Source organism: Echiichthys vipera (genome assembly GCF_963691815.1).
Source record: "Echiichthys vipera genome assembly, chromosome: 14".
Lineage (NCBI taxonomy): Eukaryota > Metazoa > Chordata > Actinopteri > Perciformes > Trachinidae > Echiichthys > Echiichthys vipera.
This window is the reverse complement of record NC_139839.1, coordinates 29492720-29564808: the sequence shown is the minus strand read 5'-3', so window position 1 is coordinate 29564808 and position 72089 is coordinate 29492720. Positions and strand designations below refer to the sequence as shown.

Genomic DNA, 72089 nt, shown 5'->3' with positions numbered 1-72089 from the left:
AGATAGATTCCCACTAAGAAAATGAATACTACAATAAACACACTAAGTGTCCACACACACACTGTTTGTTTTTCTGCTCCTTTTTTTTTACCCTATTTATCCACTCTATATACTGTGGTGTTTTTACTAATGGTGTATGTGTGCCAATCATAGATTATTGGTATTTACAGAAGTCCCTTAACCCTGTTCGGTTAGATCTGTTCTGACTTGGTCTAGGGACCTTTTGGGCTCCTCCCCCTGTCTACACCTTGAAAGGTGAATCCACTTGTCACTGCCCTGCACTTTTACTGCTGTGGAGGTTCTCTCCACCACCTTATGGGGTCCTGTCCAGCTGGGGTGTGTCCACTTTCTTTTCAATGTCTTTACATATACCCAAGGTTCTCCTAACAGAGTCAGTGGGGCGGATGCTAGTCCGGACCCGACTTGGCTTCCTGCCAATGTCTTCACCCAGCCCTGAAGCTGAGTCACGTAGGACCGTGCTAGTTTGGGTGTGGCCCCTGGCTGCAGCGGTTCCTGGTGTCTTGGTCCGGGGATGGTGCGACCTGTAAGTAACTCACAAGGGGTAAATTTATTTTCTCTGTTCACACTAGCCCTCATAGAGTGTAATGCCATAGGCAAGCAGTCTAACCACGATAACCCTGTAGTTGCCATCATTTTTGCTATTTTCTCTTTAAGAGTCCTGTTACATCTTTCTACTCCTCCCTGACTCTGGGGGTGGTACACGGTGCCATAAGTATGTTTGAGCCCAAACAAGCCTTCCACCCGTCTAAGGTCCTTTGATCTGAAGTGAGTGCCATTGTCTGAATGGATCACTCGGGGAATCCCATGTCTAGGGATCCACTCATTAGTCAACCATTTACACACTGTCTGTGCATCCTCTTTCTTTGCAGGTACGGCTTCTACCCATCCTGAAAATCTATCATAGATAACCAACAGGTATCTAAAACCTCTGCATGTATCAATCATGTCTGTATAGTCAATGCATATCTCCTCTCCTGGCCCTGTCAATTTTGGACGAGCCCCTGGCTGAGGTGAGAATGTTGGTGCTACATTATAGGTGTTACAAACGGGACATGATTTCACTTTGTTTTTTATCATAGCTGTCATGAACGGATGCCACCATCCTTCCATAGTATTCTGCATTTGTCTGGTTCCCTCATGTGTTGGTCCATGTGCTTCGTCTAACAGAGAGGGCGCTAGTGAGGATGGTAACACTGGTTTCCCTGTCTGTGGACATCAAAACAGTCCTTCTGCATCCTTAACTGCTCCTCTCCCTATCCACATGGATCTTTTCTCTGGGGAGCCCTCTTGCTGGAGAGCTACTAGCTGATCGACAGTCCATCTTGGAGGTAATGGCTCTGTTAATTCTGCCTGCATCATTAGCAACGGTACTCTATACCCTGCTGCTTTCTTTGCTGCTGCATCCGCAGCTGCATTTCCTGCTGCTTTGATTTCTCTGTGCTGTGACCTTTACACTTTACTACCACCTAGTTCCGCTGGTGTCATAAGAGCTTCTTTCAGTTTCCTCATTTCCTCTTTATGCTTAATAGGCAGACATGAAGCTGTCACAAACCCTGCTCTCTCCCACTCTTTTAGCTGACAATGCACTGCTGCACTGGCATACGCTGAGTCTGTATATATGTGTACTCTCTTTCCCTAACCATGGTTACAAGCTACTGTCACTGCCATCACTTCCGCTAGCTGAGCTGATGGTTTTTCTGTCACTTCTCCTGTACTTAGTGTCTCAAACTTTCCCTGATCTTTGCTAACCACTGCCCATGCTGCGCTTAGTCCTCCATTATCTTTTCTGAAACAGCAGCCGTCTACATACAAGTCCATGTCTGGTCGGTCTAGTGGTTTTGCATGCAAGTCGGGTATCACTTTAATGGCTTGTGCTGTCAGTGGAATGCAGTCATTTGGGTTTTCGTCATTGTCAAAATATTTCTGTTGCTTTGATAAACGCAACACATGTCAAATCTTTCAGTTGTCAGACAGAACAACACATTGGAGGCTTCATCGATCAGAGACAAGAAACACTTAACGTATCTCGACACGGGGAGAGCAGAGGTAATCGCACGCACAGGTCCGGTCCTCATAAACCTCTCCAAAAGCTCCATTCTCCCTTGTGTCCTTTTATTGAAGTTTCACATGCATAATCATAAGTACATGAATAATAATTAACCAGTTACGTACAGATACTATTTTCCACACAAGAATGTCTACAAGGTCACAGCTGCTTTTGCTCCCACAGTTCTCTTCTAGGGAGGGAACACGTTATCAAACTTTCCCCAGATGGGTCAAATATAATTGGTTAGACATGCAGGCACATACTTTGCAACAAACACTCTAAAAAAACACTTTGTATTATATGCATGAAAAGAACATTTCTGATAATATTTTATACATTTCTTTAACATTTCCCTCCTGTTTATCAGAATTGTTATTAGACAATATATTTTATGTCAGCCAGTGCACACTCCTCACAGCCATCACAGTATATGTGTGTGTCTGCTGTGGTGGAATCTTCGCTATGTGCATGTGCAGTTATCAGGGCCAGGCTCTCCTGCTGATATAACAGAGCCTCAGCCGTAGTTCTGCTTATCATCTTGGACATCAGGGATTGTAGGCAGGGCACGATGCACGTGATGAATACACAGCATAGGAGGAGAATCACAGTTATGGGTGTCAGAAACTTCAGCAGAATCTCACACCTGGCCCCTCCAGTAAGCCATGCCCTTCCCTGCCAATGAGGTTACGATAATAATCACCTCTAGGATGTCGTATGCGGAGTGTGTATGGCTCAACAATAGGTGTCCACATGCTATGATTACGGAACAAGTGTTTACATGTCATCAATGATTTATTGAGAACCTGAAGTGACCAAGTACCTTCTGCTGTGAGAATAATGTAATCACTACAGTATATCAAAGTCTTACCATGACCCTGCTCGCTGTCTTGATAACATTTCCTACGTAATCTGAGATTTACAGACCTCGTCATACCAGTACTGTTACGGAGAAGAAATAAATCATCACAGTCATCAATCACAGTTTTTAACAATGGAATCATTTCTTCATCCTTCGGGTCTTGAAGGCAGCAAAGATCATTAGTGCGTCCATCGTTGCACCTGCAGTCCAGGAGGCCAGCCATCTTTCATGGTATTTTGACATGGTTTCACACTTATGCTCTCGTTCCACTAACCTGAGAGGATCGTTGATTTCTTCACTGACGTTGAGACGAGTGGACCTAGGCGTTTCCAAACCCCTTTGTAGTCAGACTTCCCCTACTCAGCGGTTGGAACGAGATCACTAAGTGTCCTCACTTTGCAATGTGAGAGATGAATCCAGCTGGACCTCTCAGCGATCTTCACAGCAGTGGGCGTGGAGAGAATAACTTGGAATGGCCCCTCCCACCTTGGACTGGACCAGCACTTCCGCTTTATCACTTTCACGAACACGTGGTCACCAGGCGTCACAGTTTTGTCCTCCTGGGGGCATATAGGAAAATCAGGCAGATTATTGGTTTCTTTACATTTTCTATGGCTCAGCGCCTGTCTCATATAGTCTGCCAATGTTTTCTCAGAGTCAGGCTCGTCTTTTATTTTTAAATGTAAGTCAGGTAAGTAATATGGTCTACCATACAGTGTTTCAAAAGGAGTCAATTTACATCCGCCTGTAGGCATAATGTGTAAACTTAGTTGTACTAAATCAACACATTCAGGCCATGGTCTTCCAGTTTCGTTCATGCATTTGGTTAGCTTATTTTTAATTGTGCCATTGAACCTCTCAACAAGTCCAGCTGAGGCCGGTTGATAAGCACTATGGTATTTTAAGCCTATTTTTAGGTTTTTTCCTATTTTATTTATTGTGTCGTTTACAAAATGTGAGCCATTATCTGATCGTATTCTTTTTGGTATCCCAAAGGTTGGGACAATTCTTTTACATATAGCTTTTGCTACTGTGATTGCATCAGGGTTAGCACATGGAAACATTTCTACCCATTTGGAAAAGGCATCTATTATAACTAAACAGTATTCTACACCTTTGCTTTTGTTTAGTTTAATGAAATCCATATGTATTTCTTCAAAAGCATACTCTGGTTTTGGAAATGCACCTTGTTTTGGACGTTGTTGTCCTTGTGAGTTATGTTTAATGCATGTTAAACATTGATTACAAAAATTTTTTGAATATGTATTAAACCCATAAGTAGTATAGTAGCTGTTCACTAAGCCTGTCATCCCCCCGTTTGAGGCATGGCAACGCCCATGGCTCATTATTGAAGCCCATTTGAACAGCGATCGAGGTAACCAGGGTTTACCATCGGGTCCAATATAAATATCATTTATTTTTGTAGCTCCTTTTTTCTGCCACATTGATTTCTCCGTTTGTGGTGCTTGTTGTTGTCTTTGTCGTAATATGTCACACTTCACTGGTATATTTTGAGATGTTGAAACATGCAAAACAGGATGTGCGGCTAATTTAGCTTCTTTGTCTGCCATTGCATTGCCGATTGAAACCGTATCTTTTCTTCTTGTGTGGGCATCACACTTGCACACTGCAATAGATTTAGGTAACATTATAGCTTTTAAAAGTTCTTGTAGTAACTTGTCATGTGTTATTGGTTTTCCTGTTGACGTTTTAAAACCTCTAGGTTTCCACTGTTGGCAGAATAGATGTACTGCGCCATATGCAAATTGACAATTGGCAAATCTGTGTAAATTGTTACATCCTTATTTTGAAATAATTTACATGCTTCAGTTAATGCTACTATTTCAGCGGCCTGTGCCGATAAATTAGATGGTAATTTTCCTGTTTTTAGGCATTTATCTATAGTTGTTACAGCGTAGCCTACACAATTTTGTCCTTGTGCATTCTTACGTGCAGAACCATCAACAAATACTATATGGCCATGTGTCAAGGGTGTGTCTAATAAATCAGGACGTGGTTTGTATACTAACTGTGTTTCATGCAGACAATCATGTTTAGTGCCATCTGTTGACACCGGTATCAGCGTGGCTGGATTTAATGTTGTGCTTCTTTCTATATTTAGATGTGGTTGCGACAAAAGTGTAGTCATGCATGACAGATGTCTGGCAGGTGATAAAAAGGTCATTTTTGTTTGTAATAACAGTGCTGCTACTGCATGTGGCACTTGTAGTGTTATTGGATGAAATAATACTACTTCCGCAGAGGCCTGTACAGCCATTGCTGCTGCGATCACAGCCTGAACCCAGGGCGGGGATGCTCTAGCCACTGGGTCCAGTTGTGTTGAATAGTAGGCTAAGGGTTTGTGTTTTTGCCCATGTATTTGTAATAACACTGACGTCATAAATCCATTTTTACAGTCTACAGTTTGGATAAAATTTTTATCATAGTTTGGTAAGGCAAGTACCGTCGTTCCTGCCAGCATTTGTTTTATGTTACAAAGCGCTTTTTCTGCCGTTTCTGTCCAAATTATTTCATCTGTTAACGCCATAGGTGTAGAGTAAATGAGATCAAGCAGAGGTCTTGTTACTTCTGCGTAATCCATTACCCACGCTCGGCAGTAGTTGCAAAGTCCTAAAAAGGACATCATTTTTGTTATTGGTCTTGGTGCAGACAAAATGGCTGTTTTTCTTTCTTGATTTACTGTTTTGCCATTTTGGGTCAACGTGTGACCTAGGTATTTTACTTCTTCTTTCCACAATTGTAATTTACTTTTACTTACTTTGTTGCCAGTTTTAGCAAGAAATTTGAGTAAAGATAACGTGTCTTCTTTACAATCCTCCTTTGTTGTGGAGTTTCTTATGATATCATCTACATATGAGAGGATTTGGCTCCCTCTAGGGGGGTTGAAGTCTGCTAGACAATTGGCAATTGCTTCAGCAAAAATTGTGGGACTTCCAGAATAGCCTTGTGCTAGTCTTGTGAATGTATATTGTTTATTTTTAAACGTAATTGCGAACCAATGTTGGCTATCTTTATGTATTGGAATTGACCAGAACGCATTGCTTAGGTCTATGACCGAGAACTACTTCGCATTTGGATCCATAGAATTAAGCAATGTGTGTGGATTGGGGACATTTGGTGCCCTTTGTTGTACTGCAGCATTAATTGCTCTTAGGTCCTGTATCATGCGCCAAGAAATTGATGGCGCGGCTTTTCGGACAGGAAAAATAGGTGTATTACAGGATTATAATTCCTGCTTTCTTTAGATCTTCAATTACAGGCTCAATGCCTTCTTCTGCATCAGGTTATAAGGGATATTGTTTAACTTTCGGCCTATATTCTGTTTTTCCTTTAATTACCACTGGTGGGACGCCTTTCATTAATCCTACATCAGATGGACCTTCAGACCATAATTCTTTGGGTAATGAAGCCAGACTTTGTTCTTCTTCTGTCGTAAGAGATAACACATTTGCTTCTCCTGTGTTTGACTCGTCAAATGGACGTTTGGAGTGGTTGTGACCACCCACTGTAGTTTTTGGCGATAATATTGCGTATCCTTATTGTAGTGAACTTTAGGATCGATTGTATTTGTCCAGCTGTGAGCTGCTTTTACTCGTCTTGCTTCATTATCCAAATCTTTCCATGTTTGCTTTGAGGATTTAGTCAAAGAAACATGTAGTGTGCGTCCACCCTGCATTAAATAAAATGCATCATTTGTTATGTCTACTGTACAGAAAGAGGTCGAGTCTTTATAAAGGGATGAAAAGGGTACAATATATTATATTATTAAAATATTTATTGTATTACAAGTTCTTTGAAACTTTATGTTTAAAAATGCAAATGAGGCATTAAGGTATGAAATATGAAGTATTATTTTTTTACATTTCCAGAACAGAAACCTGAACATTTGATTAAACCAGGTTCAACGTTCTTGTTTAATTTTTTACATATTTATAATATAGAGATATATTTACAGAAATCTCTTTTAACCATAAATCAGAAAATACTGTTAGTTTTGTTTTCTGCATGTTTTTATGAATCAAATGTAGAAACCAGGCTGAGATCACCATGAAACTTCCGCCGTTCTTTACTGGCGTTAACCCTCCTGTTGCCCTCAAATTTTACTAACACTGTTAGTATTAAGTGAATTTAAACATCCAGAAAACGACCAGAATCAAAATTTGTATGTCAGGTTTTCTGCATGTATTTGATGATTACCTAAATAGCATTTTGAATTAAACCCAAATCCCCAAACATTATACATCCAGAATACCTTTAGACCCAGTTTGATTCCTGTTGCAGTGAATGTGAATGACATCAGCTGACAGGAAGTTAACGAGGACCAAGGCTGTTGTCTAGATTGATCTTAAATTTGATCGAGGGATATGTTTGTATATTAAGTATATAAAAATGTCAAAATATTTGTAAGTACTATTTTGTATTATTTATAATATATGTCCCCATAAAATTAAGCTTATTTTTATAATTTTATGTTTTATCTAATGTTAACTTTTGATGAATTAAGGAGAAATCTACAGCCACAAACGGACAAAGTGAAGTCAAATTAAATGTTTTCTTAAACTAAAAAGCAACTTATTCATTTATTTATTATTTGTTTGGCAGCTTCTGTCTTCCATACTGTGCGTCTGTGCACTGCTTTAATGGTATTTCTATCTATTTATCTATTTATTTATCTATTAGTTATCTGCAGGTAGTCCTGCAGGCACCTATGTCACATAAAAAGGTAATAAGTTTACCGTTCACATACAAAATGACCTCTTGTTTTATACTATGCATAAAGAGCAGGTCATCCTGATAGTTTAATAGCACTTCCCCTGTCCCTGTCTGTTTCGCTCTATCTGAAACCTCCTCTACCCCTTTTTGGTAGTAAATCAACTCTTCCTGTCCTGAAAGAATGTACTTTACATAATCCCTGCACTACGACCTTTGGCTTTGCAGCAGCTCCGTTTTCTTCACTTTCCTCATCCCTATGTCTCTCCTGTCACTGGCCCTGTCTCTTCATCCTCCGTCATATAAACCAGCACCTCTTTTGCTTTAGCTTTCTCTACACTTACAAGTATCTGTCTTTTACTTTTTATTTTAATTGCAACCTCCTACAACATGAAATGTTTTATTCAATTGCATCACGTTACTGAGTGATCCAGGACTCAGGGAAAGTTCTCAAGGACCACAGATAATTCCCACTGTGTCAAGCTTCTACAAAGAACTTATTGTTCCTTGCGGACACAGTCTGGGGGTTCTATCCCAGGAATAAATCTGCGTTTTAGATCCCTAGTCCCTTCACCTAATGCCCTTAATGCAATTTAATCTATTACAGCAAGCAAATAGGCTTTTTGTTCACACCGTTAGGTTTCGGGCCCAAATACTGCCGAACAGACCAAATTCCTTTTCATACAACAATTATTCACGCACACACATTCTTTGCAGATCTGCAATCAGACACACTTTTAAAGACGTCTTTCTTGGAGCCGTATGCTCCCTAGTCTCTTGACCTTTTCGTGATGAATGTCTCCCCTCCACCGGCTCGGATCTCGTCTGCTGCGTATAAAGGAGGGATGAGGGGGTCCGTCTGGCCACGTTGAAAAGTGGTCTTTGTCCAGCGGCAGGTTTTTTTCCGCCAGACTTTGCTGTGCACAGTCTTTGCAGACGTCCCGTCAGTCACCCTTTTTTCTGCAGTGTTGAGATCCGGCTCGAAGGACCAAAAATGTCAAAATATTTCTGTTGCTTTGACAAACGCAACACATGTCAAATCTTTCAGTTGTCAGACAGAACAACACATTGGAGGCTTCATCGATCAGAGACAAGAAACACTTAACATATCTCGACACGGGGAGAGCAGAGGTAATCGCACGCACAGGTCCGGTCCTCATAAACCTCTCCAAAAGCTCCATTCTCCCTCGTGTCCTTTTATTGAAGTTTCACATGCATAATCATAAGTACATGAATAATAATTAACCAGTTACGTACAGATACTATTTTCCACACAAGAATGTCTACAAGGTCACAGCTGCTTTTGCTCCCACAGTTCTCTTCTAGGGAGGGAACACGTTATCAAACTTTCCCCAGATGGGTCAAATATAATTGGTTAGACATGCAGGCACATACTTTGCAACAAACACTCTAAAAAAACACTTTGTATTATATGCATGAAAAGAACATTTCCGATAATATTTTATACATTTCTTTAACAGTCATCTGGAGCTGCTAAACAGCTCGCTGCATTAACTCCTTCGTGTGTACGTTATGTTTGGTGCATTTAAGCCTACCTCTACTTTCCTCAATCGAGAGCCTGATAGAGTAAAAACGAATGATGAAATTAACGCTATTACACTATGCCTCGTCAAAATTTTGAGTGGATGCCCTGCCACTAGGTGTTCTAATTTCTCTAGGACTCTGGCTAGTCCTGCTGCATGTCTCACACAAGGAGGTTGTCTTAACTCTATGTGATCTAATGGTGTGCTTATATATCTCAGTACTGCTCTCCCTTGTGGTGTTTTATGGTATAGTACTGCATTCATTGTCCCGTCTTTCTCTGATGTGTCTAGATAAAATGGTTCTTCGTAGTCTGAAGTCTGTAGAGATGACGCCAACGCCATCTCTTGTTTGAGTCGTATGAACACTTCTTCTGCCTCCATAGTCCAGTTCAAAATCCCCTTCTGATTTCTCATCCCTGCCTCTAAGACCTTTTTTCTCATTGGGCCTGCCTTGTTGTTGTAGTCTGGGATGAAATGTTTGCTATATCCTGTCAGTCCTAGGAAGCTCAACATTCCTTTCACGTCTTCTGGTTTTGGATGTCTTAAAATCGTCTCCCTGTGTGCCCCTGAGAGACTGGTTCCTTCTCCGGTTATCCATCTCCCTAGGAACTGCACCTGTGTTCTGCAACACTGGAGCTTTTTCCTCGAGGCTTTGCAGCCTGTTTTAGCTACTGCTTTTAACACTGATTCTGTTGCTTGTAGGCAACGGTCTGCACTGTCGGCTGCTATCAGCAGATCATCTACATACTGTAGACAGACAGTGTTCTCTGGGAGTGCTACCTCCTTCTTTAAATGCTGATTTAATACTTTGTTGAACACTCCGGGTTAGAGATTCATTCCTTGTGGGTAACATGTGTATTGATATCTCTGTCCCTCCCATGTGAATTCAAAGTATTTTCTTAACTCTTGTTCCAGGGGAATGGAAAAGAACGCATTAGCCAAATCTATTACTGAGAAATGGGACATTTCCCCAGTGAGTTCTGCTAGTGTTGTGTGTGGGTTTGGGACCGTGAAACTCTACCGTGAAAGAGCGGAGTGAGACAATAAATCACCGGTTTAATGACCAAAAGCCGAGTGTCACAGCCCCATTATTTATGTACCCCCAGATAAGAGAAGACCAGTGGTGAGTTTAATCCTCAGGCTTTTCCGTGATGTCTGCAACAAGCTTCTACTGACAGTGTTTCACTATCAGCGGCTCCAGACAGGGTGTTTCCACCATCACAGAAACCTACTCACACTTTTATCTGTTTGTGTTCTCTATTATCCTCGAAACCTCCCACACAACAGTCCCACAGTAAAACACAACTTTTAGGTATTTCTTATACTTTGGTTCCCAGAACCTTAGCTCCCAGAGCTACAACTCAGTGGCTTTCTAGTCTCACCTAGGGGCTATCCCCCTGTGGCGCTTTTAGTCTTTAATGCCTAATGTATATTCGAGGGTCTCTACAGCCTCCGGCCTTTCTGCGTTCCCTGAATGTCTTACTGAGCACCGTTTATGCGCCTAGGACCTGTCTGGATTTAAGATCCCAACACTTCTTTAACCTTCTATTAACCTCTAGGAAACATACTGACTTTCTCCACCAATTTAGATTATAGGCCGAACATTATAGGCCTTTAAAGCCGGCGACGAGATGGGCCTGAGGACAGCCCGGGCCAACCTGTCACGTGGCATCAGGATAGCCAAGAGACAATACTCCAGGAGGATCGCCGACCACTTCAGAGACAGCAGAGACACCAGGAACCTGTGGCGGGGGATACAGACCATCACAGACTACAAGCCCTCTCCACAGACCTGTGACAACTCCTCAACTCTGCGAGATCAGCTGAACGACTTCTTTGCTCGCTTCGAGGCTGACAACAGCACCCCGGCACAGAAGACCTCACCACCTCTCGGCGACCAGGTGCTGACGCTATCCCCGGACAGCGTGAGGAAATCCCTCAGAGGGACCAACGCACGCAAAGCCCCGGGTCCCGACAACATTCCTGGTCGTGTCCTGAGAGACTGTGCTGAGGAGCTCACAGATGTCTTCACGGACATCTTCAACACCTCACTGAGCCAGGCTGTTGTCCCCACGTGCCTCAAAGCCACCACCATCATCCCGGTCCCGAAGAAGTCGTCCCCCACCTGCCACAATGACTACCGCCCGGTTGCACTCACTCCCATCATCATGAAGTGCTTCGAGCGGCTAGTCATGCAACACATCAAGTCTGCCCTCCCCCCCACCCTGGACCCTTTCCAGTTTGCATATCGGTCCAACCGCTCGACCGACGATGCCATCTCCACCGCCCTCCACTCAGCCCTCACCCACCTAGAGACCAGAGACTCCTACGTCAGAATGCTGTTCATCGACTTCAGCTCAGCATTCAACACAATCATCCCTCAGCAGCTCACCCACAAGCTCAGTCAGCTGGGGCTCTACACCTCCCTGTGCAACTGGCTGCTGGACTTCCTGACAGGGAGACCACAGGCAGTTCGAGTTGGAAGCAACACCTCCAGCACCATCACGCTCAACACAGGGGCCCCCCAGGGGTGTGTGCTGAGCCCCCTCCTCTTCACTCTGCTGACCCACGACTGTACACCATCATCCGGCTCCAACCTCTTCATCAAGTTTGCGGACGACACAACTGTGGTCGGTCTCATCAGCAACGATGAGGAGACCGCCTACAGGGACGAGGTGAGCCACCTGGCCACGTGGTGCAAGGACAACAATCTCCGCCTGAATGTGGAGAAGACGAAGGAGATTGTTGTGGACTTCAGACGACGGCACTCCCAGCATGTTCCACTCACCATCGACGGTGCTGCAGTGGAGCAGGTGAGCAGCACCAAGTTCCTGGGAGTGCACATCTCTGAAGACCTGTCCTGGAGCAACAACACAGCATCACTGGCCAAGAGAGCAAACCAGCGCCTGTACTTCCTCCGCAAGCTCAGGAGAGCAAGAGCCCCGACCCCCATCATGCACACCTTCTACAGAGGCACCATCGAGAGCATCCTCTCCAGCTGCATCACCGTGTGGTACGGCGCCTGCACCGTGTCCTGCCGCAAGACTCTGCAGCGCATCGTGAGGGCAGCTGAGAGGATTATTGGTGTCTCTCTCCCCCCCCTGTCGGACATTTACAACACCCGTCTCACCCGCAGAGCCATCAGGATCGCAGGTGACCCCACCCACCCCTCCAACAGCCTCTTCAGCCTGCTGCCGTCGGGGAGGAGACTGCGGAGTCTCCGAGCCAAAACCAGCAGGCTAAAAGACAGTTTCTGCCACCAGGCAGTCAGGAGACTCAACTCCCTCCCTACTCTGCCCCCCCTCCCCCCTCTGACTCTGCCCCCCCTCCCCCCTCTGACTCTGCCCCCTGCCACAGCCACCCTTACACCTCCCCTCCCCTCCGTCATCTGACATCATGCCCCATCATTATTTTTATTATGTTGTATGTATATGCCGATTGCACTGGGTCTGAGAGGACTGTAATTTCATTTTTTGCATTTGTATGTCATACATATTGCAATTTTTGACAATAAAACTGACTTGACTTGACTTGATTATGATACTTCACTCATTGATTATTTATTCTTCAGACTATAACAGCAGCTCCCGTGGGTTTTTAAGTTTTTAATTTTTTTTTGTTGTGTTTGTTTTCTGGTTTTTGCTAAACTTTTGGCAACTGTTCTCCGGAGATTGGGAGAGAACAAACACCTTTCTTTTTTTTTCTTTTTTGAACTTTTACGGCACTTTTTGTGATGTTTTTGTTTTTGTTTTGTTTTTTCTAACCCTAGCAAAGGAGGGTCAGGAGCGCATCACTGGGCGCGTTGTTTACACACGTGACCAGCTGATTGCGCTGTGTGAGCCTGTACTGCTGCCCGTAGCCAGACCTGAGGTCCTGAAGGAGCTGTGGAGGAGACGCCGTGGCTGCAGAGCTAGAGTGGAGTTTTCTGACGACACGGCTGTTGTTGGGTGTATAAGTGAGGGACAGGAGGAGGAGTACAGGGCACTGGTAGACAACTTTGTGAAGTGGACTGGACAGAATCACCTGTGGCTGAACATCAGCAAGACCGGAGAGATGGTGATAGATTTCAGGAAGAAGAGGAAGATGGCTTTCCAACCTCTGTGCAGTCTGGGAAAAAATTGTGGAGGCGGTGGAGGATTACAAGTACCTGGGTGTTACCATCAACCACAGACTGGACTGGAGAGCTACAACTGAAGCTGTTTACAAGAAGGGGATGAGCAGAGTTGAGAGCCTTCAATGTGTGCAGCAAGATGTTGGAGATCTTTTATCAGTCTGTGGTGGCCAGTGTACTTTTCTTTGCTGTGGTTTGTTGGGGAAGCAGCATTGGAGCCAGCGACACCAACAGACTCATCAAACTGATCAGGAAGGCTGGCTCTGTGACTGGCTGCAGTGCAGGACACTCTGGAGGCTGTGGTGGAGAGGAGGACACTGAAAAACTGTTATCCATCATGGATAATCCTCTCCACCCTCTCCAACTCACACTTTTCAGACAGCGGAGCACCTTCTCCAGAAGGCTGCTTCAGCCTTCAGATACAGGAAATCTTTCCTGCCACAATCCATCACTGTATATAATAACTCTCTCACCTCTGCCTGAAAGAGAACTCTGGTCTCTCTACTGTTTTGTTGTATAAATTATTATTGTAATAGTATATTTTGCATATTTTGTAGTATATATTATTATATATTTATGTTGGATTCGATGAATGTTATGTACAAAGTGTTTTATTTGCTGACCCACTACTGCTGTTACAAAATAATTTTCCAGTCTGTGATCATTAAAGTAATTCTATTCTATTCTATTCTATATACTGGGCAGCTAAATGTGCCCCGTCTCTTTCTCCGAGATCTATCTATCTATCTATCTATCTATCTATCTATCTATCTATCTATCTATCTATCTATCTATCTATCTATCTATCTATCTATCTATCTATCCATCTATCTATCTATCTATCTATCTATCTATCTATCTATCTATCCATCTATCTACCTAGTAAATTGAACTACTCATGCACATTCCTTAGTTGGAACAACTTCATAGTACATTGGCCTCTGATTGGCTCTCACAGAGGTGGCCTCTGATTGGCTCTCACGGAGCTGGCCTCTGATTGGCTCTCACAGAGCTGGCCTCTGATTGGCTCTCACAGAGCTAACTTCTCATTTGCTATCAAAGAGCTGGCCTCTGGTTGGCTCCTACAAGCTGGCTTCTGATTGGCTCTCACAGAACTGGCCTCTGATTAGCTCTCACAGAGCTGGCTTCTCATTCGTTCTCACAGAGCTGACTTCTCATTCGCTCTCAGAGCTTTCTTCTGATTGGCTCTCTCAGAGCTGGCCTCTAATTGGTTCTCACAGAGCTGGCCTCTGATTGGCTTTCACAGAGTTGGGTTCTGATTGGCTCTCACAGAGCGGGCTTCTGATTGGTTCTCACAGAGCTGGCTTCTCATTGGTTCTTAAAGAGCTGGCCTCTGAGTGGCTCTCAAAGAACTGACTTCTGATTGGCTCTCACAGAGATGGTCTCTGATTTGGTCTCACAGAGGTGGCCTTTTGCACGATTTCAGCTTTTTTAATATTGTTTTTTAAATGTTAAGCTTTTTTATACTTTTGCATATCTTTTTTAATGTTCTCTTCAAATACTCAGCTTTTTAAATATTTTTTTCAAATATTTAGCATATTTATTCTTTTGCACGTATTCAGCTTTTTAAATATCCTTTTCAAATATACAGCTTTTTCAGAATTTTGCACATATTCAGATTTTTTTCTATTCTTTTCAAACATTCATATTTTGCGAATGCAAACATTACGATTTTTTAAGTACCTTCGGCATTAAAGCATTTCCACGTATTTCCACAGGAAATGCATTTTCGAGTTCTGCTTATTCTCCTTCTTCCTCCTAAAGCTTTGATTCGATTCAAGTCCATGCGCAAAACATACACCAAAATGTGTGGAATTATCGGGAATAGTGTGCCATTATTTTTGTCAGAAATTTATAAAGCCGTTTTCTAGAAAATCTCAAAAAAAGGCGCCAAATTTCCACATACACAACAATGGGAAATTGTCATGGACCAAGCTCAAAACAACCCCTCTTTGGGGTCACAGCGATTTGGCGTACTCTAACACAGTTTAAACGGGTTAGGAGATTTGCAACTTCTTTGGGCTAAATGGGTCACGGTTTTCACGTAATCACAGTTTTGATTTCGTCAAATTTTCAGGCTGTTTAAGATTTTATAATGGTTGTGTATGTGGTGGAATGTTCAGACCTATAGTGCGTGACATCACAGCTAGAGAGTGGAGGAACTCCAAAATATTCTGAAAAAACATCAACAACTTGCTTTATCTCCTACAATTTTCACTCTTCATACCTCAATCTAGGTCAAAACATAGGAAAAGTTGTGCTGGTCACAGGCATGTTACTATGGGATTGAACAGGTGTACACATCTGACCATATGAGCCTCTAAGTGACAGGAGTACCAACCAGGTGCCCATCGTGCTGCAATACAAACTGAGACAAGAAACTGTCCAGATTACAGCAGACAGCCAGGTTTTTAACCTGCTCTGGTTTTCACATATTTCACCCCACAAACATCAACGTGTTCAGCAGAGTCTCTTCTCTCTGGTGAAAAATATTTTGGTTATTGGACACTTAAATGATGTTGTTTGAGAGGTGTAATCTCCATTAAATGAACTTTCTGACCTGTTTATTAAGTGGCTGTCTACCTGTCACCATGGAAACCAGGGCTGCAACATTTAACTTTGATTGATGGAGACAACATTTAACAGTTGCTGGGAAAAAGGAAGACAGGACAAATCAAATTTGACATTTCCATCAGCTCTCTGATTGGCCATTTGTATTTTTGATTGGACTTTATATTGTATCAGGCTGATGTAAACATTATAGTCAGCATCTTTACTAAAGCCTCATGCCGTTCACAGGCCGTTTTTTTAACAAAACTTTTGGATTTGAGCCAAGAGAGTATTACGATGCCTAAGTGCCACAAATGCTACCACATCCTGTGTCTGGACAGATTTCTTAACTGTTACTTAGTCTGTTACAGGGTGTATCCAATCCTGCTCCTGCATGTTTTAGGTTTCTCTCTGCTCTAACACACCTGAGTCTAATGCTCTGCTCGTTACCAAGCAGCTGAAGCTTAATAACGAGCAGCGCATTAGGTGGGCCGCTTCACTTTCACTTTGCTTCTCGGCCGGTCGAGGAAAAAAATGTATAGATACACTGGAGCAGGGGTTCCTAAACTTTTCCATGCCAAGGCCCCCCAAACAGCATTAGCTTTTGGCCGGGGACCCCTTTGCAAACCCCAAGACAATGCTACAAAATACATCACACATCAACTATAAGAAAGTTTTTGTTACTTTTGTTCACTATTCAATTATTATTACATTTGTTGACAACATGTTTTCAATACTATATTAACACTATATTCCCACCGAATAACAAACTTTTCAACAAACTGTTGACGATAAAAAACAACAACAGAAATCAAACCTCTCGTATGTGTGTGTGTGTGTGTGTGTGTGTATGTGTGTGTGTGTGTGTGTGTGTGTGTGTGTGTGTGTGTGTGTGTGTGTGTGTGTGTGTTTGTGTGTGTGTGTGTGTGTGTGTGTGTGTGTGTGTGTGTGTGTGTGTGTGTGTGTGTGCGTGTAGGAACCTCGATATGAACTACTCCTTTCGGGACACACATTCCTGATTTTCTCTGTGGCTAGCTGCAGGTTCACAGGAGGGGAGTGCGAGATAAGAAGTTTTTATACCCCTTTCGATGTGAGATAAGGAAGTTTTATGACTTTTTTTTTTAATTAATACTGCATTCCAGGACACCTCCTCCCAGGACAAAGAACTCCCAACGTCAAATCTGACCGCTAAAAGGGTCAGTCTTTTCCCTAAGGAGACATCCAGTGGTAGGATGGGGTGAGAACAAGGACTCCTGTTAAAAAGGTGGAAAAAGAGTTAAAGTTCGCTGTTTCATCGCAACTGGCTGTTCTAAGACATTCTTTTAAATATGTAACTGTGTATGCTTTATTGGTATCTTGTTCGTGATTATGTTTATGTGGTTTCAGAAGTGCAAAGTCTCTGTTTAATTCCTGAATATTCTGTGTTTTAATAATGCTTCCATTCACTCAGTAAGGTTATCTGTTAAACTGCCTGTCTAAAGATTTTGGTTAAATTGGATATGAGAAAGATTAAGAACGGAAAATCACCCAGAGATAGTTTAATCTTCCCTAGAATTCTAGGGAATATAAACTTGCTCCGAACCAGGAGGTTGGGTCAGCCCAAGACCCCGCTTCCTGCGCTGGCGGGGGATAAAGGGTCACCGGCAAAGGTGTCCCGCTCTCTCTTCTTCTCAACTTTCTGTGCGGCTGCTCACCTCTCTATTCAGCGCTGTCTTCCGCTGTTTTTCTTTTGTTTCCTTTGTTCTGCAGCGCCTAGTCTTTACCCCTCGCGAAGAAACGTTTTAACTTCAAAAGTATAATTTTCCTTTGTTCAACTTCGTTGCTCAAGAGTTCACAAGAAACGTTACTTTATATTTTGTTTTCTTACTAAAGTGTTTTTTTATTAATCTATTTTTATCGCGCTACTTTATAAGTCTTCTATGATACGTTTTTATATCCTTTTATAATTATTGTAAAACCCCCTAGTGCCGATTTTTATTGCATTTTGTCCGACCGGAAAAGTGCATTGAATTCTACGCCAGCTCAACAGAATCGGTCAGAACTTCTTGCTGACCACCAACAACAGCCAGAGCCAAGCCACCTGAAGGGCAGGAATCCAAGCAGGGACGTGAAGCAAGAAGTCCTGCTGATCCAACTGTGCCAGTCAGACAGCCGACCCAGTCCACAGACAAACCACAGGTCGGCCATTTAAATGATAGCTCTTTGAAAGTGCTTCCCCTGAATTTCCATTTGGCTCTACCATGCATGCAGGTAATACACTCACTACACTACTTTTCGAGAGTTAATTTATGCTGACACACTTTGAGGGTGGCAAACCTGTCAATGACCCTTTGGTGTTGAATACTTTACAGCAACACCTTCTCAATAGACAACACAGCTAGGTACTGGAGTTGCCTGTGGGCCTCCTAAGCCATGTATGGAGCCTACGCAAGGCACTGAAAGGCCGCTCACATGTACAGGTGCTAACAGGTATTGTCAATGAATGACAGTTTTCAGTGAAGGGAACATTTCAGAATCTAGGAGTTTGTACACTGCTAGCATGTCCTGAACTGTACCAGCCTCCATCTTATGCTTCATCACTTCTTCTGGCCCCAGTTCAATATGGTAATGCAGAGCCAGTGCTGTCGGGTGAGTCTCAGACAAGAAGTGGATTGAGGTTGGATTTCATGCCTGAATTCCATTGAGCCCCTCCTCATTAACACCAGAGAAACTCATCTCAAACTCACAAATCATTCTGTCTAGACAGGGAAACAAATGTTTCTACTTGAGATCTTCACACTTTTAAGAGCCACAGGTTTCACTAGCAGCCCCACAAGTTGACTCAACAAGAAATTCATCCATTCTCTTTGCTTTGCACCTCTGTCCTGAGGATGAATCTGAGACTGCTATCTAGTTTACCTCACACATAGCTTTTGTTCTGGAGTAAAGATCTGCAGCAGTGGCATCACTGCGTTTCTGCTTCATGGTGTCAGTCACTGCATTTTTGTATGTCACTGCTTGGGCGATGTCAATGTTTTCTTTCTGTAGGTACCTGTGTAGACCTGATGTTACAGAAAGAGGTGTGGAAAACCATCACCAAATACACTGAGGAGAATTTACTGAGATTTCCCCTCAATCCAACTGCTACAGGTGTCTTGATTGTGGCGAGGCACCCTATGATAGCCGGGAAATTATCAATCACTGCAGTCACTGAATGAAGCTGGCAGGCCCAGCGTGTTGTTGACAAATGCAAAGTTATTTTGGCTGCAACCCTAACTTCTTTTGAGTGTCTACAAAGCTGCTTAGCTTATGTGCATAGGAATGCACATAGATTTCCTCAGGGTGTGTTTTGCTTGCACATCCCCAACATCCCCACTCGTAACAGCTGCCCCGTTGAAAGTTTGAACCACACATTTCAACTGATCAATCCCCTTTATTACCAAGTGATTCAATCACACCTGTTATTAAAGTAGCGTCAAACTGTGACAACTCTGTAAGGGCCATGAACCTTTCTTTGAGTGGACTCTCTGCAGACACGTACCTAAGACAGAGAGCCAACTGTTCTTTTTTTCCATCCCTGGCCTCATCAGCCATAATGGCATACATTTTTGATCCCTTTATCTCACTGATGATATTTTCTGTTACTTCTTATGAACAGCACTCTATCATCTCATTTTGGCTATCAGATGAGATATATGTAGTATTAGAAGGGGGAGTGTATCTCTGCAAGAAGGGATCAAATTTTGTTTAAAGGGCCATGCACTCAAGGAAATTGCCTTTGTTTTGACTCTCATCTCTTTCCTCGTGACCTGTGAATGCTAAGTCTTGTTTCCCCAAAAAGTAGGTTACTGCCACAATACGCTCTAGGTACTCCCACCTTTCACTAATGTCAGTGGCACTCGCTGCCTCAATCTGCTCTATAACACTGCCTTTTGACAGGCTTGCTTTGTAGCTGTTCCAGCACAACATACTGTCCTTATGTGATTGTGTTGATTCATCCCCAAAGCAAAGCAACTGGACTTGGTTATTTGTCTAGGAAGATGTTTCACCTCTCATCCAAGAGGTTTCATCAGTTCATGTACGCATCTGACCAGGCTTGGACTGGTCCAACTATCTGGGTGTGGAGATGCAGGTATTTAACCTTTCACAAGGCTGATGATGTCACTGGAACCCTTTGTGCTCCAAAGTGCAACAACCGCCGTTGGACAGTCGTTGGATGGAAGTTTGTTTCGACTTTGTTAGTGCTCTACTGGGTTACAACGACAGTCGTTGGAGTCACAGGAGGCCATTTGTGAACAGTCGTTCTATGAGGTTAGATTGTTGAATCTCCTGGGAAGGGATGAAAGGGCAGCATTGTAAATTGGAGATAAGTGGTGTCTTAGACCTCCTCCTCTGTTTAGCGATGGTTTTTCTACTTTTGCATAGATGGCTTCTTTTACTCCTCTTTCAAACCATCTGTCCTCTCTGTCCAGGATGTGGAAATTGTTTTCATCAAAGGAGTGGGCTTTCTCCTTGAGATGAAAGTGGAAAGCAGAGTCCAGGCCTGAGGAGTTAGCTCTCCTGTGTTGGGCCATGCGTTTATGCAGTGGTTGTTTTGGTTCTCCAATATAGAGATCTTTGCATTCCTCGTTGCATCGGACAGCATAAATCAGATTGCTTTTGTGGGTGTTTCTTGTTCTGTCCTTGGGATGTACTAGTCTCTGTCTGAGTTTGTTACTGGGTTTGAAATACACAGGGATGCAGTGTTTGTTGAAGATCCTCCTGAGTTTCTCTGATGCTCAGCCACATACGGGATGGCTATGTTGTTTCTCTTGTTTTCTTTTTCTTTTTCAACCCCTTTGGTTTTCTGGAAGCAGCTGCCGTTTTCACAAAAGTCCAGCTCGGGTAACCACAAGTTGTGAGGGCGCCTCTCAGGTGTTTGCGTTCTTCCACTTGGGCCTGTGAGCTGGTGGGTACATTATCAGCTCTGTGTTGCAGGGTTCTGATAACTCCAAGCCTGTGTTCCAGGGGGTGGTGGGAGTCACGACAGTAGATATTGATCTGTGTGAGTGGGTTTTCTGTAAACCCCAATATGGAGGCTCCTGTCATTCTCCATATGGATGTCACAGTCTAAGAGAGGCAAACTATTGTCCTTGACTTCTTCTCTGGTTAACTTGATGTTTCTGTCCACTGAGTTTATATGTTCGGTAAAAGTTTGCACCTCTTTGGATTTGATTTTAACCCATGTGCTGTCATATCAGAACCAATGGCTCGGTATTATTCAAGATTCAAGATTCAAGAAGCTTTATTTATCCCGAGGGAAATTATTGTGCAACAGTTTCAATACAAAGGTGGGAAAGGATCAGAGTAACAATAAGCTAACATAATCAAATCAAAATAAAGCTAACATCAAATAAATCAAACAATTAACTAAGTGTGAAAGAGTGCAACAGACATTGTGGTTAAGCGTAGGTATATACAATATACAACAAAACGCAGCGTGCAGTTTAGCAGCGGATTGAAATAAAATAAGTACAAACTAAATAAGTGAGAAGGAGCGATAAGTGATAACAGTGTTAAAAATGTAGCAGCATTTCCTACAGAACTAAGTGACAGTATGGCACAGTGAAGTGTAGTAGCCTTTCTTACTGAAGTAAGTAAGTTACAGTAAAAGTACAGTGTAGCGGCATTTTACTGAGATACGTTACAGTAAACCACAGTGAAATGTAGCAGCATTTCCTACAGAACTAGGTTACAGTAAAGCACAGTAAGTGTAGCAGCAGTAAGTTACAGTACCCCTCAATAAAGTGATGTAGTGGTGATATAAAGTGACAGTGTAAAGTGTAGCAGCAGTAGTTACAGTACCACTAAATAAAGTGATGTAGTGGTGATATAAAGTGACAGTGTAAAGTGTAGCAGCATTTCTTACTGAAGTAAGTGACCGTACAACTGAATAAAGTGGTGCAGTGTTGATGTAAAGTGACCAAGTGACATTTTTCAGGATACAGTGTCTCCACTGTTCCTTACCTGACCGGGGGGAGATGAATTATAAAGTTTGATGGCCGCCGGAAGAAAAGACTTCCTCCGGCGTTCAGTATTACACCGGGGGAGAATGAGTCTGTGGCTGAAGGTGCTTCTGCTGGAGGTCAGCAGATGGTGGAGAGGGTGAGAGTTGTTGTCCAGGATGCTGTGCAGTTTAGACAGCATCCGCCTCTCAGACACCGCCACCAAAGAGTCCAGTTTGACCCCCAGGGCGGAGCCAGCCTTCCTGATGATCTTGCCCTCAGTCTGCTGCCCCAGCACACAACAGCAAAAAAGATGGCACTGGCCACCACCGTTTGATAGAACATCCTCAGCATGGTGTTACATACATTGAATGACCGGAGCCTCCTCAGGAAATAGAGACGACTCTGGCCCTTCTTGTAAACAGCCTCAGTGTTCTTGGACCAGTCTAGGTATACTTCAAGGTATTTGTAATCCTGGACAACCCTTCAAGGTATTTGTAATCCTGGACAACATCCACAGTCACGCCGTTGATGGAGATGGGTGTGGGGGCAGATTTACTCCTGCCGAAATCCACCACTAGCTCCTTAGTCTTGGTGGCATTTAGAATCAGGTGATTAGCTGCACACCAGTCGACGAAGGAGTCCACAACGCCCCTGTATTCCTCCTCCTTTCCCTCTCTGACACAGCCAACAATTGCAGAATCGTCGGCAAACTTCTGCAGGTGGCAGGACTCAGAGAGGAACTGAAAGTCTGAGGTGTACAGGGTGAACAGAAAGGGGGAAAGAACAGTTCCCTGTGGAGCTCCAGTGCTGCTGACCACAGTGTCAGACACTCCCTTGTGCAGTGTGACATACTGTGGTCGACACGTCAAGTAATCCGTAATCCAGGAAACCAGGGGAGGGTCCACCTGCATCGCCCTCAGCTTACGTCCTAGCAGAGTAGGCCGGATGGTATTGAACGCACTGGAGAAGTCCATGAAAAGATTCTCACTGTGGTTCCCGGTCTGTCCAGGTGGGCACAGGCACAGTTGAGCAGGAAGATGATAGCGTCCTCCACACCTAGTCTCGGCTGGTAGGCAAACTTTAGAGGGTCCAGTGATGAGCTGACCAGGGGCCGAAGAAGTGACAGGACCAGCCTCTCCAGGGACTTCATCAGGTGCGACGTCAGCGCCACCGGTCTGTAGTCTTAGGAGGTGCTGGGACGCACCTTCTTTGGTACTGGTACCAGGCAGGATGTCTTCCACAGCACAGGGACCTTCTCGAGACTCAGGCTGAGGTTGTAGATGTACTGCAAGACTCCACACAGCTGGATCGCACATGCTTTGAGGACCCTCGGGCTGACACCATCTGGATCTGCTGCCTTGCCTGGGCGGAGTCTGCACAGCTCCTTCCTCACCTGCTCTGCAGTGAAGGTCTGTCTGCTGTGTGTGTTGGTGGGGGTGGAGAGAGCTGATGGCGGGGGGGGGGGGGGGGGGGGAGACAGGTAGGGCAAAATCAGGAAGGAATTGAGGGGGAGGGGGGGGTGTCAGCAGGGCTGGAGGTTTGGAGGTGGAAGGTTGTGGAGGAGCAGTGGGGGGGGGGGTGGTCCAGAGCCCTTTCGTCAAATCTGTTGAAGAACAGATTCAGCTCATTGGCACGTTCAGTACCACCTCCTACTGTCTGGCTACCAGATGGTTTGTAGCCAGTGATGCTCCTAATGCTGCTCCACACGTCCTTTAAATTGTTCTGCTGGAGTTTGTGCTCCAGCTTCCTCCTGTAGGTGTCTTTGCCCTGTTGGATCCTCTCCTTCAGCTCCCTCTGGACCTGCCTCATCTGCTCTCTGTCCCCTTCTCTGAAGGCCCTCTTCTTCGCATTCAGCAGGACCTTGATGTCTCTGGTGACCCATGGCTTGTTATTTGGGAAACAGTCACTGTAGGAACAACGCTGTCCACACAGAAATTGATGTATCCTGTTATGCAGTCCGTGAGATCATCAAGGTCCTCTCCATGTGAATTACAGAGCAGATCCCAGTCTGTGAGTTCAAAGCAGCCCTGTAAAGCTTCATCAGTCTCCTGTGACCATCTCCTCACAGTCCTGGTGGTCACAGGAAGCCGCTGGACTTGGGGCTTATACAGGGGCTGCAGGTGGATGAGGTTGTGGTCTGATCTTCCAAGAGGAGGAAGGGCAGTGGAGCTGTAAGCCTCCTTAACATTAGCATACAGCAGGACCAGTGTCTTGTTTTCCCTGGTGGGACAGTCCACAAACTGCTTGAAAGTGGGCAGTGTTGCAGCCAGAGTGATGTGGTTGAAGTCCCCAGATATTGCAATGAATGCGTCTGGGTGCCGTGTCTGAAGGCCCGCGACGACGGTGTGGATGACGTCACTCGCGCGCGCCGCTTTTGCAGTCGGAGGAATGTAAACAACCAGGACAATCACGTGTGAAAAATCCCTCGTCAGGTAGTAAGGCCGAAGACTCACGGCAAGCAGCTCAATGTACGGGCTACACACACGCTCCTTTACAGTAACGTGTCCAGGATGACACCACTTGTTGTTAATAAGAATAGCAAGTCCCCCACCTTTCCTCTTGCCACTCTAACGGTGACTCCTGTCCGCCCGAACAGTCTGGAAGCCGTCCACAGTTATGTTAGTGTCCGGGATGTCCTCGTGGAGCCACGTCTCCGTGAAACACAGCACACTGCTCACACGATACATTCACTGAGTCTTCACCAGGCCCGCCAGCTCGTCCATCTTATTAGCCAGCGACCTCCCGTTCCCCATGGTGATGGAAGGGAGAGATGGTTTATATCTCCTCTTCTTTTCCTGGTGTTTACGTCCAGCCTTTAATCCCCTGTAATTTCTCCTCAGTTCTGTGGGGATTTCAGGCCTCTCCCACATTGGTGCCGTTGGTGTTAGCGACAACAGCTGTTCACGGGTGTAAACAATGGAGCCGCCGCATTGTTGCGTCCAGACGGAGACGCGGTCGGCAAAAATAGTCCCAAGAATGAGACAAACGGACAAAAAACATGTAAGAAAGTTAACGAACATGGTTGGCTAAGGTTAGCACGACGACTTACAGGAAAAAGCACTAATAAAAAGACAGTAAAATAAGATAAAATAGCAAAAAAGTACGGAAAGGAGAGAGAGCAACTGTTGCTGGCTGCTGCTTTACACAGCGCCGGAACCGGAAGTCCTTTGAAGAATTTCAAAGCCTTGTACCTCCTCCATGTATAGATTTGCCACAATAGGGGATACTGGTGAACCCATGGCACAGCTGTGTTTTTGTCTGTAAAAAGTGCCATTAAACTGGAAATATGAGGTGTTTAGGCAGAAATCCCGAAGTTGGCAAATGTGGTCTCGGTTGAGATTTGTTCGGTTGGGTAAGGAGTTGTCCTGTGTGAGCTGCTCTCTTACTGTTGCCAGAGCCTCCATGATTAGAATACAGGTGGACAAGGAGGTCACGTTTTAGGATACCATTGTTTCATCTGGATCCTTTTTTAACTCTCGGACTTTGTTGGCAAAGTCTAGGGAGTTTTGGATGTGGTGTGGGGTGTTGCCCACCAGTGGTGCCAGGATATTGGTTTGTCTTTCTTTGCTTTTTTTGTGTTGAGATTGTTGGACTTCATAACGTGCACGTTTTATTTCCGGTTATGTTAGATTATTCATTAGGACTAGCTTAAAAGGGTGAATCTGACAGTTACGCATCAATTATTCCAGTTAAAAAAATCTTCAGAGCAGGTAAAACGGAAGTAACTGTATATTTTCAATTGCATTACAGGGAAAGCCTGTCAAGAGTTGGTTCTGTCAGTGCCCTCCTCTCTCCCTTTTGTATGAGTTTGTCTCTCTATGTTTGTTTTTCCCTGCATGTGTTCCCCTTTGTGTTTTGTTTGTCCAGGTCTGGTGGGCGTGTCCTTCTCAGCTGCAACCTGTTACGCTGATCAAAACTTAAACTTTTGTTTGTACTTTTACCCCGTGTCTTGACAGAGCCAATAGTTTACTGTCATCTGTTTGATCCCTTGTCTGGCAAAACGCTCGTTAAATAGGTGACACATGTTTGCATTTGTCAAAGCAAATAGTTGAGTTATCATGTTTAGAAAATAATAAGTGATTGAATAATCTATTTCTACAGTAGATTCCATTCTAGATTTATCGTTTGGTTTATACAATCTCATGGTTCAACGAGATGCCCATGTCCGGAATTTCAGTTTAATATGATATAAAAAGCAGGAAAATCTCCATTATTTGAAATGGAAGCATTTTCTGCCATTTGTCATGAAAAATGACTTAAGAGTGATATAATTAATACGTTTATAATTTTGACTTTGTTCATTTATTACAAAGTTCTTCTACTGTATAAATTGTTTCTTAGAATTTTTCTTACATTTTTCCCCCAGTTGGTGCAGCACATAAACTGCTAATGCAAAAAACACACATATGCATACATTCATGCATGCACGTACGCACGCACACACGCGCGCACACACATACGCACACACACGCATGCACGCACACACACAGGTCGTGGCCTCAACACAACTTATTCACAACTTACAATAACCCCCCCCCCCCCCCCCCCCCCCCTCCCCCGTGTTTTACAAACCTTACTACTAATCAGACTTGAACTTAAAAGGGAGCAGCTGATCAAACTGCTGGCCGGCCCCACTGTACGTCCACAACGAGTGGACTCTTGTTCACTCACTTGCAGAGGAGAACCCTCGTCCTCATCCTCGTTTGGTACCACAAACAGGAAAAAACTTGCCGAGAATTTGTTGAGAGTCCCCCATGGATTCGTGGACCTTCGCAGTGAGAGGGCACGCCAGTTTTTGGATGTGAGGCCTCCACGTCTCAGCTGGAATTTTGGCGAGGTTGGAGTAGATGCCAGGATATATGTGTGACGGAAGTGGGTGTGTCCAGCATCATGTAAACAAACGGAGCTATAAACCCATTTTAGAAGTCTGTTAATAATACAAACCAGGCACTCAGGGAGACAGTAAAAGGTTGTACTGATGTTGCATGCTAATTTCAATGTTAAATCCCAAATAAGTTGACAAATTTCAATGGTGTTAAAGTGTGGTTTTGTTAGCACTGGTTTTGTGCCCTGATTGCGAGCTGTAATAGCCCATGGTTAATTTATTTCATGAGCAAGTAACAGTAGTCAGCTGGTGAGTAACGCTTGTTGGTAACTGCAGTTAGCTCTCAGATACCTGCTTACTGCCACCGGGGTCAGGGTTAGTGCGTCATGCTTGTCTCACCGTAGTTTCAATCTCCCAGGTGAGAGCAGCCACCACACAGGAGGGAGGTAGGATGCGGTCCGAAGACGTTTCTTCCTTTTCGGCTGGTCCAAACTGTCGGAACAGGGCATCTGATTTAATGTTCTTTCTGCCTGGAACATATGTTAGGGAGAAATTGAAGCGCCCGAAGAACAAAGCCCACCGGGCTTGACGGGAATTCAGTCTCTTTGCTGTCTGTATGCAAGAAAGGTTCTTATGTTATGGTAAGGTTCTTATGGTCAGTGGCTAATTTAACCGCCAGTAACTTGTGGTTCCCAACGTCGTAGTTTCTCTCCGCCGGGGACAGTTTCTTGGAAAAGAAAGCACAAGGGTGAACCTTTTTGTCCTTTACAGCTCGCTGCGATAACACTGCACACACTCCCAGGTCCGTAGCGTCCACCTCCACAATGAACTTTTATATTGTTCAAACCACGGTAATCTAACACGGTCGTAGTGATTTATCTTTTTTGGCCACAAAGAAAAAACCCGCTCCCAGCGGAGAGGAAGAAGGACGGATAATCCCGGACTTGAGAGAGTCATTGATATAGGTCTCCATTGCCTCACGCTCAGGCCCTGACAGTTTATATAGGCGACTGGTGGGAAAGGTAGACCCAAGTAACAAATCAATAGGGCAATCGTAGGGACGGAGAGGTGGTAAGGATTGAGCCTTAATCTTGCTAAATACTTCGGTGAGGTCATGATACACTGGTGGCACGGAGGACAGATCAGGAGGTTCAGGCAACGAGGAGCTGGGGTCACTGATACACCTAGCTGGGGCCGAGCGAAGACAGAACGAGTGACAACTGCTACTCCAACTCACAACCCTGCCTGTAACCCAGTCAATTACAGAATTGTGAGTGATGAGCCAAGTAAGACCAAGAACTCAGGGGGTGTTAGCAGAGGGCATAACGTGCGACAAAGTCATGGGAATCGTCTCGACTGAGATCTGGGCTAGCTCCTCACCACCGAGACCATTACCACTAGTGAAGAATCTGAAGGTACGGTCGGAATCTAGCTATTACGTATCAATTCAGCATCTAAAATATTTGTATCTGCCCCTGAATCAATTAAGGCTTGGAGGGGGTGATCTCTGTCCTCGCAGCTAAAAAAATAACGTCCAGGTTGATACGTTTAAGGGGGAGTGCAGGGACAACAGAACGACTCACCAGAACCATGTCTGGTGAGCCTGGGAGTTTAACCGGACTGGGCAGGAGGCCAGTTGATGGTTGGAAGCCCCACAGTAAATACACAGCCTCTCCTTGAAACGACGCTGGTGTTCTGCCGGTTTAGGCGACTACGACTCAGTTGCATAGGTTCCTCCCTGGAAAGAGAGGAGGGCTGAGGAACACTCATGTTAACTTGGTTGCAGGGCCGACTGGTAACAGGGTCTCTTACCACACGGATCGGGGAAGTAGGGAGCGTCAGAGGTCAGTCGGGGGAAGAGGGTGGGACTTTGGAGAGAGAGGAGTTGTTCTCTGCTGTGCCATGCAAGAAAGGCAAGAATTGCTTTACATACATAACATACTTTTTTGTGGGTTCACTTGTTGTATAATGTTTATGCTGGTCTCATTAATAGTTAAATATATGTCTACATCTAAAAGTTTAGCAATTCTGTAAATACTCCCTCAGAAAATTCTTTGGAAAGGGCAGTTCTGAACCATTGTGGAGCAGCTGGATTAATCTTAACATTTTATCAGATTATCATAGATGCAGTCAAAGAAACTTCACAGGATAAGGGATTAGCATGGTGTTCAGACCTTAATGAAGATATCACTGTAGAATGTGTGGCAGGATGTATATTTCCAATATGCGTGTTTCTATTAGATGATCCTCCGGGATTTTCCCCTCGACAGGTGTTGTCCGCTCAGGGAGTCCTACTCGGTCAACACTCGCAGATACTACAAGGAATCCTTGAGAACCTTAGTCAGCTGTCCGCCTGTGTTTCCCGTATGGAGGGTAGACAGGTTAGGCCTCCCCTAGCTTCCCCATCAAATGCTGAGTCACTCGCTACCTCAGTGACTAATCCCCTGCCCCGTGAACCGTACGTACCTGCGCCTGAGTGTTATGATGGAAAGTTGGGTGAGTGCAGAGATTTCCTGTTCTAATGCTCGCTAGTGTTCGGTCAACAGCCACTCACTTACACTAGCGATAGCTCGAGGGTAGCTTACATGCTTGGTTTGCTCGAGAGCCCGTGCTTAGAGCCCATGCCTGGGGAGCAGCCTTTTGGCATAATCCTCAGACACAATACGCTACTTTTCAGCAATTTTCTAGTGAAATGCTTTCAGTATTTGATCATCCTGTTTCCGACTGTGATATTAGCAACCAGCTGCTCTACCTGCGCCAGGGTCTCGCCAGTGCAGTGGATTATTCTGTGGACTTTCGCAGCAGAGTTAAGGTGGGATGATAGAGCTTTGCAGAGCATTTTCTTCAAGGTAAAGGACTGTTTAGTGGGTAGATCTGAGACCAGTAGCCTACTCAAGCTCATTGGATTAGCCTTTAGGATCGACAACCTTCTCCGTGAGAGACGCCGTGAGTGAGCGCCCCAGGTAACTCCAGTGTTACTCAGTCCGCCGCTCTTTCCAGGGAGGAGCCCATGCAGCTGGGTCGTAGTCGCCTAACCCCAGCAAAGCGCCAACGTCGTTTCAGAGGGAGGTTGTGTATTTACCTAACCATCAACTGGCCTCCTGCTTGGTCTGGTTAAACTCACAGGCTCGCCAGTCGCAGACAGGGTTCGGGTGAGTCGATCTGTTGTCCCTGATATTCCTCTGCAACGTATTAACCTGGACATTTTTTTGAGCTGTGAAGACAGAGATTACCCCCTTCAAGCCTTAATCGATTCAAGGGCGGATACCGATATTTTGGATTCCGAGTTGGTACGTAATAGTCAGTTACCAACCGTACCTTTAGATACTCCGCTAGTGGTTAATGGTCTCAGTGGTGAGGAGCTAGCCCAGATCTCAGTCGAGACGATTCCCATGACTATGTCGCTAGCTGGTAATCATACTGAGACCATAGCTTTTCACGTCATGCCCTCTACTAATGCCCCCATGGTTCTTGGAATCCATGGCTTTTAGCTCACAATCCTGTGATTGACTGGGTTACAGGCAGGGTTGTGAGTTGGAGTAGCAGTTGTCACTTGTCCTGTCTTCGTTCAGCTCCAGCTAGGTGCCTCAGTAACCCCAGACCCTCGTTGCCTGAACCTCCTGATTTGTCATCCGTGCAACCCGTGTATATTGATATGTTTAGTAAGAAGAAGGCTCTATCCTTGCCAGCTCACCGTCCGTACGATTGTCCAATTGATTTGTTACACGGGTCGACCTTCCCAACCAGTTGTTTATATAATCTGTCAGCGTGAGTGACTCTCTCAAGTCTGGGATTATCCGTCCTTCCTCCTCTCCACTTGGAGCAGGATTTTTCTTTGTGGCCAAGAAGGACAAGTCTTCTGGGTCTGAACAACATAACTGTGAAAAATAAGTACCCGTTGCTTTTGATTAACTCCGCGTTTGCACCACTGCATGGCGCTACAGTTTTCTCCAAACTGGATCTCCACAACGCGTATCACCTGGTTCGACTTAAGAAGGGAGACGAGTGGAAGGCCGCCTTCAATACACCCTTAGGTCACTTCGAGTATCTGGTGATGCCTTTTGGACTAACTAATGCCCCTGCTGTGTTCCAGGCCTTAGTTAATGACGCTCTCCGTGACCTCTTGAACCACTCTGTCTTTGTTTACCTGGATGATATTCTGATCGCTTCCAAGGACGTGTCGGAACACGTCAATCACGTCCGCCAGGTCCTACAGCGTTTTCAGGAGAACTGGCTGTTCGTCAACGCGGAGAAGTGTGAGTTCCATGTTTCGTCATTGACTTTCCTGGGGTACATCGTGGAGAGTGGGCACGTGAAGGCGGATCTGGCTAAGATTATAGCAGTGACTGAGTGGCCGACGCCAGCATCCCTCTTGGTGGATCACGTATTCCGTCTCCATGGGATCCCTCTTGACATTGTCTCGGACCAGGGTCCCCAGTTCACTTCCCGGGTCTGGAAAGCCTTCTGCCAGGCTTTGGGAGCCAGTGTCTGCTTGTCCTCGGGTTACCACCCTCAGTCAAATGGACAGACAGAGAGAGCCAATTAGGATCTGGAGACCGCTCTTCGTTGTGTCTGTGCCCGCAATCCCTCATCGTGGTTGTCTCAACTGTCCTGGGTGGAATACTCCCATAATTCTCTCACGTGCTCCGCCACAGGTATGTCACCCTTTGAGGCCTCATTAGGGAACCTAACTCCTCTCTTTCCTGCCCAGGAGGTAGAGATCACTGTTCCCTCTGTTCAACACCACCTCCGGAGGGTCCGTCAGATCTGGAGAGAGATCTGAGGGACACTACTCTGCACAGCAGAGCAGAATCGCAGGATGGCGTATCGCTGTTGCATCCCTGTTCCTAAGTACAGACTGGGTCAGAGAGTATGGCTAAACTCTCATGACATTCCCCTGAGTGTTACTTAAAAGGAGCTTACCCCCCGGTTCATTGGTCCCTTCGAGATTGAGGCGATCATCAACCCCAGTGCCATTCGTCTCAAGCTCCCTGCTTCCCTGAGGATTCACCCCACATTTCACATCTCCCAGCTGAAGCCAGTGTCCACCAGCACGCTTTACCCGGATGGCCATCCGGCTTTCACGGTCAGTTCCATTCTCTGGACGAAGAGGACGGGGCTTCCATTACCTGGTGGACTGGGAGGGTTATGGACCTGAGGAGAGGAGCTGGGTCTCTCAGTCCCTGATTCTGAACCCGGCTCTCATCAGAGACTTCTACTGGGCCTATCCTGGAAGGCCCGGTGGAGCGCCTGGGGCCGCTCATTTAGGGGGGTTACTGTCAGGATTCCGGTTCTGTCAGTTTCTTCCCTCTTCCTTTGGCCCATTGTGTTGTGGGTGTAAGACTTAAGCCGCTTTAAACAGAAGAAGCTCCTTTCTACACCTGCAGATGTAGCTCCAACTGTTGCTACTAATGACAACAGTTTGTACTGTAGAGGGAATGAGGAAGCTTATCATTTAGCAAAGAATACTGCTCATCACAATAATATGTTGCCTACTTTTAGTCTCTCAGAGTATATTTTAATCATCTTACGGGTAAGTAAAAAAAAAGTGGCAGAATTCATGGGAAATAAAAGAAGGGAGGCATTACTATACAATACAGGGACCAGTGAAAAAAGCAAAAAGCAAGGGGGATTATATTATCATCATGGGTCTGATTGGGAAAATAATCAGTCAGACACTTTCTCAACCAGTGCATTACAAAGGAGTAAGCTTTTAAAGAGCTAGGAACAACGGGAGAAACAGTTTTTACTTTGTGATAATTACAGCGGAGTATTCGAGTGTGTAATTTAATAAAACACAAATAGCTGTTAAAATGACTTTGTTGTTAAACGGCAGTGGGCAGCAATATGACATTGCGGCGTCTGGTCTACCGAAGCCAAAGAAGAAGAAGAAAAAGAAGAAGAAGAAGAAGAAGAAGAAGCTCAGGGCTAATGGAGGGAGGCTCAGACACAAAAAGAAATCGGGGTATGTCGTATGCGCAATGGACTAAAGTTTTCAGGTTTTTTTAAATACACATGACTTTTCTTACGTGTTCCAGAGTGATACACAATGCTGAAAGTGTATTTCTAAATGTAGTAATACTAATCACAACATACATTTAAATGTACAAAGACAGTAAAACATAGTCAAAGGAATGTGTTCTTGTTCTATGATAAGATTACTGAGTTTCTGGCAATTGCAGACCAGATTTTACTGCGCATGCGTTACATCCCCTGACTTTCTTTTAGGGTGACCGAATCTCCTGCCATAGGCCTGGAAGAAGCTAAGGATGACAGTGTGTTCGCGGACTTGTGCATGTGTCGTCTTTAGCTTTGAGTTTCTTTCCAGGAGACGGCACGTACTGCGGCTCAGTAAGGCAGCGTATCATACACGCGGCTGTAGTGTTTTGCAAAAAAGCGCGTCGTTGAGCCGCGTCATAAGCCCGTTAACCACCAGATACAGTTCCATATTTAACGCGCAGGTGTCCGCAACAGTCAGCATGACGACTACTGCTCTGTCTCAGAGGATGGTTTGGGTGGATCTGGAGGCAAGTCATAGTGTTCAAACCAGCTTGTGTAGTAAACGTGAGGCTAACGTTACTGTTTATAAGTTAGCTAATGTTAGCCAATACCAACTAACCAGCGGTATACTGATGATTCTCAGTAACATAACATTGTGGTGTGTCGAGCCTAATGCTAACTGTAGCTGTGGACTGTATCTGACGTTAGGCCAGCTAACGTAATGAGGGACAGTCCCGAAATGTCATTTCCACGTTAATTAACTAACTTTACATAGTCTAAAGCTTATTGTGAATATGTTACGCTTTAGCTAGTTTGAAATGGCAACGTTAACCGTTAACTACCGTTAAGTTGACTGACAATGGAAACCGTTGCCTGAGTAGCTGACCAAAGTGACACACCGTTGAAATCCTAACTTAGTTGCCTTTTGTCTCTAGTTTGAAGCAACAGGACGTGAATGATGCATGGCCGGTACAATATAGCAGCATTGCTTTAACATGCCTCTTGTCTAACTTGTATGTGTGCTTGTAAACACTTGTTGTGAACAACCCAGCAGAATTCAAGGAAGGCCCACAAGGAATGTGTTCATTCTTTTAATGTGTGTTAGTTTTTACCCCAAAATGTCTGCATGGCACAGTTGGGAGCGTATCTATGTTCCCCTGGTCCTATGTTCCCCATTTTGTATGTGACCGTGGAACATAGGACCCTTATTTTGAAAGAAGGTCCTATCTTCCCCGCTTTGTTTTCGACCGAGGAACAGCGGACCTTTTTTTTAAAAAAAGTGTCTGATGTTCCCGCTTGTTACAGAAATATTCCTATGTTCCCTGGTCTTTTTTCCACAATCAGTGCCGAATTCCCTGGCAAACCGGCTGATGTAGACCCGAACCCTGACCCTAACCGTAACTGTAACCTCTAGTCCTAACAAAATGCAGAATTAAATCCCTGAAGACAGAGGCTTATGCAACCAGGGAACATAAGACCCTGTCGAGAACATAGGACCCATGGAACATAGGGATGACCCTGCACAGTTGATGGTTAGTGGATGATATTGCTGCCGGCAGGCATACTACCACAAAATACTATATGTGTTACAGTTATTCTGAGGGACTATTGCTGTCGATGCTGGTATTGTTAAGCAGTACTAGCTATAAGAAGGACATAAGTAGCCTACTGTAAGAAGTAAAGGCAGACATGTTAGAGATCTATCTTTGAGAAACTAAGTCGAAATGTGTGTTTTTCAGATGACGGGTCTGGACGTTGAGAAGGATCAGATCATTGAAATGGCATGCATTATCACAGACTCTGACCTGAACATTTTAGCTGAGGTAATATTGACATACCCACAGTTGGACTACAACTTCTCTTCAGGCCTTGTTAATTTAATTCATGTGCTCTCTATCTGCAGGGACCCAACTTGATCATTAACCAGCCAAACGAGCTGCTGGAAGGGATGTCAGAGTGGTGTATAGAACATCATGGAAAGGTAAGCTTTCTTTGTGGTTAGGGACTTGGAAGAAAAATTCAAAAATAATTTTGAACAGCTCTCTGATTAACACATTTAAGCAATTTTGTACTTTTGGCTCCACCCCAGTCAGTGATGTCAAATCAGAGTAGTAGAGTGGTGTACTACGAAGCATGCTGAGCATACCCAGGATTTCTTTTGATAACCTGGTTCGACAAATACTAAACTGTCAGTCAGAGTTAAGCACTACCTCAAAGTAGCCTTGTGGGAAAAAAACCTTTATTTTGTAAAAAAAAAAAAAAATCAAAATTAGAGAACAGTAACCATTGTGTAAGAAGAGAAGATTTCCACAATGTTTTCTTCTATGGGATTCAAAAATGCATTGGAAGTGTAGAGGCCACAGCTTTGAATGACTTCAGCACATCTGCGCCCACAGTACTTCACTAGTTTCTCACACTGCTCTGGTTTGAGCTGCATCCATTCTTCTTCAGTCTCTTCCACAGTTCACTAACTGTAATGGGATTTTTAGACATTACTTTGTTGACAAGGATTTTCCTAAAATTCTCCATGTGGTGTAGATCTGGACTCTGGACTGGATATTTCATTATTTCAATATGTACATGTCTGTAGGTGTACAGACATGTATATATGTATGTTAGTATTATTGGATCTTATTGCTGCATTCGACACAGTCGATTGCAACTTATTACTAGACCGTCTGCCAGATAGTCCCAACCAGTTTTCCACAGTATTAAAATGGTTTGAATCCTACTTGAAGGACAGGGATATTTTGTGTCTATAGATAAGTACACATCTGAGCGGGCAAAAATTACATGTGGAGTTCCCAAAGGCTTCATTTTGGGGCCTCATCAGTTGAACAGCTACATGCTTCCACTTCATGAAAAACAACAACTCATGTTATCACAGCTACGCAGGCGACACACAAATTGACATAACTATATCACCAGGCTATTGCGTCTAGTCAATCAGATAGTGTTGTTGGCGGGGCATTAAGTGAGAGAGTGTGGTTAGTCAAAGAGACAAGGAAAGGCGGCTGGAGCGGATCCAAAGTATTGATGGTCAGTAAAATAAAACACAGATACTGATTATTGGCAAAATGAAAAAAGCATTTTTTGCAACAGCTCTGCATCAGCTGTTGTGATCTCTATTTTCACAGCCTCATTAAACGTTAGCCTACAACCACAAACCAAATCTGTGTAACAAATGGTATCCATCCAGAAATTGATGCAACAACTTATGACACATAAGTGAGCATGATAATAGCCTTTGTTTATTTCAATGTTAATCTTCTAAGCCCTTATACACTTTTACAATTTATTTATTTACAAGACACAGGAAGTTGGGATGTTGTGTAAAACGTATATAAAACAGAATACAATGATTTGCAAAGCCTATTCAACCTTTATTCAATTGTATACATTACAAAGACAAGATATTTAATGTTCAAACTGATAAACTTTATTTTTTTTTTTTTGAAAATATTCCCTCATTTGATGCCTGCAACATGTTGCAAAACAGATGACAGGGGCATGTTTACCACTGTGTTACATCACCTTTCCTTTTAACACTCAATAGGTGTGTTTCCATTAGGGCCGAATACCCAGAATGACGTGGGTCTACCTCGCTGAAACACCCCTAATTTGCTTGTGAGTCGCTCAAGAAGCCGTTTGTTGGCCCTGAGGGACAGCAGATTCAAGATTCAAGATTCAAGAAGCTTTATTTATCCCGAGGGAAATTATTTTGCAACAGTTTCAATACAAAGGTGGAAAAGGATCAGAGTAACAATAAGCATAAACATAAATCAAATGTGTGTGTGTATATATATATATATATATATATATATATATATATATATACCATACATTCAGAATTCGGGGTGTGACGAGACCCTCAGCTCACGAGACATGATATTGAGTCTATGAGAACGAGACAAGATTTTAACACTACTTTGTCAGTATTTTCTTTACAGAGAGCTGTGGTGGTGCTGCAGGTGTCTTTGCATTGTACTCTACGGAGGAATGGTTGGATCTATGTAAATCATAAATAAGTCATAGAGTGAGGTCTTTACCTAGTTTGTAAAGTGTCCTGAGATAACTTTTGTTATGATTTGGCACTATAAATAAAATTGAATTGAATTGAATTACTTGTGTTAGTGGTGTAGCCACGGCACTCAAGGAGGTAACGCTTGGGAGCTGCCGACAGAGCCCGTCACGAATGGAGGCTTCGGGTCCATCACGTGCCGACACCGTTACTATAACCAATAGCCTGATGTTAAAGAAGCTTCAGGAGCTCATGGGTTACGTGTTTGTGTTACAGTGCAGTCAGCAATCTTCTTACGCTGCTTACATATTGTTCTTGTCTCTGTTGCTGTTTATCCACTTATATATTGATATAGAATGTATCTGGTCGCAGTCTGGAGCCCTGCCTATAGATTTTCAAGATTTTGAAGACAAGTAGAAAGAGGCGAAGTCCGCAATCAAAGATGGCGGAAGCTTTGGGGGTATGACATATGCGCAGTAAAATCTGGTCTGCTCTATCAGAAGCACCTCCAGTTGCTGAAAAGCAACAAGTTTGCAGGTATGAACACTGATTAGCTGATTACCGGCGATCAAATCCCATTGTGAGTGGTACGTCACCTTTGGAGTCTTGTATATCCCGCTGGGGCCTTTTTCGTAATGGAAACACAGCGAGTGAGCAACCATTTGAGAGGGTTTGGCCTGAAACTTTATGAGCATTTTACCCTAATTGAAACACGTCTATTAAGTGTTTGAGAACTGGGGACACTAATTGTTGGAGTTTTGTAGATCTGTTATAACTAGTTAATAGATCATTAGCAAACTGTTAATTAATGAGTTATTAATGACTTGTTAAGTGTTTGTTGACAATTTGTTAAAGATTTGTAACTGTGCCCCAAAGATAGCCAATAGATAACTTACAAGCTGTTAGTTAATGAGTTATAAATGACTTGTTAACTGCATGTTAATGATTTATAACTACACCTTATACATTAGTAATAGATAATGAACAAACTATTAGTGAATTACTTACTAATGACTTGTTAATTATCAGTTAATGTTTTATGTATGTTATTGGGACGTTTTTCCAAAGTTGCTGTTAGTAAATGAGGAATAGTTGCAAATTTAGTATAATGTCCCAATAACATACATAAACTAATAACTAATACTTAACAATATAATATATTAACTCACACTTTACAGATTAGTTGTTAATAGTTTAACCATTTACTAATACCAATGAAACTTTGTAAAACAGCAAATGGATGGAACAAGTTCAAGGTACAAAAATTTGATGTGATATTTAAAATATCACATTTTTGTACATCAACCTTGTTCCACCCTTAGGCTTTTCTGTGTACTGTATTTTACCAAAGAAACACCACAGATGAAATGTTGAAACTTGTGTGTAATGTGCAGAAACACACATACTGAGCCATCACATGGCCGAACAGCAGTATACAGTACAAACCCATGAGGTTTGGGCACTTTTTGTGCTAAACACTGGATAATCAGAATTTCAGAGGGACATTTAATGTCCATACATCACAGCAATGTCATGAATTATCCGTCCTAACGGCCATTTGCGATACTTACGGGCAAGCCACTCATGCCATTCGATAACTCTGAGATGGTCTACCAGTAACTCCTCTGTACGATTCCCCCTAAGTCTCCAAACAATTTCCTTGACCGTTCTCCAGGCCCTCTCTATGTGCTGAGTATGTGCACCTGTTTGGACATTGACATATGAGGTAAAGCATTGCGATAAGCATGCCACTCATCACTTATTATTGTAGATCCAACTTTAACATGGTGAGCTATAAGTGGCACCAGATCTCTCTTTCTTCTCTCGACTAAGCGACGAACAGGCTGTGCATGGCTCCTCCCTCTCCGGTTCACACCTAGCATCCCACCCACCCACACCCACTTCTTCCACTTCCAGCCATTCGTCCTCGTCCGTACTGTTGAAAACAAAAAAATATTAGGAATTAGTCTTCTTTAAACAAAATTAATAATCTGTCATTCAATGGTAATTTATACTACTATCTTGATAATAGTGCTTGCTGCTTGCCTTTCCTTTGTGTCTGAAGTGGCCCTCAGACACAAACTGCTGCCGCCCCCTAATGTACTGGCCTCTTGCTTGCTGATATCTGTCCATCGCTGTAGTGTACACATCTCGCAGCTTTTGAGCCTTCATGGACAGGGTTGCTGAGCTTCCAAAAACGTCATCATTGATGATGTCCACTTGACGTAGATGCAGGCCATGTGTAACTCTGATAGAACAAGGCAAATAATTCTAATATTTAATATTAATTCTTTTGATCTTTTTGGTTTTCAATTGTTATAACATAATTATTAGAAAATGTTACCCTCCAGGGTCATATTTTGTCCTTCATAAAGCTCCACACATTTTCAATGGGAGACACCCTTTTACTACAAAGCCACGCTGTTGTAACACATGCAGAATGTGGCTTGGCATTGTCTTGCTGATTGCTGTTCGTACCTTTCAGCATCAATGGTACAGTAGATGTGCAAGTTACCCATGATGCCATGGGCACAAACACACCCCATACCATCACAGATGCTGGCTTTTGAACTTTGCTCTGATAAAAATCTGGATGGTCCTTTTCCTCTTTGGCCTGGAGTACGCAACGTCCATGATTTCCAAAAACAATTGGAGATGTGGACTCGTCAGACCACAGCACACTTTTCAACTTTGCATCAGTTCATCTCAGATGAGCTTGTGCCCATAGATGCCAGTAGTGTTTCTGGGTGTTGTTTATTTATGGCTTTCACTTTGTATGGTAGAGTTTTAACAATTACTTGTAGTAATTGTGATGTACTGACGATGTACTATGATGTTGGTTTCTAATGCAGTGCTGTCTGAGGGATCAAAGGTCACAGTCATTTAGGGCTGCAACGATTCATCGAGTTACTCGATTAAATCGATTATGAAAATTCCTCGAAGCAAAACATCTGCCTCGAAGCCTCGTTAAATTCCTATGACGCGCCTATGTGCAGGGATCTGATTGTTCCACACGGACCGTTTTTCAGGGAGCACTCCAGCGCGTCATACACGGTCATACATTCTGAATTTAGTTGGCGCCAGAGAAGACTCGCGGAAAGACAGACTCAGAATGTCTGTAAACGACAGAGAGTATCTAAAGTTTGGGATCATTATATATTGAAAGAGGGAGAGAACAAAGTGACCAACAGTCGCTGAAACAAGGTAACGTAGCCTAAGCTTTTACATTGATGTTCGCTGATTTTAATAACATACTGTATTTGTAGCGATGTCCTGATGCGGTTTGACTAGATATGATGTTTAGCTTTGATGTTAAGTAGCCTAGCTATTCTAAAACGGATAGTTTCGGTCCTTGATTGTGATTGACTGAATCGCGTTAGATGCCGTTGTATATAGCACGATAAACACACACATTGACCGCATTTCGTTATATAGTAATGCGCTAGCACAACTAGCTCAAAAGTTAGAGTGGCTGCGTCTCGTTGTTGCATGTCAACCATTCATATGGAGGAAATATATTTCTTGGCGGAAGAATGATTATCTATGAATCAGTGACGTGCAGTGAGGGTTGGGGTTGGGGAGGCACTGACTCACAAGTCAGATTTACAAACATACAGTAGGATGCCAATAGGATAGAATGAGAGAATAGGAGCGAATAGGATGCTGAAAACCATTTTAAAACATAGTGCCACTGTATATTGCAGTATATCTTACCTTTACTTGTAAATGACTTCTTGCTTTGACTGAAAGTCCAGCTTTGAAAAATGTCTTAGTTTAGAAATCAAATCCTCCATTTTTAGGGTGAGAAATGACAGCTTGTCGCTAAGCTCTACAGCGTCGCACAGCACACTTCTTGTGTTTACTTTTTGCACACAGGTCAGAGTTCACCGTGACTTGCTGGCTATCAGGCTGCTCACTATCGCCGCCTAACTTGAGGCAGGCAGAGGTATTGCCTTCTCCCTGTGGATTTATGTTTTATATCATTAAGATGTAAATATTACACACAACACCATGGAAAAGAAGACGTATGCTTTTATTTCATAAAAGTGTCCTCAACCATCATATTGGAAACATACACAGAAATGGGAACAAGCGCGCGCCCTCTGCACGAGTACGAGTGATTGTGCAATCTGGAGGGAGGCTCGGCTGTCCATGTCTCTCTCTCTCTCTCTCTCTCTCTCTCTCTCTCTCTCTCTCTCTCTCTCTCTCTCTCTCTCTCTCTCTCTCTCTCTCTCTCTCTCTCTCTCTCTCTCTCTCTCTCTCTATAATGTATTTATTTTAGTTATAATTGTTTTATTTACATTTATTTTTATAAATCGTACACAGTGTGTACCTGTTTTGCTTGATAATGTTGTATTAAGCAAACAAGGCCAAATGGCCTTTACTATTTAAGTTTGTATTAAATGTTATCCATGTTTTATCCAAGTTGATTGAACTGTATTCTGTAATTAAATTCTCACTGGCACTTAATAAATGGGCTTAGTTTTGGAGCCAAATGGAGTTGGAGTTGGAATGAATACCTGTTTTGTTTTTTTTATTAGAAATGCTTGATCATTTTACAGCCACAGCATTTTCGCTTTTTTTTTTTATCCGATTCATCGATTAATCGATCGATAAAGTGCTAGATTAATCGATTACAAAAAGAATCGATAGCTGCAGCCCTACAGTCATTCAATGTTTCAAACAGGTGTTTTTTGTGCATTCCTCAACTTTCCCCTGTCCCAGTTCTTTTTGGGAAGTGTTAATTAATGATTATTTGCAAAATGAACAAAGTTTAGGAGGTTGAACATTAAATATTGTGTCTTTGTAGTATATTCAATTGAACATAGTTTAAAAAGGATTTGTAAATCATTGTATTCTGTTTTTACACACAAAGACTCAAATTCATTGTAATTGGGGGTGTAATTATAAAAAAAAAAAAAAAAAACCCTACTTCTATGTGGCATCTACTGTTGCCCTGCTATCTCCTCTGAAAAGTGTTTAATGATATATACAGCCAGTGTAATTGTGTCTCAGTCAGGACTGACCCAGGCTGTAAAGGAAAGTAAAATCACCATGGAGCAAGCAGAGTATGAGTTCCTGGCGTTTGTTAGACAGCACACCCCGCCTGGACAGTGTCCCCTTGCTGGTGAGTTACTTTTAAGCATCAGCTGCAGAACTATGGTATTAACTGATTTCCTCCTAAAGTCATGTCTTTCCTCCAGGTAACTCTGTGCATGCGGACAAGAAATTTCTGGACAAGTACATGCCACAGTTTATGTATCACCTTCACTACAGAATCGTTGACGTCAGCACCATTAAGGAGCTTTGTAGGTCAGTGTTTGTATGGCCCTTCTGCAAAGTTGCATATTGAATATTTTCTACATTTGTCTCTCACCTATCCTCAGTACTTTCCCATGACTATTTAGCTGGCTCATCTCATTGAAGACGTTATTTACTCAAGCCTAACTAATAATCTCCATGCCAGTCTTGTAATGTCCAGTTTAAATCACTTTTATTTGCTAGAAGGTGGTGCTGTGGCTTTTGGTCAGTATTGGCATGTGGTTGTCTTCAGGCCTGTGCCGTGTCCCAAATTGTGCACTGCAGTGAGTGTACTGGCATTCGTGCACTATGTACTGACACAATCAGTTCACTCAATTCCCCAAGTAAGGGCGTACTCACACTGTCCATCCGTACTGTGCCCCAGCACGTTTCACGGCTAAAGTCTAGTTCGTTTGACCAGTGTGAGTGAGTCCAGGGCCCGTTTGGGAGAGGTGGGAAAAGCACGTTTGCACATGTACGAGCATGAGCGTACGCACGTGTACGAGCACGAGGCCTACGGCGCTTCTGACGTCATTTTATGTGCGCCAGTTCGGACATAGAAAAAAAGGACAGACCATGACGGACATTTAAAACAATGGCGGCGAAAGGTTCACCTTGGTGTGATGCGGAGGTTGGTATTTGTTTACCAAAGATTTGGTTGGATGAAAATATTCAAACAACATTTGGACAAGACGCACAAAAACTCTGAGGTCTATGGAAAGATTTGTAAACAAAGCGACGTATCGCAATGACGTCAATCAATGCTTGTGACGTGTTACTGCGTGACGTATAGGCAAGCAAGAAGCATTCCGCCGAGGCCCAGGTAGTGTGAGTACAAACAGGCCTGGCCCGCGGGGGAGAGGGAGGGGGGGGCAAGTACTCTAAAGCACGGGGCACGGTACGGATGGACAGTGAGTGCGCCCTAAGTCTAAATCAAACACTGCCGCCGCGCACTTACCGGAAATGACGATCGTATTTCTTCTGTTTACTTTTCCAAAAGCTTTTCCAACAACTCCTCTGACTCAGCACAACGCCAACAATCCTTGTGATCCTGTTTTTATCTATAAAGTGAATCAAGTTGTTACCGCTCTGTTGTACTGTTGTACTGTTGTTCCGCCACTCTCCCGTTTAAATTTAGTCTCGCCTCGTCCGCTATGTAGACAAAATGGCGGCGATTGAGTGCGTTGAGTGTTCAGCGATCCACACAACGGTTTGGCTGTCTTTGAGTGGGCGATACAGCACTGGACTCTCGTGTATGGACAATTTGTTGCAATTTGGGCAATGTACGTTAAAGTTAGGGCGACTTCCTGTTTCATGGCAAGAATCACAAAATGACTGCCATGACATTACGCAACATGCACAAAACATGCCTTATGTTTCCATACATGAAGTGCAGAATACACAATGAAATTTCATGTAAATCGGATGGTGTTTGTCATTTTTTGTACTGCCAATAGGGGGTGCTATCACTGTGAGTCAATATTGAGATGTAGGTGTTCAGGCTTTGACTCTTTGTCATGAATGAGAAATTTGGTGCAGATTAGATAACGAATATTCAAATTACAATAACTTCCTCATGTATAGCTAAGGGCGTAACTTTGGCCCCACACAACTCCCACAATGTTGCATGAAATTCTTTAACTTTTCATCAGACATGTCTTTAGATGGTACTGAGTGGTTTTAAAGTTGATCACATTAAATCTATCGGAGGAGTTTGTTAAAGTATAAAAACATGTTTGCCAGTAGGGGGCGCTATGGCTGAGAGTCCATTTTAAGATTGGGTTGTGTTCAGGGCGACTCTTATGAATCTTGAGAGGTTCGGGGGGTTTCAGACCATATATGGTAAAGTTACAACAACTTCCTCTTTAATGGCGATACTCAAGTTTTGTGTTGTTTGATCAGATGTGTCTTAAAATGGTACTGACTGATTTTGAAGTCGATCGTCTTAAATCTCTATGAGGATTATGTTAAAGTAAGACACACTTCCTGTTGAGTGTACGATATGACTCCAAGTGGCACTTTTGTTTCTCTGCAAGAGTTCTACCGGTTTCTGTAAATGTACGTCAATGATGGAGTCCTGGCTCATTCTAGGGGGCGCTAGTGAACTAATCTGTCATGCCCATTTCTGAAAACAATTAAATACGTACATTTTCACTGAGCTTGAATTTTGTGTGAAGTTTGGTGAGTTTTTGAATATGATAATGCCTCCACAAAGGTGAATCATTTGGCACAAGAACGAATATAATAATTCCAGCAATTTCAATAGGGCCTTTACTAATAGTAATAATAGCAGCAGGAAGCGTCAAGCAGGACCATGGCAGCAGGCACCACCACAGTCAGCAGAGACAAAGATGACAAAGCACAAACAACTCGGGGGAAGAAGTGAATTAGTAACATGCATTGATGAGACATGAATGATAGACAGAGAGGATAGAAGCTCAGTGAATTAGGAACAGTATTATCCCCCGGCAGACTAGGCCTATAGCAGCACAAGGGCTAAAAAGCCCTAACTATAAGCTTTATCAAAGAGGAATGTTTGATTTAAGTATACTTGTAAATCAATCCTTCTCAAACGTGCCTTGTTTACTATTGTCGACAGGCTAACAAACACTCCTGTGTCAGTAGGCCCTGAACTGCTTTCCACCAGGGCCTGCAATGAATTTGCCTCCTTTTTCAATGACAAAAGTCAGAGAATTAGGCAAAGAGTCAGTGCCTCCACATCAGGTGCAGGACATGTGCTGTGCATGTGTCCACCTAAAACCAATTCAAATGCCATGGCACATTTTCATGTGATTAACCATAAGACCTTGGAGGACATTGTACAACATTTGAAATCCTCCTCCTGCTGCCTCGATATTCTCCCAACAGGCCTTTTCAAGGATGTATCAAACTGCATGGCCACCGATCTTCTACAGACGTCTCTTCTTTCAGGTATCTTCCCACAGGCCCTGAAAACTGCTGTTATCAAGCCTCTCTTAAAGAAGAACAATTTAGACACTTCACTGCACAAGTACACTTTAAAATTCCTAGGTGTAACAATTATGGCTGACCCTGAATAGACGACTATTCAACGATTCGATCCGAGGAGCCTGATTCGACACAGTGCGCAAAATGTGGTTATGAAACAATGGATTATTCTATTGTGGCTCTGGGGGTGCTGAATGTCTGATTTTACATAAAAATGCTTGGTTTCTCCCAATTAAACCATGATAAATAGCCTATTTGAGTATAAATATAAGCCTATTAATAAATACTGTTGTTAAAAATGTGAAAATAACTCACGTGCCTTTAATCCTTTGTGTGCGGGAATAACCCCCTTCCCCTCTTAGACTAAGTTTTACTAGCCAGGATCCGGCACCGTCAGAGTGCATCTTAGCTGGGCTTTAAATCTAGCTGGCTGTCAGAAATACAATAGTCTGCTACTGTTTCATCATCAGCATCATTACATTTGAATATTTGCCTATTTGTTGTTTTTCATTCTAGACGTTCAATTCGACACAGTCTGACACAGCGCCTAAAAGTGAAACTACAGTTCTAAATGTACCGTCAGCTATTGTCAAAGAAAGATAAAAACAAAACACATTCATGTTCTAACAACAAATACTTTTAATAAGATGCTCCTATTAGAAATCAGAAATCACATCTCTCAGTAACCCTCTGCGTGAATCGTGTGACCATGCAGCGCTAGACTCACGTGCACCCGCCGCTGTCTGCTTCATGATCATGGCTCGTCACCCTGGATCAGAGACGATCAGTCGACTATAGGCAAGACGTGACGAATCACACTCGACTATAAAAGTTTTAGTCGGGGGACACCCCTAGTAACAATCTGAAGAATTAGTCCCAGAGACAGTTGATGCTACAGTAACTGACGGTGGTTGGTAAACCAGGAGAGCTGCCAGATAAATAGGGCGTGTCCAACAATTAAGTCAATTTTCACCAGGTGCCAGATTAACACCCATAACTGGGAGGTATCTGAAAGTGTTTGGTGTCTAATTTGGATCACTGTTTTTTTGTGCCTTGGCTATTTAAAAAAAAACATGCTAGGACAGCAGTGGTATAGCCTCAGAGGATATTCTATCAAATTCTGGACCATTAAAAAAATAACAGTATTTCAGAATGAATCAAGTATTTTCTAATTTTGATCTCTAGTGTATGTCTTGATTGACAGATAGGCATGTAGCCCCGCCCTAAAGCTTCCCCTGCTTAATGGTCTAGTTGACTCTAAATGGAATTTACTAAATGAACAGCATACTGTATTGAAGAAGACTTGAAACTAGAGATTAAGACCATATACTGTATGAATGAAGGTTTAGGTTTACAGCACACACTCAGACCTGACAGCACGTATGTCCACTTATTCTGTATACTGGCCACTCTGAAATTAAGACTCTGTAATGTGTAAGTATACTGTTAAAGTCTGGCAGATAATTTGATAGTGCTGGGATTTATTCCCAAAGTGTTTTCATCTTGTTTCTCCCATTGTCGTCCGACCATAGGTCTAGACTCATCTGGGCTGCTCACATGTGCCACCTAGTGTGCACTGCAGCCACTGCATCTAACTCTCTCTCTCTCTCTCTCTCTCTTTCTGCCCACCTTAATGCTGCTACGGCATTCATGCACTGCTCAGGTCACATTAACTGAGAAACATGTGTAAGAGCGTGATCACACTATCCTTTTGGCCGCGGCCAAAACCGGTTTTTCAGCTAAAGTCTAGTACCTTTAAGTAGTGTGAGCGCACCCGCTCCGCGCTCAACTGGGGCCAGCTGGGCCGCCACGGCCCGCTTGAAAGAGGTGGGCTTTAGCGGAGCCGTTTGCACATGTACGAGCACGAGCGTGCGCACGTGCACGCGCACGCGCACGAGCCCTACGGCAGTAGCGTTATGTCCGCCTGTTCGGACATGTAAATAGAAGGACGGACCATGCGCGGACATTTAACAACAACAACAATGGTCGGGAAAGGTTCACGTTGTGTTTACTGCAGATTTGGTCGGATGAAAATATTCAAAAACAGTCGACAAGACGCACAAAAACTCCGAAGTCTGTGGAAAGATTTGTAAACAAAGCCACACACGCGATCAATGCGTGTGACGTGTTACGGCTTGAAGGCGTATGGACAGCAAGAAGTATTGGCCGAGGCCCAGGTAGTGTGAGTACAAACGGGGCTGGGGCGCGGGGGGGAGAGGGAGGGGGGACAAGTACCCTAAAGTCCGGGTCTCGGTCCGGGAGGATAGTGTGAGCGCGCCCTAAGTGTTCAGGTCCCTCCACCCTCTCTTTTAGTTTCTCTCATGCTTGTTGAACAAACCTGCCGTTTTCTACCAGCTGACAGTTTGTAAGTTTGTTTATTTATTTGGATCCCCTATAGCTTCAGAATAGCTAGAAGCTAATTTTCTAGGGGTCCTGCAGTTTTATGTTGTCACAATACAATTAACACAATCACATTAAACACAGGGGCGGTACGGTGGTGTGGTGGTTAGCAATGTCGCCTCACAGCAAGAGGGTTCCTGATTCAAATTCAGCGTGGGTTCTGTCCAGGTTCCCTGGCTTCCTTCCACAGTCCAAAGACATGCAGGTGTTAGATTAATTGATGACTCTAAATTGCCCGTAGGTGTGAATGTGACAGCGTGCTCACACTATCCTTTTGGCCGCGGCCAAAACCGGTTTTTCAGCTAAAGTCTAGTACCTTTAAGTAGTGTGAGCGCACCCGCTCCGCGCTTAACTGGGGCCAGCTGGCCCTCCACGGCCCGCTTGAAATAGGTGGGCTTTAGCGGAGCCGTTTGCACATGTACGAGCACGAGCGTGCGCACGTGTACGCGCACGAGCCCGAGCCCTACGGCAGTAGCGTTATGTCCGCCTGTTCGGACATGTAAATAGAAGGACGGACCATGCGCGGACATTTAACAACAACAACAATGGTGGTGAAAGGTTCACGTTGTGTTTACTGCAGATTTGGTCGGATGAAAATATTCAAAAACAGTCGACAAGACGCACAAAAACTCCGAGGTCTATGGAAAGATTTGTAAACAAAGCCACACACACGCGATCAATGTGTGTGACGTGTTACGGCGTGATGGCGTATGGACAGCAAGAAGTATTGGCCGAGGCCCAGGTAGTGTGAGTACAAACGGGGCTGGGGCGCGGGGGGGAGAGGGAGGGGGGACAAGTACCCTAAAGTCCGGGTCTCGGTCCGGGAGGATAGTGTGAGCGCGCCCTGAGTGTGGATGGTTGTCTGTCTCCAGCCCCCCGTCACCCCGCTAGGGACAAGAGGTTGAATATGATGGATGATGGATGGAGATTAAACAAAGTACTCAAACATCACATCATATTACACAAAAAACAACTAAAATTGTGACATTAAGTCACTAACTGATGCAATTAAACAAAAAGCCAAAAAAAGAGAGACATTACACAAGACAAATGAATCTGTATCTGAAGAATTAGTGATAATAAAAGCCCATGCAACCAACTCACTACAAGAACTAGTATTAGATACTGAAGTTTGGTTGAAGGTAATATTCTATATTGAATGTTTTGTTGTTTCATATTATTTGGGAGTAAATTCCATTCACACATTGCTCTGTATGTGACTGAACATTTTAGGTGAAATAAAACAACCTCCAACTGCATGACTCATTTGATAATGATGTGTATCTGTACTAACATAGTTTTTTATACACAGTAAATGGTGTCTTAGTTGTTATGACATTCCGTAAGAAAACCATTAGTGAATATTCAAATCTATTTTTAACTTTAAACCAGGAGCGGCTTTCATGCATTTGACTGACATTTGACCTTAACCCACATTAGAGATACATGTGCAGCTTTATTCTGTATCAGTTGTAGTTTTTGACAGGCATGAAAATCACTCGCCTTTCAGCGAAATTCGTTTTGAAACTAAAATAGGTGACCTACGTGAATCGTGTAGAGCCCAGGAGAATATATTACCAGATATTATAAATATAAATATTACCACCTATACCAGAGATTATCATTGAACTACGAACGTGCGAACCAACGATGGACTATTTCCTGGCCCTTTGAGTAGAAGCCTGTGTGAAACAGTAATTCATTAACATCAAAAAGTAGATGTAGGTAGTGATGATGTAATACTTACAGAAAATAACCCAGCCTTAATTTTAATACTGTCTACAATTGACTATTGTACTTGATGCCTTTTTGAAAAAAAATCTATTTAGCTGTAGTATTTGCAAATTCAAATAGTTCAAGTAGTCAACCTTTCATATAAAAGACAATTCTGGGGTTTAAAAGCTGCTGGACACTCAGCATCATTGTTTACTTAAGATGAACTGAAAGGGGTAAATAGAATAATAAATTATTTCTCTCTGTCAGCCTCTGTCTGTTTTCGCTCTCAGCACCATAAACGTAGTTTAAAGTTATTTAATGTAATCATTGATAATATCACATGCACATTTGTTTGTCTTATTGGTAAGTATAAATACTCCTGCCTGTGCTATTATTACAATACTATTTGAATTTAATGCCAGGTGTAACGAGAATGTTTTGATGATGGTCACTGTCTCTCCTCTTGCCGGTATCCTAAAGGTGAAACTCACCAACCTGGCAACCCAGGCTCCCTGAGAGCTGTCAATCAAAGTCCAGTGGCTCCGCCCCCAAATTGTTAAAATTTTTAACCAATTTAAGCTCGATAGAAGAGAAGGAGGAAGGGTGTGGGGGCTTGGACCTATACAGAAAGGTGTGAGCTTTTGGTCACACAAATGAAGGAGGCAGGCTGCTTGAGGGCGCACTCACACAGTCCTTCCGCATCGGGCCAAATCAGGTTTTACGGGTAAAGCCTAGCTCGTTTGACCAGTGTGAGTGCAACCCCCTTTGCGCCTAGCTGCGGCCAGCTGGCCATCCACAGCCCGTTTGAGAGAGGTGGGCTTTTGTAAAGCGTGTTTGCACATGTACGAGCACGACACCTACGGCTGCTCTCACGTCATTTTATGTGCGCCTGTTCGGACATATGGAAAAAAAAAGACGGACCATGCGCGGACATTTTACAACAACAATGGTGGCGAAATGTTCACGTTGTTGTGATGCGGAGGTGAAGTGTTTACTGCAGATTTGAGCGGATGAAAACATTCAAAAACAGTCGGACAAGACGCACAAAAACTCAGAGGTCTATGGAAAGATTTGTAAACAAAGCGAGGATATTCCTGTTATCCTGGCTGACTTTATCCATGATCCTGTTGCATGGAAGCACATGCACCTAATTTACCATGGAGATTCAGACCTGGCTAACAGCCAGGCTTGATTAATCCTGATGTCAGCTGTCACTGCGATCACAAATAAAACATGTTCCACAACTGTTATAAATTAAGCTACACAGTACTATATAAAGTAAATAAAATTAGCCCACCTTTATCAGCTGCAATATATAAAATATATTTACATAAATATATTCATAATTGTACAAAATATGAAATGGCCGATTCTGCATAATGACTACTTTTACTTTTTGTACTTAAAGTACATTTTGATACTAATACTTTTGTACTTTTACTAAGTTAGTATTTTGAGAGTAGGACTTTTACTTAGAGTATTTCCAGTGTTGTATTGATATGTTTACTTAAATAAAAGCTCTGAGTACTTCTTCCACCACTGCATATATATATATATATATATATATAATGTCCTTATATACTTATGACATGCTTCACTTCCTCATAAGTTTCCATTAGTTCTTGCTGTTTGGACGTAGAGAAGAAAGCTGCACGTGTCTTTTCCTTGTCTGCATCAGTGAATCTGTGCTTGACCTTGCGATCTTTGGAATCCGTGAACGCACACTCAACAGAATTACTCATACCTGGCAAGATATAGCCGCTGTGTCTTATCCTGGCTTGGCGTACGTGCAACCAATTAAGCCAGAATGATCAGACCAGAATAGTTAAAGGCTTGCTTTTACATTCATCCCGGATGTCTTAATTCTGCCTTCGCGCAACAGCCCCCAGTTCTAAAAAGCCAAAGCCATTAAAAACATCAGTCGTATAACAAAGTTACGGTTCCGTGCTTAGCCGTTCATATAAAGTCTTGTAACATGAATTAGTAAGCTGTGTTGCTGTGATGCAGATGTGTTGTTCTGAACAGTTATGGTTAACCTGGCTAATGACTGTCACTGCTTCCTCTAGCAGCAAATAACGATACAACAATAAATGATTTGATTGCATTATTAGATAAATGTAGGTTTGTTGTTCTATGTTTTCAGACGGTGGTATCCAGAGGAATACAAGATGCTGCCTCACAAGAAGGCAGCCCACAGGTAACAGATAAAAAAAATGGACATAATCATGTAACGATTCAATGTGGTTTCACTTTTGTAGCTTTGATCTTTTTTGTTGTCAATTATGATTACACTGTACTCACCAAAATAGCTGCCGAGATCTTTGAACACGGTGGCATCACAAAGGGCACAACACAAAACAACTACACACTTACTGTAAAAAGAAGCTAATAAGGTGCAATGGGTCCACTGTTAACTAGAACTATTTTACCACAACAGCACAACATCGATGATTCAGCGTCTGAGCCCAAAGCAGCCCGTTATTAACAACACTTCACTGTGCGCCGCTGTTCTTCTTTAAGGATAGCCCATAGAGGAGTAAAAGAAGCCATCAATGCAAAAGTAGAGAAACCATCGCTAAACAGAGGAGGAGGTCCGAGACACCACTTATCTCCAATTAACAATGCGGCCCTTTCCTCCCTTCCCAGGAGATTCAACAATCTAACCTCATAGAACAACTGCTCACAAATGGCCACCTGTGACTCCAACGACTATTGTTAAGACTCAATAGAGCACTAACGAAGTCGAAACCTACTTCCCACCAAGGACTGTCACTCTTACGACGGTCGTTGGCGTACATGAACTGAGGAAGCCTCTTGGATGAGAGGTGAATCACCTTCCTAGACAAATAACCATGTCCAGTTGCTTTTGACTGCAAATTGCTTTGGGGATAACGAGGACCTGGACAAATGAGAACATTCACAGGCTTCGTTGCTTGTTGTTATGTTAAATGGGAAGAGAGCGAGTCATTCTTCCTGATATCGATCTCTAATTCATTTTCTAAATTAATCTATTTGTCTTTAAACCTGTTTGAGTAAACACGTGCGTCACGTAGAATTTCATGCACTACTTTGGATTGTTTAAATAGTAAACTTATTCATGGTAAATTGCGAGTGTATTGCCTTCAGCAAACACACCTCATGTCTCTCTCTCTCCCCCTCACGCATGCATGCACAGTCAAACAAGAACACACACACACACCCGTTAGGTTACCACATCAAATAGGCCAACCCCAGACATAATATATTTTATTGCAAAATAACTAAATTATAATACTTTTTTACACAAAATTATATATATTTTTTTTATCCGATTACTCGATTAATTGATGGAATAATCAGTAGAATACTCGATTACAAAAAGATTTGATAGTTGCAGTACAGACACAGACACTGCTGTGGAAGGGGGCGGAAGCTGCAGCTAAACATTCTTAAAAAAACATTTAAGTGTACACTATAAATAAAATATTGTCACTGCTTAACCTTGCCATCAGACAGCCCTTTCCTTTGGCACTGCATTTTTTCAACGAATTCCTGCACATAAGCAAAACTGTTCTGAGCACTGTATTACTCCACCGATCTACCAAGTTTGAGTCAAACTTTCTGTGGTCTATTGAATAAACAAATACAAGAAAGTAAAAATTAGTGATTATAACAGCAACGATGAAATTCTTTGTGGAGAAGACAAGATGGCTTTATGAGCCTGAGTATACAGAGCAAGACCATTTGCAGAGAGACGGAACAGCTGAAAGAGAAAGAGGAGAAACTTCTTTGAAAAAGGGGAGCGCTGTCTGACATCAAGGTAAAGCTGCAGAAATATTCTAAATATAGCATACACTTGAACTGATACTGATTATTTTTTTTAAGGTGACTAACGTACATATAGCTGCAGCCCCTGTCCTCAGCCCCTGTCCACGGCTAACTGTCATCTACTGGACCTTATACAACCACACTACAAAGAAGGAATATGCATTATACAAGGAAAGCAGTTCAACTCTGATTTCCCCCTTCAGAGCCTTGGGTGACATCCAGGAGAGCATTAAAGAGCTGCAGCACTACAGAGCCACTGTCTTCAAGGCCTCAACAGAGGAGAAGAAGCGCAATATTGTAGAAAACGGAAGCACCATTAATAGTTAGAACATACGTATGTGTGAGACTATGGAACCTTTAGTGTTGTGTTGCCTTATTTCTTGTAGAAAGCAGTTTCATCATTTTTTGAAATTTACATGATTGTTCAGATTTAGATCCCCAATAATCCTTTGTTTCGGTATAATTCAAATGTTAAATGTAGAGGTTTCAAAAAAGGGAGCAATATTATTGTAATTGTTTAGTCAAAGAAACCTATAGTTTAAAAGAGGAACATTTGAAAGTATCCTTGCCATTGCATTTTCCTTTGTTTTGAAAATGAAACCAAATAAACTATGATCCCTGAGGAAACCATTCCAGCAGTGTCACCTTTATCAACCCAACACCACACACACTAAATGGAAGAGTTACATTTTGTTCATGTACTAAATGTTATGTTTTTGAGTGTGATATTGATTAACGAATCAAATGAAAGCACATTATACATGGATGTGCTGTGACTGCTGCAGGAACCTGGTGGAAAACCAACAAACCCTTAAAGTTGTACTCTGTAAGATTTTCATCTATTTAAATGCCTTTAAGTTCCTATCTATCAAAGAGTGAGTTAAAACAATGGTGATTGATAATATGACCCACTAATGAGCACTTGTTGCCTTTTTGCTGAGTATTCCAATATCTGTGTCTGTGGAGACATACCCTCTCTAGATGGAAATAAGCCGCCATGTTAGTGACGCTGCTGACAGTGGTTGGTGTGTCAGCTGAGATCATCACTAAAGGTTATGCTGTGTTCAGTTGGTCAAAATCACACTTGTAATCGGGAACTCCCAACTTGAGACTGGCCTGTAGTAAGGACAGAAGTATAATAGGAATGTGTGTGTGTGTGTGTTTAAGAGGGAAACATTTAGGGGACGGACTGGAAGTCGAGAGGTGATTGTGTGTCAAAGTTTACAAAAAATTTAAAATTTAAAAAAAATTGTCAACACACTGACAAAATGGAGCAGTTACATGGTACTGCCAAAGAGGCTGCTAGAAACAAGATATCTTACTTCTACAGTACAACTTTAACCTTCTCCAAATTTTCTACAGGTTTTCACTTCTAAAATGGTTTAATACATTACATACATTACTATAAACAATAAACTATAAAAGCGTACAAAGAGTACATAGAAGTGTAGTGGGACTTGGATGACGACATATGAGCTGAGCTCAACATGAATACAAATTGTTTATTGATGCAGAAACATATTTGGATTAACAGAACTACAGCTTTAACCCATAGTCTGCTGTTACAAGGATCAAATTTAAGATCTTAGCTTACATTGTAAACATGATAGTATGATTAGGTATAAGATAAATTTCACAATATTAGCTGCTGTTAAATTTAAACAAGATAGAGGGGTTTTACTCAGCTTTTCCATCGATGTGGGTTCATGATTTATGTCTGTCAACTGATAGAAAAAGCTATAAGGCTACGTTTACATTGCAAGTCTTAATGCACAATTCCGATTCATTGTTCATACCTGATTTTTTGTTTGTCTGTTCACATTACGTCTTTAAATGTGGCCTGACTACAGATTGCTGTATGAACGCTCCTGAAGTGATCTGTATGCGCAGTTGATCATTAATGACATCGCGCCACAACGGTGTTTACAGAAGCCAACATGGCAACGGCAACTGGCCCTTCAAGCAAGTACCCAGGACAGGTGCTCTCGCCATATGCCACCGTGGGCTTAGTGGCCATGGTACTGCAGCACTCTCTTGTGTCCCATTAACTTCCATACATGCGGGGAAGAGGATATCACCTCTGAAATATTTTTAAGATACCAATCAAAGGCTCATTATTATATTGAGTCCCTCTACTAAAAAAATGTATGTGGGCATCATTTTAGACCCTACCAAAATTGAGTTATGGGCAGGAGAAGGAGGGTGCGTGGCTAAAAGAGCCGTCGTGAAACACACTCAGCAGCTTAGCTCCCGTCTCAATAAAGGCCCAGTGCAAGGCTCCGGCAGAGACACAACTTTTCTGCTCACACTGCCCAATGTACAGACAGTCTTCATCCAACGTCTCAGAGTGAGAGGATCCACAGAAGAATGGCAGAAAATCCCCAAATCTTTATTTGCAAAGCTTGTCATGTTATACACAAGGGTTCTCGAGACTGCAATCCCTGCAAAATGTGCTTCGACTCAGTCCTGAGTAAGGGGTCTGCATTCTTATGTCGATGGGATATGTTCGTCAACAAAAATTATGACGAAATATTGTCGTCATAATTTTTAGATCAGACAAAATGTAAATGCTAGTCATGTGACAATAACTATAATTAAATATATATGTTGTTGACGAATAAAAACGAGACAAAATGTGGTTTACAAAATAACTATGCTAAAATGTCTCCTCATTTTCGTTGACCAAAACGTTATTATTATTTTGCAGTTTTTCTGTTTCCTGTCTTGAGTCTGGGCAACGTCACTTCCTCAATCCCCACACGCGGCATTATTTAGATTCAGAAGATGCAGCTGCTGTGGGTTAGCGTTAACGACAACTAAGAACGAAAAATGAGAACAAAGTCGGACACCGAGAAAGGGAGCGATGGCCGGCCAGCCAGAGGATTGTCTTTGGGAGAAAAAGAAAAAACGACATTTGGACACACTTTCATTACATAGACTTGGAAAAGAAAACGGAATGTGTTGTGGAAAAAGATGGAGAGAAATGCAGCAACAAAATCACAGGAAAAAACACCACGAATCTTAAGAGACATCTCAGGGCATACCATAATGAAATTTAGATAAGCCAAGACATTAACGTAACGATACTTTCTGCTTTAGAAAGCTTGTGCGACACGCCAACTCATGAGGCTACGTTTAATGTATCGAATTTTAACGCTAGCTTTAGACGTTAGCCACTGGAGCTGAGAACAAATGTGTGTGACTGGCGTGTGTATGAATATTTGTTTGTGAGAGAGTGTAACGTGGGTTAACGTGTGTGAGAGTGTAAAGTGGGTTTTTAGTTCCTACCTGACTGACTCTATAAGTGCACTAAGCATCCCTTGTTGGCCAAATACTTTCACTAATTTTGTTATTCACAGAGCAATCACACTGAACTGAATTTGGCATCAACATGACTTTGAATAACCTTCGTCAATACTACTAGGTACTTTTATTATATTGATTGAATATAATTGCATTACTAAAAAGCGACTAATATCCAATTTTCTTTGACTAAAACTAGACTAAAATGTCATAAGTTTTCGTGGACTAAAACTAGACATAAATAGTCATGGACAATTCTGACTTTTAGTCGACTGAAACTTGACTAGACTAAAAACAATATAACCGTGACTAAGACTAATAAAAAGTAAACTGACAGCTTGACACAAAGACTAGATTAAAACTAAAAGTAAAACAGGCCGCCAAAAACAACACCACACGCTGGTATTGTTTTCAATATTTGAGTCTAGTCAGCTGCAAATATGGCTTGACCCCAAAAAAATTCTAACGAAAGGTTTCTCAGTGGTATACAGGATGTATCAGATGTATTAAAAAACATACTAAAAGTTTACCAAAGTTTGACTCCAAGAAAGGCCCCATTTAAAAAAGAAAAAGTACAATTTCCCTTAAGTAATTGTATATTTCTCCTTTCTCATATGGTTTTGCCTATCGTTAGTGGTTTCTGTGGAATAAATTCATTAGAACCGTGTGGTACTGTAAAATTAGTCAGAACAGGGCTGCCTCATGAAGGCTCAGTACCGCTAACCCCTTTTTTATTTGTGTGTGTGTGTGTGTGTGTGGGGGGGGGGGGGGGGGGGCATTGTAAGTAGCATGTGTAGGGACTCTTATGCTACTGCAGAGGTTTGGTGTTTTTTTGAACAGTAGTAGTGGTTAAAAAAGGACTTTTTAATACCTTCACCATGCTGCCCCTAGCTAATCAGTGTTAGTCACACTCAGCTGTTAGTGACTCTCTGGGATTTCTCCATTAATAGTTGTTACACACAAAAAAAATTGTCTTGATGGCTTATTTGATGAGTGTATTTGCTGAAAAAGACCCTGGGATGATTTTACGCCGGAATTTTACTTTAATGTATAAAACGTTTATTATAAAAACAACAAAGGATTTTCTGCTTCCCACAGTCAGCCCAAGCTGTTGCTGCAACCACTGATAACAAGAATGAGCCCAGAACCTCACACATACAAAAAGTGTATACATCAATAGCATTCATGCTTATTTATGATTGGTTAAAAGAGATTGCTGAGGCGGCTCCTGGTTTAGACTCTCGTTCACTGCTGCTGCACGAGTTGAGTCCTTCACCCATGGACACACGATTCCTCCTATTTAGCAGCAAGTTCCTGTTGAAAGAGCCCTCCCTACTCTGTAACTTTCCTTCCTGAGCTAGAGCACTCTCATCCTACTGCTTACTACTGTCTGCAACATCCTTTAATTATGTGTCATCTGTGTTAAATTGATAATAATGTGGCAGCATGCTAAATCATCTTTATATAAATTCTTAATGTGCACAGTGAATAATGATAAAAACTTTAATTATATTGTTACAAAAATTAACACTTAATTTACAAAAATCTCCACATATCTTACGAAATATGACTTATATTTACCACAGGGAAATGGCGACCACAAATGCACCACAACAGTTCAATTTAGGAAAAAAAAGATGAGAGTTCTACTTCCGGGACATGAACACAGCCAGGACATGAATACCGGCCCCTCGAGTGAAAGTCTTAAGAACCCTTTTTACGACCCCTACTTTCGTCCCCACACAGAGTTTAGTGGCGTTATACTACGTCACCCTATTCTCCAGATGTAATTTCTACTGTAATAAGTATTTGGAATACACATGAAATAAATATTTGGATTACATACAAATGATAGTGGATTACTTTTTGTAGTTATATGTAGGAAAAGTGAATGAGGACAGCCTGAGATAGAGGAGATGTCTTTATCCACATGTGGCCCCAATACTGCCTTGAGAGGATGTTAGGGTGCTATCAGAATATTTCTAGAGCTTGTCTAAAGTGAAGCTTGTAAAATCACTGCTTTCCCAACGTGGTGCTTTATCACACAGGGTTTTAAGTCAGAAAGATGGAACATCAGAAGAGCTATAATGAGTAGTTAAAGACATGTTGGACCATTTTCCGTCAGGTCACTTCTTCAGGTGGCAAAAAGCCATCTGTTACGATTACATCAGAATCAGAAATACTTTAATAATCCCAGGGGGATATTGTTTTGTTTCAAACTCCAGCTATACAAACAACATATTATACAACAACATTATACAGATAGCATATGTTTAAAAACTGAAATATAAACAGTATATATATATATATATATATATAAAATATCAAAATTACAATAGTAAGATATACAAATCAAAGGTATTGTAATAATGTGCAAAGAAAAGATTGTTTATGATTGAGTCTGTATTATGGAGAGGAGGTCACAGACTCTCCAAGGGATGCATTGTATAGTTTAATGACCACAGGCAGGAAAGATTTCCTGCGTTGCTCTGTGGTGCCTCTGGGTGTGAGGAGTCTTCTGCTGAAGGTGATCCTCTGCTGGGCCAGCTTGTCATAGAGTGGGTGGGAGACATTGTCCAGAATAGACCGGAACCTGGACTGCATACTCCGCTCTGCGGCGGTTGTCCCCCACCACATCACCGGCCCTCCTGATCAGTTTGTTCAGTCTGTTGCTGTCTGCAACCTTCAGCCCACTGCCCCAGCATGTGACAGCGAAGAAGACCGCACTGGCCACAACCGACTCATAAAACATCCTCAGCATCGTCCGGCAGATGTGAAAGGACCTCAGCCTCCTCAGGAAGAAGAGTCCACTTTGGCCCTTTTTGTAGACAGCCTCTGCGTTTCTAGTCCAGTTCAACTTATTATTGAAGTACACCCCCACGTACTTATACTCCTCTACAGTGTCCACAGGGACCCCCTGGATGGAGACAGGGGTCACAGATTTTTTCACCCTAAACTACACTACAAGCTCCTTTGTTTTAGTCACGTTGAGCTGCAGATGATTCAACTGACTCCAAGTGACAAAGTTGCCCACAACAGTCCTGTATTCACCTTTACATTTATAAAGGATCCCTTTTCAAAGACCAATCCCCTACAGTCCACATGTTTCTGCAGGAGTAGTTGGATTTGCAGTTTTGGATATAAAAGCAAGAAGTTGGCACAGGGCATCATTCAGACTGTTAGAAACAATAGTGGAAATGAAGTGGAGGATAAAAGACATTGTTGGATGTGATGATAAAGTCCTCAGCCTTTATTGAGCCATGAAGAATCACAGAGCGAGGAGAAACACGGGGGGATCTGTACCCTTGATACATTTTTAATGAGCCTGCCTTGGTTCCGCTCCCTGCTATTTCAGGCGAATTTTCCCAGTCAACACAAATAGATGCCTTTTATCTTTGTTATTTGCTGTGAGAAAAGAGTCAGTGTTGATGTTTCCACTGACCAGGCATGTTAATATCTATCACTTCAAGACATACAGATCTGTCTGCTGTTTTGACTCTGTATGTGTGCACATACATATTAATTGGAATGAAACCATTAAATTGAGGTTAGAGTGCTGACTCAACTGGGCCTCTACTTATGGGGACCAAACTGTATTGGATAATTAAAATAAAATTAGGCCATGATATATGAAATATTTGGAGTCAATTGAGCCACTGGTGAAGTGGGCTGCCTGGACATTCGGCTCCAGGACCGGAATTGGCACCACCAGGGGGCCAAGCCCAAGTAAACTGCACCTTCCACCTCCTGCCTTCGCCCTCAAAGTGGTAGTGTTCCATCAGGGAGGGCGGAGCGGTGGCTCCGGTTCTGGTGAGCTCAATTCCACTCAAGCCGAGTAAACCCTGGTCAGTGGTGAACAGGGCACTGGGTCTCGCCCATCTCTCCCTCCTCTGCCTCTGGATCTACCACTGGATAACAGGTATGACGGCCTAAGCCTGCAGGATTTCCCTCCGCTGGGTGTGCGCTCCAGCTCGTCCCCAGGGATCTGTCCATCCAGCCGGTCGTGGCTTTCGCCGACCCAGGAGCCGGGGTCCACTCGTCTCAGTTTACCCCTAAGCTGGGGTAAAGTGAGACACAAAACCACTTTTTTAAAAACAATCATATTTTCTCTGCCCTAAGTCCTGAATACATTCTGATAATTTCCATCGCTAGTAAACATTCTGAATTAATGGGGAATGTGTATATTTTACTCATATATCGTTTTAGCTCACTAAGAGGGTAGCAAATGAAAAATTGTCTTACTTTACCCTTACCCCACTCTCCCCTAATAATTGGATAATTAATAATAGTATATAAATAGGATTGCATTACTGTACAGTTGACTGTAATATCCAAATACAGTAACATGTAGACCTAATATATGGTTATGGTACTGTAAAAAACCTTCTGAAATGTCTGACTCTTTATATGGGATTTTAGTGCTTCTATTTTATATCTAAAAGAATTTTAGAGCCTTCATTACTTTTAAACAACTAATTTCATGAACGCACATTATTGAAGTTACTGTAAACTGCGATATGACGCTGTTGGCTATGTGAATGTTTGTTGAATGTCCAACTTGAAACTAACTTCATGAATGTACAGCTCATGCGACAGCGATGAGTTGAGCAGCTGAAAGCCCCAGCCCTGCCGTTCCTCTTCGGCTCTCCACGGAAGAATAAGAGTGACCCAAGAGTTTAGCGGATTGATTTCGCCTCCCTTTGTTGGGAAACAGTGAGGACGAAAACGGGAGGCTCGGGTGTTTTTACAAAAGCTACTCGTTTTTTATGGAGTCATGTTCCCAGCGTTCTCTCTGCCCATGAAGGCGGATCGCAGTCGGACTAAGAAGCGGCTGGAGGCCAGCCTGGTCGGCTTGTGTGAGCTGGAGCTGCTCAAACAGAGGCAAGAATGCCGGGTGCTGAGCGCTCTCTGCCTTAGGGACTCTCCTATGCCTGGGCGTCCACCTTGGGAGGCACGTTGCGCCTTGGACGCTCCAAACGGCAACGCGTCGGATGACTACACCCTCCGGCTTCAAACAGTAAGTGAATGTTTGTCTGATGATGGTTCTTCTGGATTGAAAGTATGATCGACGCCCTGCTACTTACTGATGTTTGGAGTGTAACGATAAGTGGAAAGTTGACTTTAGCGTAGGGATGGGATACGAAGATTTACAGACTGGGAACTTGGCCCATAAGTAGCCTACAGCCTACTGTAGCCGCGCGCACGCGCGCGTGTGTGTATTAGTATGCGTTAGTATGCTGACCTTTCCGTGAAGAAAAGACAATCCTCCAATCCTTTCATTAACCACAGTGTGCAGATGTAAAAACAGAATGTCAGCGGGGCCCCGACAGTCACACGTTACCACGAAATTCAGGTGAGCTTCATTATTTGAGCCGGGTTGATTGAAACACCCCCCCCCACACACACACACACACACACACACACACACACACACTTTTTTTTCTCTTTGGTGATTAATCTATTCATGCTTACTCAAAGCAGTTGTCATTCATTGCAAAACATTTATTAATTTGTTTATTAATTCATTTATTAATTCGGAAATTTGTACAGGTTTTGATTGCACAATGTGACCGTAATTATACATGGTGGTGCTGTCAACAGAAATCCCTATGTTTCATTTGCCTTGTGCTTCAATCGTACAGGCTCTCCCCTATTTCATAAAAAGAAGATAAATGATCTGAACCTCTCTATCCCCAGAGTTTGGAAAAAGCTGAGGACATTCTAAAGATTCCTTCAGATTGTTTCAAGGTTGCATTGAACTACATTTGCAACTCTTTGAAAGAGATTCCAAGAGAAATGTTTTTCAAGCTTGATTTTCAAATACCAAAATCAAAATGTAACAAATGTGTTCATTGTTTATTTTGTGTCTGCCGAGTTGTAGCAAACACTGTCACAGTGTTGGCATTTATTTCACATTTTTAAGAGCCATGACATCTCCTCTTGGGATCTGTCCTTGCAATTTTGATCATGTAAACTTTTCAGCTGTTTGTTAAGTGAACAAACAGCTTCCATCATATAGGGCTTGTCCAGTTTGTTGTGAAGCCCATGAGCCTGCAGTATATCTGCTTTGTAATGAGATAAATGTGTTCCTGACAGGATGGAGCAGATAAGAAGATGAACAATACAATATGAAGCACCTTTATTGATCCACAAAGGCAATTTGACTTTGACTCAATTTGATTTTGGGCCTCAAACCCATTTACCTGTTTCTTATTTGGGATTTATTCTCAGGTAAAAACAAAATCTACACACACTCAAGAGCACTCTTAAACGCATTTGAGTACTAACGTTTATTTCAATTTTGAATTTCAATTTTGAATTTTATTTACAGTGCCAAATCATAACAAAAGTTACTTTACATACAGAGTAGGTAAAGACCACACTCTATGACTTATTTACGATTTATGAAGACCCAACAATTCCCCCATGAGCAGCAACAAGTTGCACTATCTTTAATAAAAATAGTAATAATTATTACTATTATTAGTTATTATATACAGTAATAATCCAGCAATCTCGTGCACACTAGCAACAAAAATCTTCCCTTTTTTATGGCATTTTCTTCAATAATACAGTATAGTACAATATAAAATTATTTCAATTACAATACTATTTTCAGCATTTATAACACCGACAATGTTGGGCCAGTGAAGGCCTCTTGTATTTGATGTGTTTACTTATTATTTTTATGTCAGATAAATTGTTGTCAGGATTGGCGACGGAGAATACACGGAGGAGACCCAAATGCAGACACGGAACTCAGGGGACGGTATTAACAAATTTAATAAAACTTATCTACAAAAAGGTGCACTAACACAAAGGAAAAAAACCCGAAGAACTAGATATAAACTCAGACGATGAATGGACACAAGAGGAACAGGTACACAGGGAGACATCAGGGTAGGTAGAAGGTATGATCCGGCACTGAGTGAGGCTCAGTACATAACATATAAGTCATATTCACATTACTATAGATATTATTGTAGTTACTGTTACGCTTTGGTTGCTTGCATCTCTGGAAGTGTGTCTGTCTCTCTATCTCTGTCCATCTGTGCGTCTTTTCTATCTTTCTCTCTCCTTTTCTTCCTCCAGAACCGGTCAAGACAGATGGTCGTCCTCCACAGAGCTGGGTCTGTTCAACGTTCCTGCCTGTTATAGGGAAGGTTTTGATCTGATCACAGACACACGGGCCAAATCAACCAATCAGATCAACAAAGCGTATGACATACTAACTGCGATTAAGCAAAGCTCAGAAAGTAAACATGTCAGTAAAGGATATTTGCCGTTTGTGTAACGTGAATATACTGATAAAGGGCAGAATTACAGGAGCCCGGTCTATATTCCAACAGAAATATCCGAGGGAAAAAAGAGTTAGTGAGCAGCTTGTTCGATCGCTAGATTTCGCTGGATTTCCCGCTCTAGGAAATATTGTTTTCAACACAGTTTTGTCGTTTTTATATTTGGAATCACTCGTGCCCAGCTTTTATTGTATTTCGTTTTTTTTTAAACATGGACCAAAGCTTTTAACCATCGGGCCTCTGGTTGCCTTTGATCACACCGGAGAAGTAAAACACAGAAGTCGTGACTCACTAGCGAGGCGCCACTTTTTAAAGAACATTTTTAACTCAGTTGGATCTAAGAGCAACTGGTGAAGAGGGCTGCCTGCCCAGGAGTGAGGAAGGTCTCCCTGGACATTTTGGCTCCAGGGCTGTAACTAAACTCACTTTCCTGTGGTGGTTCTGTGTCCCGGGGTGACGGATCCCTAGCACAGGCTGCAGGTATGATGGCGGTGTGCAAGTCCTGTCTCCCCACCCTCTCAAAACTCGAGGAGAGCGTCTCTGGCCTGAAGGCTGACCTCAAGGAGAGGGGGAAAAAAAACCTGGATCTCTCCACCATCGCCACGACCCAGGCGAAGCTAGTCGCCCATCTTAGGGCTTCAGGCACTGGTGACCAGAGCATGACGGTAGCGGACAACACTACCCTTCCCCGGATTGGCTTTATCACCACCGGATCTCCGGCACCTGCACTCACTTAGTCCCGCTGGCACCACCAGGGAGCCCAAGCCCAAGTCATTGGCACCCCTCACCTCCTGCTTTCGCCCTGCGGAGTGGCAGTGCTCCATCAGAGAGGAAGGAGCGATGGTTCCGGTTCTGGTGAGCTAAACTCCACTCAAGCCGCATGAATCCTGGTTAGTGGTGAACAGGGGCACTGGGGGCACACTATTGTTTTTCATGATTTTATTGTTAAATTATTTCTGCAATTTCGGGGATTGTACTCATTTCGTTGTACTGGTACAATGACAAAAAAGACAATTCAATTCAATTTAAAATTTCTTTTGTTTTTTTTGGCGAAACCCTTAGTTCTAGCAGAATCATTTCCAAGTCAGCCATTGCTCAGCACTGCACCGTGTTGTTTGCTAGCTCAAACCTGTTAGCTGCTAATTGTTGCTGCAATCCGTCTTTCTCTCCCTCCTGTTTTCAGACGACGCTTACTGCTCAAAGTTTTGATATCGCTTTTTATCCCCTTTCTTTACGTTTTTTTACAGAATGATTTGTTTGGTTTGTATGGGGGTATTTCTCTAATTGCTCTGGTTCAACCAGGAGCTCCCTCACTATGCGGCCATCTTGGCGGTGTTCCGACTGGTAGTCCACAACAAACCTTTTCAACCACCTAAAGAGACAGCATCCTGAACAGTCTGCTGAGAGCGAAACGGTGAGAAGTCCAGTCACCCCGCAACCAACAGGTAGCTTAAGGTAGCATTTTGTTAAATGTCCATCGTATTTAACACACAAATTGGCAAAATTGCACAAATTGATTAAAGTCCTCAAATTTTACATAGGGAAATACGTTGGTTGCACTGTTGAGTAACTTAATCTAACTCGCCAGATGCATTTCGCTCCGCCTTGCTTCTGCCTTGACTCCGCCTAGCTCCACTGATCTGATCCAACCATCTGGGATCGCTCAATAGCAAAGGGATTTCAGGTGGTCTAGCCAATCAGGACCGGCGGGTGTTTTTTTTTATTATAGATATGACGTAGTGGAGAAGCAACTGTTGTGATTCAGACAACAATGGCAGCTCACATCGAGGAAGCAGGCGTCAACATCGATGCTGCTATTTCATCCGTGTTGTCCTATCTAGCGAATATTTCTTCTTTAAAAGAAAACCAGAGAACGGCTCCTAAGGCTTTTGTTGGTGGAAACAATGTTTTCGCCCTTCTCCTGACCGGGTTTGGCTTTTCCCTGGGTCACTCTCATCAGCATCACAGGTTGGTTTTGATGTGAGTGATTGAAGTAACACGTCAATAAAGATGACCTGGTTTTTCCATCATTGCCCATGTGGGCATTGAAGTCTCCCAGCAGAACTAAGGAGTCCCCAACTGGAGCCCCATGCAGGACTCCATTTAGGGTCTCCAAGAAGGCCCAATACCCTGAACTGTTGTTCGGTGCATATGCACAAACAACAGTCAGAGTTTTCCCTCCTACTACCCGCAGGCGCCCCTTGTCCACCGGGGTTAACTCCAACACAGCGGTGCTCAGCCAGGGGTTTGTGAATATCCCCACACCCGCCCGGCGCCTCACACTTGGGCAACTCCAGAGAAGAGTATGGTCCAACCCCTATCCAGGAGTACGGTTCCAGAACCGAGAATGTGCATGGAGGTAAGCCCCACCAGATGTAACTGGTAGCGCTCCACCTCCCGTACAAGCTCCGGCTCTTTCCCCCACAGAGAGGTGACATTCCACGTCGCGAGAGCCAGCCACTGCCCGTGTCTGGTCCGTCGAGGCTCTTCACATTCACTGCCACCCATGCAGCAGCACACCCGACCCCAGCGGTTCCTCCTGTGAGTGGTGGGCCCACAGGATGGAGAGGGGGGAGGTGCCACGTCACTTTTTCGGGCTGTGCCCGGCCGGGCTGCGTGGCAAACCCAGCCACCGGGCGCTTGCCGGTGAGCCCTCCGTTTGGGCCTGGCTCCAGATGTGGGCCTCAGGCTTCCTTTGGGCAGGGTCTCTCTTCCTCTTCCTCATTCGTCCATAGAGTCTTTATGAACCATTCTTAGTCCAGTCCCTTGCCTGAGACCACTCTGCCATGGGAGACCCTACCAGGAGCACCAGACTCCAGACAACACAGCCCGGAGGTTCACAGGGACACACAAACCTCTCCACCACGATAAGGTGATGGTTCCCAGAGAGGAAGCACATGATTTAAACAACAATTTTGGAAGATCTTGGAAGACCACTGTAGCTTAAATCTTCACTGAATCCAAATGTGGATGTTCGTTTGTAGCCCGACACACTTCAAGATTCATGAAAACTTTATTTAACCCCAAGGAGTAATTACGGTAAGGCACATAGAGCAAACATTGCACAACTGCAAAAAAAGAAAGAAAAGAGTGACTAAGAATAAATAGATAAATAAGTTAGGAACCTAACAGAATAGAAAAACCAAACGACTACAAATACAGTATGTACATGTTTAACAGGTCAAAATGGGCAATGAGGTAGATTGATATATAGTGCAAATGTGATAAAATATGCGTGTGGCAGGTTCACAGCCATGTCCACATTATACATGGTGTGGGCATGGGGGGTGAGTATTTGTGGAATGTAACTATGTGTGTGTGTGTGTGTGCACGTGCTGGGGAGGAGTTGAGGACCTGGACAGCCCTCGGCACAAAGGTAGCCCTCCTCCTCTGTGTCCTGCAGAGAGGGCAGCAAAGCAGTCGACCCGAAGGTAGTAATTCAAACAATGAGATGAGGGTGTGTGAAGGGTCTTGCATGATCTGGTTTGCTAACCTGCATGTTAACTGTTCATATACAGCAGTATAGTCCCGAGGAGTAAATCAATGATTTTGGAGCATGCCTTGGGAGTTCTTTGTAGAAGATTTCTGTTCTGGAGGCTGGTTGAGTAGCACAAGCAGGTTATGGAGAAGGTAATGATGCTCTCAATGAAGGAGTAGGTAAATGTGCGGAGGATGATCTCACTTACTCCAAAGATGTTCAGCTTCCTCAGGAGGTACTGCCGCTAGTGACATATTCCGAGAATCTCCTCTTTGTTGGAGGAAAATTTCAGTAGATTGTCAAATATGGTACCCAGGTACTTGTATTCCTTTCACAAGCTGGAGGTGGTCACTGCTGCAACCAGCTTCTCTGCTTGTCAGAAAAGGACACCACCATCACCTTGGTCTTGTTGACGTTCAGTTCTAGACAAGAGCTGTCACACCAATCCACAAACTCCTGGAGAGCTGATCCATGTTGCTGTGAGGGGCCTTACAGCAGAGACAGGAGGATTGTGTCATCAGCATATTTGACCAGGTGAGAGTTGGGCTGTGTAGATCTGCAGTCATCAGTGTAGAGGATGAAGAGCAGTGGGGAGGGGACACAGCCCTGAGGAGAGCTGGTGGAGGTGTAGTGTAGGTCTGAGAGAGTGTTATTGATCAGCACTCTCTGATCTGTGGGTTATGAAGTCCAGTAATCACAGGATGAGCTGGTCTTCCAGGTGAAAGCAGGAGGAGAGTTTGTTAGCCAGGATGTGAGGCTGAAGGGTGGCGAATACGGAAGAGAAATACGCAAAAAGGAGTCTGGCTGAGGATTTTGATAGTTCTAAGTGTCTGTGTATAGTGTCCAGAATGAATATCTTGGCATCATCAACACTGCTACTCGTGTGATATGCAAATTGGAGAGGATCAATTAAGGAGTTTGTTTCTACGATTATATGTTGTTTCACGATTCTCTCCATAGCTTTAATCATGAGGGAGGGGAGGGCCACAGGTCTGAAGTTGTTGAGTACTTTGGTAGTTCTCTTTTTAGGGATGGGGATGACTGGGTAAATGACAGATATGAGTCGTTTGTGTTGTACGTTGAGACAAAGGAATTAGTCCATCTCAGCTTCAGGGGGGCGGTTCGGAAACTGTGGGAATTGCTTTTGGATAAAATGTCTCATCTGAAGGTACCGAACTTGTATGTATTCAATGTTTATTCAAAATCTAGAATAGAATAGAATAGACTTTATTGATCCCACAGCGGGGAAATTCACGTGAGCAGTAGCTTACACACACACAGACAGCACAGACCCTCAGTTTACATAAGGTAAACAAAGATAATTAAAAATAAAATAGAAGATAAAAATAAAAAATAAGAATAGAAAATATACTATATACAATATACAACAATTTACACTATGTGTCATAAATATGAAGTGGAAAAACTACAGTGGATGGAAATACTAAGTACAGATGTTACAAATATGCATTACAAAAGTGACTTGTGATGATGTGGAAGTGTAATTGCACATGGGTGGATTGACAAAATAAACATAACAATCATTACAACTTATTATTGTGCAGTCTGACTGCGGTCGGGATGAACGACCTGCGGAAGCGTTCTTTTTTGCATCTCGGATGCAGCAGTCTGTGGCTGAAGGAGCTGCTTAAGGCTCCCACAGTGTCATGGAGGGGGTGAGAGGTGTTGTCCATGATCGATGTTAGTTTGGATAACATCCTCCTCTCACCCACCTCCTCAATGGAATCCAGGGAACAGTCTAGGACTGAGCCAGCTCTTCTGATCAGTCTGTTTAGTCTCTTCCTGTCCCTCTCTGAGCTTCCACAGCCCCAGCAGACCACCGCATAAAAGATAGCAGACGCTACCACAGAGTCATAGAAGGTCCTCAGAAGTGCCCTGCACACTCCAAAAGACCTCAGTCGCCTCAGTAGATGGAGGCGACTCTGGCCCTTCTTGTACAGGGCGTCGGTGTTGTGGGACCAGTCCAGTTTATTATTGAGGTGAACACCCAGGTATTTGTACTGCTCCACCTTCTCAATGTCCAAACCCTGGATGTTCACCGGTGCTGTTGTGGGAGCCTTCCTGCTGAAGTCTATCACCACCTCCTTCGTCTTGCTGGCGTTGATGAGCAGATGGTTTGCCTCACACCAGGCGACGAAGTTGGCGATGACGTCTCGATACTCCAGGTCGTCCCCCTCGGACACCCGTCCAACGATGGCTGTGTCGTCGGAGAACTTCTGGAGGTGGCAGCTGTTGGTGTTGTGGCTGAAGTCTGAGGTGTACAGTGTGAAAAGGAAGGGAGCGAGCACCGTACCCTGCGGGGCCCCCGTGCTGCAGACTACCACATCAGACACACAGTCTCGAAGCCTCACGTACTGCGGTCTGTTGGTGAGGTAGTCGATGGTCCATGCGGCCAGGTGACGGTCGACTCCCGCCCCTTCCAGCTTCCCCCTGAGCAGCGCTGGCTGGATTGTGTTGAAAGCACTGGAGAAGTCGAAGAACATGACTCTCACAGAGCTTCCGGCACTCTCCAGATGTGTCAGGGACCTGTGCAGCAGGTAGATGACAGCGTCATCCACACCGATGCCGGGCCGGTACGCGAACTGCAGGGGGTCCATCTCACTGTCCACAAGGTGACGCAGGTGGGAGAGTACGATCCTCTCCATGGTCTTCATCAGGTGGGAGGTGAGGGCTACTGGCCTGAAGTGGTTCGGCTCCCTGGGGTGAACAGTCTTTGGAACCGGAACCACGCACAATGTTTTCCACAGGAGTGGAACTCTCTCCAGACTGAGGCTCAGGTTGAAGATGTGCAGGAGCACACCGCTGAGCTGATCTGCACAGTCCTTAAGCAGTCTGGAGTCGATGCCGTCAGGGCCAGTAGCCTTCCTCGCCTTGGTTTTCCTCAGCTCCCTCCTCACCTGGTCTGTTGTTATGACGAGGCTAGGGGAGGGGCTGAGGGATGGGTAAGGGGGGAGGAGGTGGGAGACTTGGAGTGAGGATGGTGTAGTTGTTGCTGTTGGAGAGGCAGTGGGATGGAATGGGGGAGCCGACCAGGACAGCTGCTGTGGAGAAGGGGGCGAGGGGGAGCATGAGGGGGAGGGAAACGTGTCGCCATCGAATCTGGTGAAGAACTGGTTCAGCTCATTCGCCCAGACCTGATCACCTGATACAGGGCCCCTCCCACTGTCCTTGGAGTGGCCAGAGATGGTTTTCAGGCCTCTCCAGACCTCCCTGGCGTTGCTCTCCTTTAGCCGCTCCTCCAGCTTCCTCTTATAGCTGTCTTTTCCTCTCCTGATCCCCTTTTTCAGCTCCTTCTGCACTCTCCTCAGCTCGTCCTTGTCCCCAGATTTGAAGACCATCTTCTTCTTGTTGAGTAGGTCCTTCAGATCTGGGGTCACCCAGGGTTTGTTGTTGGGAAAACACCGTACCCTCCTAGTAGGCACGGTGTTCTCCACGCAAAAATTTAGATAGTCAGTGATGCAGGTTGTGAGACTGTCAATGTCCTCCCCGTGAGGTTCACACAACACATCCCAGTCCGTGGTGTCAAAACAGTCCCTCAGTGCCATACTAGACTCCTCAGACCAGTTCTTCACACGCCTAATGGTGGGTCGTTGTTTGTTCACCATAGGAATGTATGCAGGGGACAATTGGACCAGGTTGTGGTCTGAACGACTCACCCACATGGATGATTTAGTTGCACTTTAATATGGGGGGGTTGGGGGATTAAGTGGTCCTTCACATTAAGTGAGTGATGGCACTGTGTGCCATAAAAAATAATATTCACAAAATAACACTGGTAAAACAAGGCTTATGGTAGGGGCTTTGAACTGTGATTTTCTCATCCTCCCATAATTAGGCTGTAACCACTAACCAGCTAGGGGTGGTATGATAGGATTCTATCTTTATCTTATCCATACTCTTAACAGCTTTGTTCTTTGTCACCACTGATTAATGGTTGTTTTTTTTTAAATATTAAATTTAGAACAGGAATTCATTTAGCCTGTGAATGTTCTCATTCGTCCAGGTCATCGTTATCCTCAAAGCAATTTCAGTCAAAAACAACTGGACTGGTTGTTTGTCTAGGAAGACGTTTCACCTCTCATCCAAGAGGCTTCATCAGTTCATGTACGCATCTGACCAGGCTGGGACTGGTCCAACTAACTGGTGTGGAGATCCAAGTATTTAACCTCTCACAAGGCAGATGATGTCACTGACACCCTTTGTGCTCCAAGTGCCCACGCCCGTCGTTAGAGTGACAGTCGTTGGTGGGCAGTTGGTTTCGACTTCGTTAGTGCTCTATTGAGTCTGAACGACAGTCGTTGGGGTCACCCGGGCCATGTGTGAACAGTTGTCCTTTGAGGTTAGATTGTTGAATCTCCTGGGAAGGGATGAAAGGGCAGCATTGTAAATTGGAGATAAGTGGTGTCTCAGACCCCCTCCTCTGTTTAGCCATGGTTTCTCCACTTTTACATAGATGGCTTCTTTTACTCCTCTTTCAAACCATCTGTCCTCTCTGTCCAAGATTTGGACATTGCTGTCATCAAAGGAGTGGGCTTTCTCCTTGAGGTGTAAGTGGACAGCGGAGTCCAGGCCTGAGGAGTTAGCTCTCCTGTGTTGGGCCATGCGTTTATGCAGTGGTTGTTTTGTTTCTCCAATGTAAAGATCTTTGCATTCCTCTTTGTATTGGACAGCATAAACCAGGTTGCTTTTGTGGTGGTGTGGTGTTCTGTCCTTCGGATGTACTAGTCTCTGTCTGAGTGTGTTACCGGGTTTGAAATACACAGGGATGCAGTGTTTGTTGAATGTTTTCAACAAACACTGCATCCCTGTCCACTTACACCTTTGTGCCGAGGGCATCCCTGTCCACTTACACCTCAAGGAGAAAGCCCACTCCTTTGATGACAGCAATGTCCAAATCTTGGACAGAGAGGACAGATGGTTTGAAAGAGGAGTAAAAGAAGCCATCTATGTAAAAGTGGAGAAACCATAGCTAAACAGAGGAGGGGGTCTGAGACACCACTTATCTCCAATTTACAATGCTGCCCTTTCATCCCTTCCCAGGAGATTCAACAATCTTACCTCAAAGGACAACTGTTCACACATGGCCCGGGTGACCCCAACGA

General features: G+C 43.5%; 1 protein-coding gene across 2 annotated transcripts; it reads left to right on the top strand.

Annotated features, from left to right (window-relative positions):
* Window positions 1-32940: 32940 nt before the first annotated feature.
* Window positions 32941-53500, top strand: smfn (small fragment nuclease). Of its 2 annotated transcripts, none has more exons than XM_083927574.1 (7): window positions 32941-33202; window positions 34415-34498; window positions 34579-34656; window positions 41713-41824; window positions 41901-42009; window positions 51224-51277; window positions 53091-53500. In XM_083927574.1, exons 1-7 carry the CDS (start codon window positions 32945-32947, stop codon window positions 53212-53214), a joined length of 819 nt encoding a protein of 272 aa, XP_083783700.1. In that variant the 5' UTR covers window positions 32941-32944; the 3' UTR covers window positions 53215-53500. The 2 variants fall into 2 exon arrangements, with proteins under 2 accessions (XP_083783700.1, XP_083783701.1); XM_083927575.1 differs by lacking the exon at window positions 32941-33202 and adding an exon at window positions 34086-34207.
* Window positions 53501-72089: the final 18589 nt, after the last annotated feature.

Bases quoted from the DNA above. Each gene is read 5' to 3' on its own strand.
- smfn (XM_083927574.1), top strand. From the start codon at position 32,945: ATGACAGTGTGTTCGCGGACTTGTGCATGTGTCGTCTTTAGCTTTGAG. The intron at 34,499-34,578 runs GTAATATTGACA...CTCTATCTGCAG, and splicing joins ACCTGAACATTTTAGCTGAG to GGACCCAACTTGATCATTAA. The intron at 34,657-41,712 runs GTAAGCTTTCTT...ATTGTGTCTCAG, and splicing joins GTATAGAACATCATGGAAAG to TCAGGACTGACCCAGGCTGT.